The sequence below is a fragment of the Lactuca sativa genome, chromosome 1, assembly GCF_002870075.4.
Source record: "Lactuca sativa cultivar Salinas chromosome 1, Lsat_Salinas_v11, whole genome shotgun sequence".
Lineage (NCBI taxonomy): Eukaryota > Viridiplantae > Streptophyta > Magnoliopsida > Asterales > Asteraceae > Lactuca > Lactuca sativa.
Window position 1 is genome coordinate 101,882,405 of NC_056623.2, and position 72,089 is coordinate 101,954,493.

Here is a 72,089-nt window from a genome sequence, read left to right on the forward strand (position 1 = left end):
CTTATCACAGGATTAAATAGCATAGAACTCGGCGAGTCCAAGGAGGGACTCAACGAGTTGGGTTGACTGGGAGTTGACCTTGACGGTATGTTGACTTTGACCAGGGTAAAGTAGTCATTCTACCCTAAGAAGGATTTCCAGATTCTGATTAGATTTTTTTTGTATTTGATAGCCGGGGAGTCGCCGGAGCAGTTGCCAGATGTAACAACCAAAAATTTAAGCCAGTTTAATACTTTCAAAAACATTTCAAACCATTAAAAATCATTACAACTTTGTTTTCAAAATGTATAATACCAGAGTTTTCCCTGAAACATAAATAAAACATAAGGAGCTGTACGATCACGCCTTCGCCTTGCCGTGATCCCTTGATGTACCTGAAACAATAAACTGAAACTTTAAGCCTGAGAGCTAAGTGAGTTCCCCTAAAATACCCATACCCACAACAATACACATATAATCATAAACAACATACTATGGGTCTAGTCAACCATCAGGTTGGAATACCCCAGGCCCTCAACCGTCCAGTTAGAATGCCAACATACTATGGGTTCAATCATCCTCGGGATGGAATACCCCAAGCCCACAACCAACAGGTTGGAATGCCCACATACTATGAGTCCAGTCATCCTCGGGATGGAATACTCACGGCCCACAACCAACAAGTTGGAATGCCCAAGTCTATTGTCTTTCACACAAAGTAGATAATTCTCAACCGCCAAACAAACATGTGCACATATAACAAATAATCACACAACATTCTATTGAAAATACTTGATCAAACAGATTGTACCACATAGCACATAACACCATCCTATCTACCAGGATGTCGTTCTAACAGATCATACCACATATCATATAATCTTATCCTACCCACAAGGATACCGATCCAACAAATCATACTAGCATAACATAACCTCGTAACAATCCAAACGGTCGGCCTTGGTGCCTTAGATCCTTGAGTATAGTGAGGATAAGTCACCTCGCAAGTAGCTCAGAAGGTAGTGTCAAACTCTTCCAAAAGTAGCTCCAACTCCCACACCTATATTTACCAATATCCTTTGCTATCAATATTCAATTTACCAAAATACCTTTAGAAGTCAACTGGTCAACCCTTGGTCAAAGTCAAAGTCCACAGTAAAAGTCAACAATCTATGTTGACTCGAATCGTTGAGTGTAGTTCACCGACTCGTCGAGTCCTTCCTGAACTCGAGATGTCGTGAAATCCTTGGTTGACTCTTCGAGCTTCTTCTCAACTCGTCGAGTTCACGCGTATCAAAGGGTTGGGGAAAAAACTAGCCGACTCGCCGAGTCATACATCTGACTCGCCGAGCCCACGGCCATCTTCATTGGAATCGTCGAGTTGTTCATCCAACTCGATGAGTACATGACTATCTTCATATGACTCGCCAAGTCGACCTTGCGACTCGCCAAGTCCCTTCAATCCTTTTACCATACAGATGCTTTTTAAGTCATGCAAAGGCTCCATATTGAAGATTTAGGCTCCCAAGGCGTGTTTATCACGTAAAGTTGCAACCTTTACGTGCATGCAACGCTCTAAAGGCTTAGAATGTCAATCTGAAGCTTACAATGGGGTTTATCTCAACATGGAGGGTTCATGCTTGCTAAAGCTGGAGACTTTATGACTTTAGAGTCCAAGATGAGCTCAGATCTAAAGTTTCAACTTTAGATCCTAGCCCATACCCGAAAATGACTATCACCCATGCTATAAAAGCCCTAATCTTTAACATGAAGAGATCTAGAAAGAACAAGGTCAAGGTAACAACTTCTTACCTTCAGACTAATGCCATTGAGCAGAGAGATCGAATCCACCAGCTCCTCTATGATCAAACCTTATTAAACTCCAAGCATTCTTCTTGAAAATGCTTCAAAACACACTTTCCCTCCTTCAGACACTCAAAATGGGGGTTTGGATCGGTTATGGCTGCTTCTGGACATCAAGGGGTGATAAGGGGGTAGAGGTAAGGACTTAAGGTCCTTTAAATAGGGTGCAAACCCTAAAATTACGGTTTTCTCTTCCCAGCACCAACTTGTCGAGTCCAGCCGCCGACTTGGCGATTTGGTCACTTCCCACGTGGCCAAAACCCGCTCTGACTCGATGAGTAGGCATATCTACTCGCCGAGTAGGCTCCTAAAATTTCACATAAGCCCCTAAATCATACTTTTTAAGTTTGGGATGTTACAACTCTCCCTCACTCAAATTAGGCTTCGTCCTCGAAGCCTGCTGCAGTACACATTTTTTGGGATAACACTCCTGCATTGCAGCCTCCGACCGCCTAGCCAACTCTGGTCTCTTCAGACTCTACCACCACATCTTTTCTACAGTAACTCCTTCCTGTGCAGGATCCCTGCCTAACGCTCCAAGTCGGCCACCAACCTACTCTCCTTAATATTAGCACACATCAATCTAAGTATCACCCAATGATACTACCACCTTCTTGTCATGAACACACTTTCGTGAACTATAATTCACAAGGCTCTCTCATAGAACTAATCTATCTTCCCTTTTCCAAAACTGGCGATAACCCGAGTAACTTGCAATATTGGAAACTCATCCTATCCCCTTCCTGAATCTAGTCCCTTTCCGTGCTGACAAGATGGTACATCCTTCAGCTTCTGCGCAACTCCCATGAACAACTAGCTATATCACATAAACACTCATACCTGGCCCAATCAGCCTCAGGCTAGAATACCAGGTATGCCTACGACGGGTCCAGTCATCCCTAGGATGGTATACCCTCGTATCCTCATGCCTGTTTGGCCTAATCAACCCTTGGGTTGGAATACCAAACACATCAGGTCCAATCAATCATAAGGTCCGGTCATCCTCATGATGGAATACCCTATATTGGAATACCACTACATGCATAACCCACGTCTACAACCATACTTGGAATCCAAGGATCTATCCTTGCGTCTCATCCAAAATCCTCTGATTCATCACAACTGAGTGCAACTCCCCCAAATCTCACCACACATCCAATTCGAGCGCGCTCCTACTAGAGAGATAACCAACACAATCCCTACGCCTACATCCTATGACTGGAATACCCCTACTCAGTCCTCAATATAGGTCTTGATTACCTCTAAGCCCACAACATGAGTCTGGTATGCCTTCTTCGGCCCTCATCTCATGCCTGGAATGCTCCCTATAACCTATCGACATCGCTGTCGTCGCTACGAATGTCCAACCCTCCATCCTGGAGGTACTCACCTCCACTATTTCCCAAGAAGGCCTAATCAATGTCCTTCACAACACCAACAAGTGTCACAATGCTGAACCTCACCCTACACTATCCACTCACATAACAAATTGCTACCCTGTAACACATATATACACAGAACCTGATCATGTAACTAACAAGGCCCATGTAAATTCTTCATCATACTCCATCGGCATGTTCAATAATTGGGTACAAACCTATTGATTGCTATAGCATAGCAACATACTAAATACCCACACATAGATCTACAAACACATACAGAATCTTCAGCATGACTGGAACGCCTCACCAGACTGTAACAATCGTAAAAATTAGGTCGAGTTCCACTGTATAACGGCCATAATTAATTGTGATGAGAATCGTTTAATATAGATCATTATTAGAATACGACTAGTTATATGCTAATAAAATGAATAAGATACATACAATTATGTTTATGTAGTGAAAGAGTTATATTTATAAAAATATCTAAGTCCTTACAAATGTTATATGTAATAATAAGGGGACTTCATTATTATATGACAAAATATAACAAAATAAATAAGTATGACATGTGTGTATGTGTCTATATGGTTAGATGTCTCGAAAGTTATCCATAAAAACCCAAGAGTCCATTTATGACATAATACACCTCATGTAAAGGTTAGTATGACACTATTTTCAACATACTAGTAGCCATAAGAATTAAAGGCCAAATTCAACACCTAGGACTCTACTCTCCTCTCTCTCACGTGGTTAATGCTCTTTCACCCACCAAATCCCACCTTTTCTTCATGTAGCAAGTACCATACACTAAATGGGGTTGCTTTCAAGACTAACTCAAAAGTACAAAGGAACATGAGGTGAAATAACTTAACTTCAATGAGTAACCAAAGAAGTACTATAATGATGAAAAGATGGACAAGTGGAGCACCTTAAATGACTAACACACTCCTTCTCCATCTATCTCACATGTTCTCTTTCCCTCACAAGTCTCTCATCCATGCAAAACCCCAAGCCTTTATTAGAAAGTAGAGTTGCTTCAATAAATGGCCAAAAGTACATATTAAGGGAAAGTGGACAACTTTGAGAAGTGTATAAAAAGAGAACTATTAGGGACCTTTAACCGAGAAAAATTTAGCCTCAAACTTCTTTCCTCTCTACTTTCCCTCTTGTGTTCGGAGTTTACCAAGGAACACCACCACCGGAGGTGTTTGTTGACTTGTTACCAGCGAGAAAAGAGGCAACAGTCTCTCGGTAATTGCTCCCTGTTTAACCACACTTTGAGACAGCCAAACACCCTCCCTGGATCGATCTTGTTGCTGTCAATTATTTTCCTCAAGTGCTGCTGCGAAAACAGGAACGAAAAGGGGCGAGAAAGCTGCCGGGAACATCCCCCGACAACCCGTTTCTATCAACAGCCCCTATAGTTGGTTTGGGTGAGTTTATTTCACCTTAAAAATCAGAAATACTTGTTGTTTTGAACACCTTAGTGAAGCTCAATAATCTAAAACTAGATTCGTTTATTGTCGGTGAAGGTATCGGGTCTTGAACGAAGCACAAACCCCACCGAAACCTCCCGTCTAAACTAGAGAATCACGCTCCAAATGTGAGTCTTTATGGCCTCGTTTTTACATTTTTACTTATTTGGGGGGAGACACATACTTGAGTATTTTGATATAATAAAATGGCAAAAAGTTTTTATGTTACATGCATGCACAGTTAGTACTAGTTGCAAATATTGTTAGAGTCAATGTTTATTATAAATACTAATTTTTCAAATGACGTTTGTTAACAAGGTGGTGGTTAGTAATGGTTATACACAAGAATTTAATAAAATGTTAAACTTATTTACAAGCACTTGTGTAAACAAAAAGTTAGATAAGAGTAATCTAGTGTTATATTATTTGTCGGGACAAATAAAAGTATCGGTAAGAACTTATGTCAAAATTTTGATAAATGAACATGTTTAACTTGTCATGATAGGTATAACCATATGACTTGTGTATATTAGGGCGTTAAGCTTATTTTTCATCAAGTATTGATGGTGAAGAATTAAACGAGATGATAAAATAAAAATATACAAATGAATTATAAAATGATATCAAGAGTATGAGAATAAACCACAAGTAGTTATATATTATGGTATAATACGAAATCTTGTCGATAAATAATGTGTTTGTATTTTTAAGACTATAGTTTACTTACAAACGAAAATAATACGTTTCAACATTAAGTAAATATTAAAAATACAAAAATATTCGATTTAATCGATAGCCGGTCAACCGACGTAACACTGACACGTATGAAGTACTCGACTATGCTAACGGGACGTCTTTCCTATCGGTTGGTAGATTGAAATTATTTGAGTCACTACCGTCTCTTTATTCGAAAGCTAGGTTAAATTTAATATTTAACTAAATGCACTAGCTAAAAATAAAATCATAAATAAATTAAGACTCGCGTTGGTGATCATTGGAAGCGATGGATTTTTATTGGCATGTATTTCGCGGATTGTGTATCCTGCGTGTGCTTGTGGGGGGAATGTATCGAAAGGGGTGGAGGAGAGAATTTGTTGATGGTGTGTTTTTACCTTGTAAGGATCCGATCTTGGATTCGACGCCTAGCTCTATAACCGTTAATCCAAGAGGAATCATATATTGTAGGTCTATGTACACGGCATAGATTTATAATAAAGAACTTTGGTGTAGATCTAATTCTTATGGAAAGATTTATACGAATGGTTATTTTCCGTCTGTGGTTGCTAGCTACAACTTCGTCTGACGAGGCAACAGGCATCAAGTGTTTATTTCTTTGTTACCTTGAGTAGGTAAATAGAGTTATGTGATACAGTGTTTTATATATATTGTTTGTTGCACTGCATTCTTCTATGTGATTTATGTTGTGCATGCTTGCAGAGTTAGAACTTGAGGGTTCATAGAGTTTGGGTGCACGGACCCACAGAGTTATAGCCTCGAGTGGCTAATATGTGTGGTATTTTGGGGAACTCACTAAGCTTTGTGCTTACAGTGTTTTGTGTTATGTGTTTCAGGTACTAGTGAGGATCGCGGAAAGGCGCTGGCTTGATCAGTACACACACATGATTTTTATGCTATGAGATCTTGGGATTGATATATGTTATGAATTGAGTTTCAAACAATGATGTTCTTATGAATAATAAATGAATTATGTTTTTATAAAATGTGAAAAAATTGATTTGGAAATTTACGTTGTTACAAGTTGGTATCAACGCTTTGGTTTGAGAGATTCGGGTACACCTTTGGGAGTATTTGAACTCAAACTGAGGATTTGAAAAATATTTTCAAAGAGAACCAAGTTTTCTAAAAAGAGTAAAAGATTTTTTAGAAAACACAGAGCAGAGACGTGTGTACGATCAGTCAGTGCCGGAACGATGATTTCCCAAAATACCCTTATGTTATATGTTTATGAGATTAATATGATGTATTCTCATGATAGAGTGGGCTAGGTATTCCTATTAGGACTAGAGTGGCCTGATTTGTGATGCCTTAGCCTAGGGGGAGGTGAGCTGCTATGAGATGCTTGAGAGTGAGTAGGTAGCAGTGAAGAGCTTATGAGAGGTCTATAGAGAGTGGATTATGCATAATAGAGTACTTGGGACTTGAGATCCTAAGAGGAGGACTTGGGGTGTACACTGATACGGTGCGAATAGTAGTATTGGGCCCGTACTACTGAAAACACTGGGGCGGTGTACAGTTCAAGTAATAATCTTCGGGATACTAGAGATCAAGGAGGGATGCGTTATCGAGTGCGAGTATGCTTGAATGAATTTCTAATATATTGCATTTTGTATTTCAGAGGTAGATCATGGTGAGGACATGTCTTATGCCAGAGAGCAGCGAGACTAGTGATGAGGAGATCCGCCGAATCATCCATGAGGAGGTGGCTGCGGCCATCAGGGCAGAGATACCAGAGATGTTCAGGTCTATTAAGACCATGTTGATTGAGACTTTTGACGAGCGTTATGCCGCTCTTCCTGAGGCTGCTATCACAGCAGCCACTGCATTCGTCGCTGCTGCTAGGCCGCAGGGGGGTGACTCGTTTTTGTTCAGGGAGTTCAGCAACACGAAGCCACCAGAGTTTGATGGGACGCAGGATCCAATTGCAGCGATGAGATGGGTAGCTGACATTGAGGGGTGTTTCTATACTTGCTCGTGCTCGGAGCACTTGAGGGTTTGGTTTGCGCTGAACCAGCTTCGCCTAAGGGCGAAGGACTAGTGGAAGTTCGCGACAGCACACTATTCTCCAGCAGAGCTTGCTGCGGTGACCTGGGAGAGGTTTACCACCATTTTTCGTGATGAGTACATTCCTTCGGTGGAACGAGATCGGTTGGCACAGGAGTTTTTGACCCTCAAGCAGGGTACAAAGTTGGTTACGGTTATTACTAGGATGTTTCATGAGAGGGCGATGCTCTGCCCCGAGCACGTGTCTACGGAGCAGGCACGTATGAGCCGTTATTTGAGTATTTTGAGAAGAGACATTTGGGAGTTCGTGGCGAACTCCTCATACCGGACGTTTGCTGAGCTTCAGGAAAATGCTCGGAAGAGGGAGATCGAGCTAGAGACTCAGGCTAGGGAGGAGGAGGAGTCGCAGGGGAGGAATCGGCGACCGGCACAGTCCCAGCCGGCAGCCAAGCGGGCCAAGCCCACTGATCCCAGAGCAGGGAGCCAGAAGGGCCTCACTTGTGGAAAGTGCGGAAAGGGTCATGATGGAGTTTGCAGAGCGGGATCTTGCTAAAAGTGTGGCAAGGAGGGGCATATGGCCAAGGACTGCCCAAAGGGGTTTGCAGTATGTTTTCACTGCAACCAGACCGGACACCAGAAGGCCGAGTGTCCACTGTTGCGAGGGACTACCCAGGGAGCACCTCAGGGGTCTGCCCCTGCTACTATCAGAGCTACTGAGAAACGGCCAGTGAAGGCCGAGGTACCGAAGGCGCGAGGGAGAACCTTCCAGTTGACCGTGGAGGAGGTCCGCGTAGCGCCCGATGTCGTGGCTGGTATGTATTCTTTCATTTATTTGTTTTAATGTTTAAGGTTTTTGCTTATATTATGATATGCGTAGGTACTTTTCTTGTGAATTCTGTACCTGCTTTGGTGTTATTTGACTCGGGTGCGAGTCGATCTTTTATATCGTTGACTTTTAGTCGGCACATTAGTATTAGTCGAGAGATGTTGATTCGACTTATGAGAGTCTCCATCACTGAAGAGAGAGCATAGTATGCCATGGAGGTGATTGGAGGATGTGTACTCGAAATTTTCGGTGTAGAGTTTCCTATTGATTTGGTCCTAATTGCGATGGGGGATGTCTGTGTCATCGTAGGAATGGATTGGTTGAGCAGATTTGGAGCAGTTATCGACTGCGAGCGACAGCTGGTGACTATACGAGACCCAAGTGGGGGAGTTCTGACGGTGTACGGCGAGGGTACCCATCCCGATTCAGCGTTTTGTTCGGCTGCTAGAGCGAGGCAAAGTCTACAGCAGGGCTGTAGTGGTTTTGTAGCGTATGTGATGGATACGAGGGCTGTTGCAGGGAGACCGAGTACGGTTGAGGAGGTCCTGATAGTGCGTGAATTCCCGGATGTTTTTCCCGAGGAGTTACCGGGTGTGTCTCCCGAGAGGCAGGTGGAGTTTCGCATTGATTTGATTCCGGGGGCAGCACCTATCGCCAAGGTGCCCTATCGCCTTGCAGCTCCAGAGATGCAGGAGTTATCCTCGCAGCTTCAGGAGCTACTGGAGAAGGGGTTTATACGACCGAGTAGCTCGCTGTGGGGAGCACCGATCCTTTTTGTGAAGAAAAAGGATGGTTCGCACCGAATGTGCATAGATTATCGAGAGCTGAATAAGTTAACGGTCAAGAACCGTTATCCTTTGCCGAGGATCGACGATTTTTTCGATCAGCTGCAGGGAGCATCTTGGTTTTCCAAGATTGATCTGAGATCTGGATATCATCAAATGAGGGAGCGCAAGGAGGATATCCAGAAAACCGCATTCAGGACTCGTTATGGGCATTACGAGTTCGTGGTGATGCCATTCGGGCTCACCAATGTGCCTGCAGCGTTCATGGATCGATCAGTGATTGTGTTCATTGATGACATTTTGGTGTATTCAAAATCCAGGGAGCAGCATGAGGAGCATTTGCGGGAGATCCTCAGCATGCTTAGATCGGAGAGGCTTTACGCCAAATTCCCCAAGTGCGATTTTTGGTTACGAGAGGTGCAGTTTCTTGGTCACCTCGTTAACCAAAAGGGGATTTTGGTCGATCCGGCCAAGATCGAGGCGGTGATGAGTTAGGAGGTTCCGAAATCTCCTTCTGAGATCAGGAGTTTTCTAGAGTTGGTCGGCTATTATCGGAGGTTCATCAGGGATTTCTCCAAGATTGTTGTTCCTCTCACCAGGTTGACCTGGAAGGGTGTGGTGTTCAGTTGGGGCCCCGAGCAGCAGGCCTCATTTGAGACTCTTCGCCAGAGATTATGCGAAGCCCCGGTGTTGACTCTTCCAGAGGGGATGGAGGACTTCGTGGTGTATTGTGACGCATCGACATCTGGGTTGGGCACAGTGTTGATGCAGAGGGGGCATGTGATCGCGTACGCATAGAGGCAGCTAAAGCCCCATGAGGCAAGGTATCCCACCCACGATATAGAGTTGGGGGCTGTGGTGTTCTCCCTCAAGATTTGGCGTCATTATCTTTATGGGGTTAGATGTACGAAATACACGGATCACAAGAGTTTGAAGTATTTCATGGATCAACCAAACCTGAACATGCGTCAAAGGAGATGGTTGGATGTGGTAAAGGATTATGATTGCGAGATCTTGTACCACCCGGGCAAGGCTAATGTGGTAGCCGACGCCCTGATTCGTAGAGCAGAGAGTGCCCCGATTCGGGATATTTGTATGATATTGATGGTGATGACTCCAGTGTTGGACATCATCAGAGGGGCTCAGGCTGAGGCAGTGAGACCAGAGAACCGCAAGAGAGAGCGAGTTATCGGGCAGGTATCGGAGTTCGTGACTGATAGCAGAGGGATTATGACCTTCCAAGGTCGGATTTGGGTACCGTTTGTTGGAGGAACGCGTACCATCTTGATGGAGGAGGCACATAAATCGAGATTCTCGATCCATCCCGGAGCCACTAAGATGTTTCTGGATCTTAAAACGGAGTATTGGTGGCCCTGTATGAAGAGAGATGTAGCGTGGTTTGTTGAGAGGTGCCTAACCTGTCGTAAGGTTAAGGCCGAACATCAGAGACCGCATGGTAAGTTGCAGCCACCGGAAGTCCCAGAGTGGAAATGGGAACAATTATCCATGGATTTTATCACCAAATTGCCAAGAACAGCGAGGGGTGTCGATGCAATTTGGGTGATAGTAGACCGTTTGACAAAGAGCGCTCATTTTCTCTCCATTAGTGAGGGTTCTTCTGCGGAGAAGTAGGTAGAGATATATGTGAGAGAGGTGGTATCGCGGCATGGGGTGCCGATCTCGATTGTGTCAGATCGAGATGTGCGTTTCACTTCCAGATTTTGGAAGAAATTTCATGAAGAGTTGGGTACGAGGCTGCATTTTAGTACCGCATATCACCCACAGACTGACGGACAGAGCGAGCGGACGATTCAAACGCTCGAGGACATGCTCCGAGCATGTGTGTTAGATTTTGACGGAAGTTGGGACACGTATTTGCCCTTAGCGGAGTTCTCCTACAACAACAACCATCATTCGAGCATTGGTATGCCACCCTTTAAGATGTTGTATGGGAGGAGGTGTCGGACTCCCATTTGTTGGGGAGAGGTAGGGCAACGAGTGATGGGTAGCACGGAGATCGTGCTTCAGACGACAGAGCAGATACAGCAGGTCAAGCAGAGGTTGTTGACAGCTCAGAGTCGCCAGAAGAGTTATGCGGATAGGTGACGATCCGAGCTTGAGTTCCAGGTCGGTGATTATGTTCTTCTGAAGGTATCTCCTTAGAAAGGAGTGATCCGATTCAGGAAGAGGGGCAAGCTAGGGTCCCGGTATATTGGGTCATTCAGAGTGATTGTGAGAGTAGGCAGGGTAGCGTATCGCTTGGAGCTACCTGCGGAGTTAGAGCGGATTCATAATACCTTCCACGTGTCTCAGCTGAGGAAGTGCATAGCCGACGAGTCGGCGGTAGTGTCGTTAGAGGACATTTAGGTGGATGCGAGCCTGAACTACGTGGAAAGACCAGTTGCGATTATGGATCGGAAGATCAAGGTTCTGAGGAACAAGGAGTTGCCTCTGGTGCAAGTTCAATGGCAACATCGGAAAGGATCTGAGTTGACTTGGGAGCCAGAGCGGGAGATGCGTGAGCAGCATCCGGAGTTATTTCAGGGATGAGACTTCGAGGACGAAGTCTGATTCAAGTGGGGAACAATTGTAACATCCAGAATTTCAGGTATTATATTTATTCTTTTGAATTTCAAGTTTTGTGGAAGGACTCGGCGAGTTGATGCGTAGACTCGCCGAGTAGAGACGCGAATCATTATCCGGGTGGACGGCTGGACTCGGCGAGTCGTCCCGAGGACTCGACGAGTCCACACTATTTAATGAAACCCTAATTCCTTGGGTTTGGGGCCTATTTAAAGGGCCTTATGGCCGTCATTTGCGGCTACCAGACCCCAGAGAGAAACCCTAAGTGTGCTAGAGCGTTTGTGAGAGGGAAAGGAGCTATTTCTTGATCTTTGTTGGTGTTTTTGCAAATAGAAGAGGACCAAGACAAGAGGAGGCTGAAGAGGGTGCTGATCTAGTGATTCCAGAGCTCAGAGACTTCATTTTGAGGAATTCATTCGAACCCTCCTTCAGTTTATGATGTGATTCTTATAGTTAGGGCTTTTTAGCCCCATTAGAGGATGGTTTTATGGAGTAATTGGTCCCTTCTTGTGTTGGTGTTGTAGATCTAGACCCAAAGAGGTCTAAAGACCCTTTCCCCTTGAGCTTTATGGGTATTAATGGAGGTTATGAACTTAGGGTGTCACTTTAGAGGCCATATCTTCAAATAAGGCCTTTGAGCCTTTGCATGTGCACCAAGACGTTAGATTTACATGATTATAATGCCTTGGGAAGCTGGATCTATGGTTTAGAGGAGCGAATCTGACCTCAAGAGGTCAGTTCAGCTTGAGCATGGCATGGACTCTTCGAGTCCTTTAGCCGACTCGACGAGTAGGAAGAGGGTTTTCCCAATAATCACACAGTTGGTGACTCACCGAGTTGGCGAAGTGACTCGGTGAGTCAGAGGGAATCTAGAGGACAAAGTGCACGATGGTACTCGCCGAGTCAGGAGCCGAACTCGACGAGTTGGGTTAGGACATTTCACAGATTGTGATCAGTGATGATTTGCAGAGTTGAGTTTGACTTAGTGATTCGAATGAAGACTAGGAGAGTGAAGAGCATGTGTGGACTCGCCGAGTCACAGTCACACACTCGGCGAGTTTGGTCAAGGTTGACCGTTGGCTTCGTTGACTTTTAGGGTTAGTCAATGTTTGGACCTTAGGGTCATAGGAAGGGTAGGATAGTCTTTTACCCTTCCTAGTGGATGTATTGAGAGGAAGAGATTAGCCTAGCCCTGAGGGTCTTATTAATTAGGGTATTTATTTCTTGTGATTAGGTAGAGGCTAAACCAGAGTTACCGAGTCAGAGATTTACTGAGACATCCGAGGTGAGTCTTCTCACTATACTTTACCTTGAGTAGGTAAATAGAGTTATGTGATACAGTGTTTTATATATATATTGTTTGTTGCACTGCATTCTTCTATGTGATTTATGTTGTGCATGCTTGCAGAGTTAGAACCTGAGGGTTCACAGAGTTTGGGTGCACGGACCCACAGAGTTATAGCCTCGAGTGGCTAGTATGTGTGATATTTTGGGGAACTTACTAAGCTTTGTGCTTATAGTATTTTGTGTTATGTGTTTCAGGTACTAGTGAGGATCGCGGAAAGGCGCCAGCTTGATCAGTACACACACGGGATTGAGATCTTGGGATTGATATATGTTATGAATTGAGTTTCAAACAATGATGTTTTTATGAATAATAAATGAATTATGTTTTTATAAAATGTGAAAAAAATGTTTTGGAAATTTACGTTGTTACATGTGTCAAATCAATTATTAATGCATGTGTGTTTACTGCTTTTGAAATGTATAAATAAACAAAAATGTAATCCAGATAGAAACCCTGTATTTTCTGTTGTAAGTGGAAGGTGATGTATAAGTGTATTTATCCTAGAAAATCCGATATTTTCTGCATATAAAAGTATCGTAATCATAAAATTTCCAAGACCGTGTATCGATGTATGTATGTTTTTAGTATCGTCTAGATTTGTATAGATATACCGAAATCCTTGATGAAGTTAGTCTCTAAGTGAGCCGTTACAATCATGCTTGATAATGACTAATTCGCCCGTCTTGGCATTTTCAGGCGCCAGTTTTGATATAGGTAAGGTTTGTCGCCCTAGACTGGCCTAGTCTAGCTCTAGCAAACAACTAAGGCGTGAGGGTCACCCCGTATATATCCATACACAAACTCCCGCTCTCCCTCCAGGAAACTCTAGTTATAACTACAGGCTACGATTGTACACTCAAAGGTGCCAACTGTCAAGTCTCACTAGAATCTCAACCTCTAATACCGTGTTTAATTTTACGTGTATGTTGTATGTTATCAAATCCAAAGGTACATATAATAGTATACGAAGTTCAATAATTATGTAAAGATATAGTTACGATCTACTAAGCATGTGAATTTTTGTCCAAGCCCAATTAGCATGTAAATGGATCACAAAGGCCCACTAACATGTAAGTGGGTAATTTGAGCCCAATAGGCATGTAAATGGACCACAAAGGCCCAACAAACATGTGACCCATAACTTAGGCCCGAATTAACATGTAAGTGGGTCGTAGAGCCCAATAAACATGTCAGGGAAAATATTGGGCTCAACATACAGTTAAATGGGCCCTTAGGGCCCATTGGCCACGTAATGTGAATGTTAGGCCCAATAAATTTGTTATCGTTGTATTACGTCCATTTGTTATTATTTCGTTATTTGTTTTAGTTCGAAATTTACTGAATTGAATATAAAATGTCCTCTTTTGAGAAAACGCTATTCTTGATCGATAAGTTTTAAAAAATTGTAATTTTGTCCCAAATGTCTAGAATTTATAAAAAATTGTAATTTTGTCCCAAATGTCTAGAAATTCCTGGTTTGCCCAATAAGTTATATTTTCACATTTAGAACCCTGTTTTGTAGAAAAGTGTATTTTTAGCCCCTTGTTTGTAAAAATTTACTCTTTCGGCCCAATTTTGGAAAATTTTACATTTTTGGTCCAATTTGAAAATAAATATTATTTTCACCCCTAAATTTGGTTTATTTACATTTATGACTCATACTTTGGCGAAATAACATTTTTAACCCCAAAACTTCATTTTTTCGCAAATTGAGCCCAAAACCGTGAGGCCCGAAAGTTTTGACCCATTAAGCTTAAATTTGCATTTTTGGCCCTTTTTAAAGTATGTTTATCATAAAATCCATTTTTATACAAGTAGGACCTGTTTGATCCTTATAAAAACATAAATGTTGTTTTTTACCCTTATCTTTTGTTTTCTTGAAAATTTTGACCCTTAACAAGGTTTTTGTTTTCACTTTTATTCTTAAACATGTAATCACTTTTGGCTTGATAGTATGGTGTATATAGTGTCTTAGTTCATGGATCTTTACTCCATGTCACTTAGAATATCGAGATATGTTTAGATCTAACACATTTTTACAAAATATACTAAGATTTCACACATGACATGCATATAACACATAGATCTACACATTCTTACTTGTATTCTCCTCCAAAAATCATATGAAAACCGAAAACAAGGGGGTATGAACTCACATTTGCTTTGATGTTTCGGTTTTGAAGAAGAGATGAAGAGATTTTTGTTCCTAGCAACACCTTGATGTGGATTTCGAGTTTAAGAAATTTCTAAGGAGTATGATCACCAAAAAGCTTGTTTAGAAGGAGTAATCTAACATGAGAAAGAAGTTATATAACTTGGATATGTAAAGACTTACCAAGAATGAGGATTTTTGGTGCTGGAAACCTTCTTGAAGTTGCTCAAGATCTCGAAAATTAGGGAGGAAGGAAAGAGTGTTCTTGTGAATGTTTGAGATAATTTTTTGCAATGGAATGTGTGTATGTATCTTCGGTCGTAAATAAAAGAGAGAGGGTGAGAAGAGTGTGCATGGATATATGGACCTTGCATAGATGTATGTGATGCATTAAGTTTGGTTATCCTTTAAATAAAAGTGATGTGTTATGGTGTGGATTAATTAGCCATTTCCTTTTTTTTATTTAAATGGGCCGAGAATTGGATTTGGAAGGAGGAGGTGAATTGGTTTGGGCCCAATCTTAGTCTTCACTCAAAATTATAAAGCCCATAGGAAGGTTATCGACCCATTGAGCTCATTAAATGGTTCACAGCCCAAATAGAATAAAAGAATGGATATATGGCTCACTAAGGTTAATTGGATTAGTTATGGCCCAATAAGGCCCATTAGGGTTAGAATGAATCATTCTAGGCCCAATTGGTCCAAACTGTTATAGATTTGTGAATTGGGTCCATTTAGAATCCAAATAAGGTTTCCAAGCGCAAAATAGTTGAATTGAATGCTTATTGGTCCATTAGGCCCAATAAGGAAGTCCTAGTCCAATATGGACTTAAACAAAGGTTCTTAGGGTTTCAAACTCTTTGATGAACATGAGAGGTGCATTTAAATGAGCACTGGATAATATTCACTTAGGGTATATGTTTTACAATAGCCGAATGATTACATGAGAGTAGAATTTCCTAGCAAAAATGCTAGTTGTGACAGATCTAGTGCTTTATCATAGAGTAGTAAAAGACAACCTGACTGTATCCCTTTCCACAACTAAGGATGAGTATCAAGCAGCAGCAATGACAACTAAAGAAAGCGTGTGGTTGATCCAACTCTTAAAGAATTTGAACCAGGAGGTAGACTACAAAATTCCAATCTTCTGTGACAACCTATCATCAATTCAACTTGCAAAGAACCCAACGTTTCATGCTTGAACAAAACATGTGGAGGTTCATTATCATTTTATTCGCGAAAAGGTGCTGAAAGGAGAAATTGATTTGTCGTATGTGAAGACGTGTGTAGATTCATTCACGTACTAAAGGCTTGTCAAGAATGAAGATGGCTCAATTCTGTGAGCAAATGAGAATGATCGAGATAGGTCTTGAGAGGGAGTGTTCAGGTACAACACCTTATCTATCTCAGGTCACATGCTATGCACATGTGTTCCTTTACTTTATTTTATTTTATGTTCTTTGGCTTTGTTTTTTTCGGTAGTGGATAGTTCCTTACTTTTAGAAGTCATGTATGTGGTAGTGCTTTAGTTTCTTCAAGTATTTGTTTTGCTTTCTTCTTGTAAGCCATATATGGCAGTTTCATATATTAGAAAATTGCACTTTGTATAAATGCAAATCTCTTTCATCCTTTGTGAGTTACCTGAGTTACCTAATGTGTTGTGTAGGGTACAAACTTCACCAATGTTATCAGTTAATTCACCCATTTACTAAAATAATTAGTTAGAACTTAGATATAGCGTAGCTACTTACAAGTTGATTATATTGTCAATTACAAATTACTTGAAAAATTAAATGTAATAAAAATGAAAAGTTACCTCATTAATTAGCATAGTAGTAGTGAAAGCAAGAAAATTGATCTTCAAAGCGAGTAGCAAAAAGCAAGAAATTGTTCTTCAAAGTCAAACTCATCATTTAATTGAAAAAAGGGTAATGTCATATGTGTCTTTGTGGGTAGGTTTAATAATTAATCTTGAATTCCAAACACAGTGTATTCGATTATGACAATTAAATTAAAGTGCGATGTTACTTGGGCTTTTAACCTAGGTGGTTTTAGTTTAACAGACTCACAAATATAAAAAAATTAAAGGGGCTAATCGACATACACTTTATATTATATATGGCATTTATATATATCAAAGAAAAATTATTAAATTAATCGACATACACTTTCTGTTCTTAGGAATATTACAACCTTTTTTATATTACTTCCCTTAACGGTCTGAGTTCCTACGTTCCATTATTTGCGATTCATGTGCTTGATTGCTCCAATTTCTGGCCGAGTTATTTGTGATTTATGTCCTTAACTTTTGCATAATAACCAATATGCTATGAAATTCGTATAAATTTCTTTTTATATAACAAGAATGGGCTTGAATTGGTTCTATTAGCCTAGCTTATATTTATGTAAACTATTAGATTTATTGTATACTTGAGGGGTGTATACTGTATCATTTTTCTAGTATTTATATAATATAACTCCCATGCCTATTGGGGTGGTATTCCATTCATTACATGGTATCAGAGCCCTTCAACCCCTCCCTTCCTCTCCTTCCTCATAATCGAATCCTCCATTGTTTCCGGCGATCTCACCATGGCCGGCTCCTCTAATGACTCCACCCTCCCGATGAACACCCTCATTCATCTCATCACCGTTCGTCTCTCTTCTTCCAACTATCTTTTGTGGGTAAATCAAATGGTTCCCCTCCTAAATTATCAATATCTCCTTGCACATGTCGATGGCTCCTCGGAAACTCCACCCACTCATCATACCGTGGACGCCAAGCAAGTTGAGAATCCGGCCTTTATAGAATGGCAAGCCGCCGATCAATGCATGGTCCTTCTCCTCCAAGCCTCCCTCACGGAGGAAGCTTTTTCTGAAATCGTGGGTCTTTCCTCCGCCAGTGTCATCTCGACTGCTCTCGAATCTGCCTATGGAAACTCCTCCATGGAACGGGTTCAAAATCTACGCGAACAACTTTGGCTTCTCTCCAAGGGTGACTCTCCCGTTTCTGATTATGGTCACAAGTTCAAGGCCATTTGTGACCAACTAGCGGCTATTGGTCAAGCCGTTGATGAATCCAACAAATTTCATTGGTTTTTATGTGGCCTCGGCAGCAGTTTTGAAGCTTTTTCCATTGGGGTTCGCACCTCGCATATCACTCACTCATTCTGGGATCTCCTTGCGCAAGCCGAAAGCCATGAATTGTTCATCAAATTGATCCATGGGCAGCCCACCCCTGCTGTTGCCTTTTCCGTTGTTTCAACGCCTAGCGGGGCTGCTCCCGCGTTTTCTGTTGGTCGGGGTCGCGGTGGTGGCTCCGGTGGTCGTGGTGCTTTTCGTGGCGGTCGTGGTCGCGGCCGTCGGCCTCCTCATTGCCAACTATGTAGACTAAATGGGCATTTTGCTAGTGCTTGCCCTCGACTTTCCATTTTTGCATCCAACTCTATTCCAAATGAAAGGGACTTGACGAAGGCGTTTTTAGCGAATTGTCGCATCACTCCACCCGCTCCGGATTGGTATGTTGACTCCGGGGCCTCGGACCATATGATCTCCTCCTCGGGCTCGGTCACTCAATCTGAGCCTTTCCATGGCGACGGTTCGGTTCATTTTGGTAATGGTACAACTCTTCCAATTACCTCTATAGGGACTTCTACTCTCACAAATCGTATTAAATTGCGAGATGTTTTAGTTGTCCCAAAACTTACTAAAAATTTATTATCTGTGAGCAAGTTGACTTCTGATAATGATGTCGATGTCCTTTTCTCGAAAAATTCATGTTCTATTTAGGATCCGGTCACGAAGAAAATTCTAGCACAAGGAAGGCATGACCGCGGGCTCTATGTTCTCCCCAATAAACCGATGACTTGTTCGTTGTTTGCTACTAAACGTCCCACCACGTCTTTTGAATTATGGCACTCCTGTTTAGGGCACGTGAATTTTGATGTTATTTCTAAATTGAATAAAGATGGTCATGTAATGGTTTCTTCTATTTTACCAAAACCCGTTGTATGTTCTCCTTGTCCACTTGCCAAGTCTCATCGTATTCCCTTTGAGATTAATGACCAACGTGCCTCAAAGGTCTTGGATTTAATTCATTGTGACCTTTGGGGTCCATCTCCTGTTGTTTCAGTTGCCTCCTATCGATATTATGTTACATTTGTGGATGACTTTTCGCGTTTCACGTGGTTCTATCCACTTAAAAATAAATCCGATTTTTATGGTGTTTTTGCGACATTTATGGCCTTTGTTGAGACACAATTTTCTACAAAAATCAAGACTTTTCAAACTGATGCAGGTACGAAATTTTTAAACAATAAAGTAAAGGCTTTGTTACAAAGCCATGGCATTTTTCACCGTATCTCTTGCCCTTACACGCCTCAACAAAACGGGCGGGTCGAACGTAAACACCGCCATATTGTGGAAACGGGACTTGCTATGATGTTTCATGCCTATCTTCCGGTCTCTTATTGGACGCATGCTTTGAGTACCGCGGTGCACATAATTAATCGTCTTCCCACTAAGGTGTTGGCCATGCACTCTCCAATTGAGGTTTTATTTGATCGCGCCCCCATTTATGCCAATTTTCGTATTCTAGGTTGTCGGGTTTATCCATATTTGCGGGACTATGCGGATCATAAACTATCACCACAGAGCATTTCGTGTGTTTTTATTGGGTATCACTCGCAATACAAGGGGTTTCTTTGTCTCGATCCGGTTTCTAATCGTGTCTTTGTCACCTGCCATGCCCGATTTGATGAATCCTGTTTTCTGTTTCGAGACACACATACTACCGCCCATATTGGGTCTCTTCCGATGTAGTCCTTTGTCGCTGGTTCCGAGCCCGTCGACCCCGTGATTCCTCCTGCCGTTGTTCCTGCTCCTCCTCCCAAGGTCTCCAGCCCGACTACTTCGCGCCCCTGCACCGTGTGCACTGATCCGGTACCACCCCAGACGCCAGCAACTTTCCCATCTGATTCCGACTCATCGCAGGGTGCCGCCTCTGATCCATCATCCGCCTCCGATGCTTCGTCGTCCGAGTCTGACTCCGATCCTGATACTGGTGCTGAATTGGGCCCTGATTCCGAGTCGGATTCTCCTCCGTCGCCTCGCATGCCACCTCCCTCTCATCCGATGACCACACGGGCAAAATCTGGGATCTTCAAGCCGCGTTACCGGGTTGATTTGGCACACTTACATTCTCACTCTTTGTTTACGCAGGTTTTTTCTGCCCCGGTGCCTTCATCTTATGCGGATGCCTTGTGTATTTCTCATTGGCGTGATGCCATGCATGCTGAGGTTGCGGCTCTTCATCAAAATAAGACTTGGACTCTCGTTCCTTGTCCGTCTCATGCCAATATTGTCGGTTGCTGGTGGTTGTTTCGCACCAAATATCGTGCGGATGCGACGGTTGAGCGCCATAAAGCTCGCCTTGTTGCGCAAGGATTTAGTCAAGTTCCGGGTCTTGATTTCTCTCATACGTTTAGTCCGGTGGTCAAGGCGGCTACCGTTCGTGTTGTTATCACTCTTGCCGTTGTTAATGGTTAGCGGTTGCGCCAACTCGATGTGAACAATGCCTTCCTTCACGGCACCTTGGATGACACGGTGTTCATGCACCAACCCCTGGGCTTTGCGGATTCTCGCCATCCCGACTATGTGTGCAAACTTAATAAAGCTATTTATGGTCTAAAACAGGCACCGCGTGCATGGTTTCATCGTCTCAGTTCATTTTTAGTTCAACATGGTTTTACTTGTAGCCGTGCTGATCCGTCTCTATTTGTGTTTCACCGAGACTCCTGAATTATTTATTTTTTGGTCTATGTTGATGACTTGATTGTCACCGGCTCCGATGATGCTATCATATCCTCGTTTATTTCTCGTCTTCATGCTGAGTTTCGTATTAAAGATCTTGGGCGGCTAAATTACTTTCTTAGCCTCGAAGCTGTGCATCATTCTAGTGGCCTGTTTCTGTGTCAGGCCAAGTATGCTCATGACATTGTCTCACGTTCCGTTCTTCTTCATGCCAAACCGGTGCCTACTCCTCTTGCTGCCAATACCGGTTTGGTTCGTGACGGTCCTGCCTTTGCCGATCCCACCCTCTTCTGCTCGTTGGTTGGTGCTCTGCAATATTTGACCATTACTCGCCCCGACATTTCCTATGCGGTTAACCAACTTAGCCAGTTTCTTGCTGCTCCGACCAAGGCTCATTTTCAAGCGGTCAAACGCCTTATTCGCTATGTCAAGGGTACTCTATCGTTTGGCCTCACCTTCACACACCCTCATTCTATTGCCATTGTTAGTTATTCTGATGCCGATTGGGCCCAGTGTCTTGAAACTCGCCGCTCTACTTATGGGTACTCGATATTCCTGGGGGGTAATCTTGTATCATGGAGTGCTAAGAAACAGCCCACAGTTTCCCGCTCCAGTTGTGAGTCTGAATATCGAGCCATGGCGAACACGGCAGCTGAAATTATTTGGATTACTCATCTGTTACAAGACTTATATGCTTTGCCCACCGGTCGTCCTACACTTCTTTGTGATAATCAGAGTGCATTATTTCTCACTCAAAATCCAGTCGCTCACAAACGTGCTAAACACATTGACCATGACTATCATTTTGTTCGCGAGCTAGTTGCATCCGGAAAACTGGTCACCATGTTTGTTCCTACCAAGCTTCAAGTCGCTGACATCTTCACTAAGAGTCTTCCTTGACCGCAGTTTGAGCAGTTTCGTCGCATGTTGCGCCTTGGGTCACCGCCTCTTGCTTGAGGGGGGATATTAGCCTAGCTTATATTTATGTAAACTATTAGATTTATTGTATACTTGAGGGGTGTATACTGTATCATTTTTCTAGTATTTATATAAGATAACTCCCATGCCTATTGGGGTGGTATTCCATTCATTACAGGTTCCATAACAGGAAATAGAGAATGTTAAGACAATTGCCATTTACTATCATATGATTCTAGTTTGTATATATGTTTGTTTAATTGAGCTCTGTTCTTAGTAGTCATAGCTTTGATGCATTATTGTTGCTGCAGGTATAGGATTTGATTGGAGCTATTGATAAAATATCCATCATTTAGGGTTTAGGATAATTTATGCATTTAGAAATTAAGAGGCCTCATTTACAAAGTGATTAATGTAATAAGGAAGAGGAGCCATCTGTCTGTTAATACTTTGTAATTCCTTCTTCTTAAGATTCTAACTTCCCAACTTCAAGAACCTGACTCGGACATATTGGCATAAGGTACATATTTTACGTACCTTTTAATAATTCTTTTGAGGGTTACAAATTCAATCTCTTTCTTTTATTACAAATACATAGTAGTTGCTTGAGTGCCATTGTTAAACCATATGGTGCTCTGTTTCTTTTTTCCTTCCATTCCGAATTAAGTGTAAACTTAATAACCTTATATGGAAAATTTGTTTGTTAAACCATATGGTGCTCAGTTTCTCTTTTCTCTCACAATACAAAGGGTCCTGTGGAATATTTATATATACTTAATCTGTTTGTGTAATTGCACAAGTGGCTATTGAAATGTTTGATATACTAACAGATTGATATGTGCACAATCTGTTTGTATAAATGGCATGGTAACAAAGATTTTCTTCCATCAAAACAGTTTAATTGTCTACTCTAGTTACGTATGGTTGTGATTCTATAATGAGACCAACCATCATCGTTATATATTAGTCAACATGGGAAAACCATAGGAACTTTGTGAGATCTCTTTTCACAAAAAAGTTCACTTCTAAGAGTGTTCTCACTGATCCTGGAGGGCAGATGGATGTTGTAATTTGAATACAGAAGAATTAATCTAACAATTTTTTAATCATTAACAATTCTTCAAAACAAAAATAACAAGGTACATCATCATTTGGGGCCGCTACAGACATAAATTTGATTGTGATGCAACCATTTATAAATGTGAATTCTTTGAAGGTATATATTTATAAATTTCTGCTCCAGAAATATTAATCAAACTTTTGGATGCAATGAATGTGAGCCCCTCAAAGTATGGATATATTATGTATGTACAAACGTAATTCAGGCAAGAAAGACACAAGGTATTGATAAGACTTCTAAGCTATGAGTATAAAGAGTATAAATGGGTGTTGAGACCCCACAAATCGAGGCTCTGTGTGGTTTTAGTGTTGTGTTCCAGCCTCCCTTTGAAGCTTTTCGGTACAATTCCTTCCACATTTTCCATGATCCTTCTAATATATCCGTGGAGCATACCCGTACGTTTTGATGATGCGATCTCCAAGCATCCATTGCAAGATTATAACTCTTGCTTTCTTACATCCTAAACCAATTAAAAATTTCAATGATAGCATATTTGGTTGTGTGTGCCTTTTATTCATGTGACAAAAAGAAAGGTTTGGGTGTCAAAGAGGATACCTCAGGTGTGACCAAGCATGTCTGAATTCCTTTTTGATAAAGTTCTAAAGTGTACTAGATCTTCATTATGAAAAAAAGTACTTGGTTAATTATCATTCACATACATGCTCTTCGATAAAGTAGTTGTAGCTACGTCTCTTAATGAGTTGTGTCTTGATCTAGATTCGATCTAATATATATATATATATATATATATATATATATATATATATATATATAGAGAGAGAGAGAGAGAGAGAGATAAATGTTCTTTTGAGAACCAAAAAATTTGTGAGAACTTACGAACTCATAATCATCTCATCATTTTTTTTTGGCTTTTTTGTATGATTGCTGATGAGCATAATCAGCAATCATATGTACTGCTGATGAGCACAATCAATAGTCATATGGACTGCTGATTGTGTTCATCAGCAGTCCATACGACTGCAGATTGTGCATACACGTAAATTTCGAAAATAAATATATAATTTGTCAAATCTTTTTTTAAGCCTAGATATTTCTTATACGCACCATTTGGAAAAGATTGATGTTTTTTAGTGTTGAAAAATGATGAACTAATTATGTGTTCGCAAGTTCACACGTTTTTTTGGTTCGCACAATAACTCAGCCCTATAGAGTTAGATTTATACGAGACGATCATATTCTATGAGACATGAGGATGTAATACCAATCATTCGTTTTGGAGATAAAAAAAAATAATGAAAAATAAATGAAAATTTTCGAAAAATTTTTAAATATTATTTTCGTCATTTATATTATCAAAAAGATAACTAAATAAACAAAATTACCGTTTTTTTTTACAAAATATACGTGAAATATTCTAATAGAATATTATACTGTACATATTCAAATCGATATGTTAGATTATTCTAGTAGAATATTAAACTATGAATAAGAGTTCTAATAAAATGTTAGAATATTCTAAGAAATCTAATAATTATAGTAGAATATTAGAATATTTTAAAATATCTATCAATTTTAGTACAATATTAAAATATTTTGACATTCTAAAAATTCGATTTAATTATTTACAGTTTAATATTCTATTAGAATACTTCACGTATATTTTGAAAAAACAGTAACTTTTATTATATATATATATATATATATATATATATATATATGTGTGTGTGTGTGTGTGTGTGTGTGTGTGTGTCTATATATATATATATATATATATATATATATATATATATATATATATATATATATATATATATATATTATTTTGGATATATTAAATAACAAAGATAATATTTAAAAAAAGAATTTTCAGATTTTTTACTTTTATTTTACATTTTTAAATTTTTTTATATTTTTGTATCTTCAAGATGAGTGTCTAAGATCGCGTCCACATGTCTCACAAAATTAACATGGTCTCAAATGTGTGTGTGTGTATATATATATGTATATATATATATATATATATATATATATATATATATATATATATATATATATATATATATATATGTGCATTTAGACGTATTAATACTTGGGTCAATCCATTGTCCATCTGGTTGGATACATTTAAAAGGTTCAAAATAACTTTTTAATTTATAAAAGAAACTCTTGATATAGAGGTTAATAAAATCTATAAATCCACCACAAACGACACTGTTAGAATGATATGTACCTGTATAGCAGATGTTGGATCCAAATTGTCTAGTAAAAGATGCATGGCAAGGCAACAAAATACGCCATTTCTCTAGGGTGTATTCTCCTGTTGTTTGAAATCCAGTGAGATCTCCACCAATGATGTGATTCCATGACTTGTAATAACATAACACATCTTCTTCTTCTCCATCATCATACACAAAACTCACCCCACACTCCTTTGTAACATGATTTGGCCAATCTAGAATAGTAATAGTAACCTGGTCACCAGCTTCCATCTCATTCATCCCAAACATCCAATGGCTTAAAAATATTACACACTCTTCACGTACAATGACTTTATTATCCCAATGACGGTACATCCAGGTACGATTCTTTGTTATATTACTAACGACAGTCTCCGGAATATGAATAGAGTGGGATCGAGAATTCAGAAGTTCACACATCCGCACACAACAGACATTCAATCCTCTGAGGTTGTTAAGAGATGAGGGGATGGTAAATGATATGGATGGCCCCTTGCTTCTACGCATAATCCTATGTGGCATTTTTTTCCCAAATAAATTGTGCTGAATATTCCAAATTCATAATACATCTACAAAACACAAGCTTAATTCATGAGCATAAATTATATTCACACAAATATATATAGTTAGCTAGAGAAAACCTGAATCTGAAATTCCTCTATTCCCATGCCCTTTTTCTTTAGGATGAACATCTTATTCCAGCCCAATCTGTGTAATACATTCTCCTCTACATCTTCCATTGGTTGGATTTTGATCATGCCTTGAATTTCAAATGATGAAACTACCGGTTCCCATGGTACTACGAGTTCACTGAGTGGGCCGATTCCTGGATCAAATAAAACTTTTTGTAGTGAAGAGCCATCAGAGAGGAATAATTGCGTTAGCGTATGTGGAGGATGCTCGACTGACGTCAGCATTTTACAGTTTCTCATAGTAAGTATCTCAAGCCTAGGAAGACTTCTCACACAGTTGGGTAGAGATTTTATAGGATTGTCATCTAAACATAATTCCTTTAACATTGATAGCTCACTGAAGTCCATGGGAAAGGATTTGGTGGACAAATTATTATTTGCAAGTGACACACTTACTAAAGAGCTCGGTAAAGAAATATCAAAGAACTTTAAATCATTTGGTATAGCTTCCAGACCAGTAGAAGAAGAGGCTTTTTTATTAGCTTTGAGCATTCGAGGTTCACCGAGATCACAACCATCTAGCAATAGTGTTTTAGTCTTCTTTAACATGCCTATGATTCCTGGAAGTTTTTTAAGCTTGTTGCAGTAGCTCAGATCAACAAGGACAAGTTCAACACATTGCCCAATTGATTCGGAAACCTCAAGCAAACCAATGCAACTTCGAACTATTAAACTCTCAAGTGCAGGAAGCCTGTCAAAGCCACCCAGCTTCGTGAGCCGATCACAGAAACTTAGATTAAGAAACTTCAGTGATCCAAGCAAGCTTTTGTCTTTTGACAACGATCCAAACAACTTCTGAAACAAAGAAACGTTAGAACAATAATGAAATTCATCATATCAACATGGAATAATAATAAAGGGAGATAAGTTACCTTGAGCCTATTATGAGGTCGTTGTGAAAACCGATAACAAACATCAAATGATTTAATCTTGCTATATGACATGTCCAGCGAAACAAGATTATCCATCAGTAAGTTTGAAGGTATAGACTCCAAAGGAAACCCATGCATACACAACCATCTAAGTTTTTCTGGAAACTTCTTGTAAGTCCCTTTTATTTTCATATAATTGAGTTGTAGTAGCATCAAATTATCCATGTTACTCAGTGCATCTGTTTTGAACTCAATTGATCCACATAACTTATCTTTCTCAAGCATTCTCATGTCAAGGGTGAAGCCTAGAACATTTTCTGTACCCTAAGAAGAAAGGCAATGCAAAAGAATTAAAAAATGTCATCACCATTTATACATATAAAAAAAACCTTTGAACAAGTATACATGGCCTCTTACCTTTTTTCGTTTCAACACTTCGAATGACTCTTCATGACACCATAATCGACTTCGCTTCCATGGCTTGTTTGGTGATTCTTCACGTACTATGGTTTTTCCCATCTCTTGGAGCAACTAATGCATCATTAAGTCGTTATTCCCTCCAATACTAAGAAGACATCTGTCAATGAGATTCGTGAATGCAACACTTGTGTTTATATTACATGCCTTTAATATTGCTTCAGTAACATCTCTATCTGTTCCAACAAAAAAACAAGCAATATGCTTAAACAAGTCCTTATCATTTTCGGATGGCAAAGAGTCGAAGCTTATTCTTAAGACATTATTTACAGGGGTACCGTTCTCTTTCTTTAGCGTTTCTATGAGCCCCTCCCAATAAGCTACGTCACGGTTATGCAGAGACTCGCCCAAAAGTTTAAGAGCCAATGGATGCCCTTCACAATAATTCACAAGCTTCGCTAACACCTCTTCATAGCAAGCCTTGGGGTCATTAGACATGAACGCGTGAAAGCACAAGAGTTGTCGTGATTCAGTCTCATACAAGCCTTTAAGCAAATGGTTTGCATGCTTGGGTTTAACCTCTGTTTTGAAAAGTGCGCAACTCTTTATTCCCTGAGGCTGCTGAGGACATTTTTGCGGTTATGTTTTTGTTTTGTGTATTTAAATCAGGGGCATTCTTTTTCGAGGTGTTTGTCTTCGTGGTGTGTGTAATTTCCTTCTATGTAAAATTATATATGGTTGACAATGCTTAGCAGATTTTGGTGACCCTATAGATCAAAATGAAAGACTTGGAAGTCATACAAAGAAGTGGGGTGTTCTGCATCTGCAGTGTCTTTGGCTTGCACTCTACTACACATACATAAAACATTGCTATTCTGAGCTACTGTTTGGTATAGTTGGTACCAAACGAAGATCTATACAAGCTGAGGAGATCCGCTTTTTAAAGTGAAGCTCAATATGGTTAGAAGTTCTTCTGGATTTCAAAATTTTTATTCCCTGAGGCTGATGCTGTGTTATGCACCCTCTTCAGTGATATTGTTTAGATAGGGGGTAGTTTGGGGAAATCAACAAATAAGGAGCATCTTATTGGTGCAGGGGTGTTAGGGGCAATTTGGGCATTTTATACTAGTTTGTTATGTTAGATAGTATAAATAGAGGGCCATGGGCAGGCAGTGAGGCATGGATCTTTTCTGTTAAACCGGAATTATTTCCTCTTGGGAGAGTGGCTATCTCGAATCAGCTAACTTATCCTTCGTTCTTGTAATCTTTGGGTATTATACAGTGTTTCCAATCAATATTAGAATCATTTGGTGGTTTTTATGTTATTGAATCTGTTATTACAAATCAGTTCATAACATGCTGACATCATTTTTTTTATTGAAAGAGAATGCTGACATCATTTATGCATTTTAGTGAACTGAAGTTTGGATTCGGGAGTCTTGGAGCTTACAGGAAAAGGGTTGCAAGATTACCATTAAAATGGAAGTGAATTATCTAGGTATAATATTCTAATAGAAGATATTTAGTAAGGGATACTAAACTGGTGCAGAGTCCCATTTGTCTCTCCGCAGTCCTCAAATATAGGATTATGAGGATAGTACAATAGAAAGTTACTGCTCTGTTTCAATTGTATTATGTGCCTCCTTTCTATCGAATTATGCCCAAAATTTCCAAAAAAAATGCTTCATATTGTAAATGAAATTTTTTAGTTCATCAAAGCTTTCTTTTTTAGAATTTTTTTCCGCATACAGGTATTGTGAGTTTCAGTTATTGACGTTTCACAAACATACAAAAAATACTTGCTTTTGGGTATACATAGGGCATCTCCAACACAGCAAAAAATCCAATATTCTGCACCACTTCTCTCCAACGCAACATCATTTTGTTGTAAATCAATACTATAACATCAAATTTGGAGCTATATTATTCCTTTACATCATAGTGGTATCAAACTTTCATGTGACAATTTTGGGCCCTCAAATTTTTGGTTTATATATTTATGGTTTTTTAGAGGGTGTTTGGGATTTCATTTTGAAGTTAAAAATGACTTTTTTTCTAAAAGGACTTATTGACTTATTAATTTGGGAAAATGAGATTTTAAAAAAGTGTTTTGATTAGATTTTTAGTGACAAAAGTAAATAAGTTAAAAAGTGTTTGGTTAACTTATTGACTTTTGCTTGTTTTTTATTTTAATAAGTCATAAGTCATTCTAAAACATCACAAATTGTATCTTCTTCAAAACCCTTTTCAAATATTAAACCAAAAGTTGTTTTAAAAGTCTTTATTAAATATCCAAACATTTTTTTAACTTACTGACTTTTCAAAAAGTCAATAAGTTAAAAAATAGTTTTTAGATGAAATCTCAAACACCCTCTTAACTGACTTGTTATATTTTAGATGCAATAATTATTAGTTACATTTGTATTAGTTGATCATAAATATAAAATTTAATCTTTATGTTCAAAAGTTGCTTCAAATTTGTTACTTTTTATAAAATTAAATATTTTGAGATAATAAATTTGTGATAATCATTATGTTTTGAATTTATTTAAATATTTAAATACTTTATGATAATATATCTTATAAATCTTTTATAACGAAAAACATGTAATACAAATTTGTAAAAAGCTAAAAAATTGAGAGGTTACTCTTTTGACAATCTACCTATATCTACTCTAATAAATAGATCTTTTGCCACATTTCACATTTTCATTTATTTTGTCACATGTTATTTTATAGTTATTTTAAATTACATTTTATAAATTTTCTATCTTATTAAATTCTATATAACATTTATATATAATAACTACAATAAATATAATAATAAATATATATCAATTTCATTAACAGATTTACCTTTTAATTTCTAAAATTTTAAATTAAAGTCTCATTACTTTTCTTTGTTTATTTATTTAAATTATATGTTGAAATCTAAAAGAGAAAAAAAAAACACTTGAATTTTAATAACTCAATATTTTTCTCATTTTTCTTATAAATTTAAAATTTTCTCAAATATATAGTCATTCATATTTATTTTTTTTAAATAAACCAATGTAATATATGAGTTTCAAAATAAGTTAAAAAAAAAAGGGAAAATGACTCTTGAGGGTAATTAACTTTTGCATTTGTACTCATTTAGTCTCCTTCCTTTTTTGTATTCAATATACCATTAAACTTATTATTTGTGTTTACCATAACCCTTTTGACCGGCTTTTTTGACCTGTGATAGCCGATCAAAGGGTTATGGTGAACATAAACAACAAGTTCGATTGTATATTGAGTACAAAAAAAAAGGAAAGGGACCAAATGAGAACAACTCAACAGTTGGTTACCCTCCTGAGTCATTTTCCCCGAAAAGTTAAATGAAATTAAAGTTGCAAAATTATCAAAGACTGCAACCTTTATTGGCTATAACTTATATGAAGAGCGTTTCAGAGGGGTAACTTCGTTAAAACATGGTCTATGCTATGCTTATTGTGGTTAGCTAATGTGTGTAAAACCAACTAGTTTTAATCCTACTAACTTAGACACAAAATAAACACACGAAAGGCAGTGTACCTATCGATTAGTAATATAGTTCAAACAAGTAGGGTATCGAACACAGGGAACGGTAAACAATTAAAATAAATGCTAATATTATCTAAATAAAACAAATAACAAAAAGGGGGGTTTTCTCTAGTTTTACAAGACTAGAAACTTGATTAGAATAACCAACACACAAATTAACTAACTAGCAACTAAAACAATTAATTACCAACTAAATTCAATAGTAAAGAGGACTTCTGTTTAGGTACAACTCATTTGTTCCCATGGATGATTTTAATGTATCGGATTAATTCTTCATTGGCTACCGATTAAGATAATTAGGTTCATGTTTGCTATTCCTAATTCTTAGAAAACAAATTAACTCAAGCAATGGCCAGTTGTCTAAATTAACGGGTTTCCTAGATTATTGATTCGGGTTAAGTAAGACTTGTAATGGTTAATTAAATTGACCCTTCAATTAACCTATTGCTGATGTTCATCAAACAATCTCACACATTAACTTACCTATCTTCTAGTTAATTCTAGTTTCACATTCGTTATTCCTAGACATACAACTATGTGGTCACAATAAATCATATGAAATTAATAACTAAGAGATGTTCATACAACTTAATTACTAATTTATTAACAGAAGAATAGTTATTGTCAACACATAAGGTTCTTTAACAAGCTTAACTAAACATAATTAGCAATTAAAATTAATCCTACTCAAATAATCAATCCATGTTCACAAAATTGTCTACCCTAACAGAAGAATAAGTTTTTAGCTCATGATTGCAGTAAACATAAAATCAAAAACGAAATCAAAGTATGTAAACATGATTCAAATCAAAAAGTTACTTAGAATAAACCAAAATTGTCTTGATTCTCTTCCCAATTGAATGTAGGGTTGATTCTTCAGTTCCTCACGACCTAGCAGCACTTCCAATCGTTTCTCAGCCTCCTAGGGTTTCTCTCCATGCTAGGGTATCGATCTGAAAGTCCCTTTATATAGATTTTCACAAAACAGAGGCTACTCGGCGAGTCCAGTGACCTACTCGGCGAGTCCGTCACTTAAAACCCGTGTACGGCAAGTCAGCGCGTCTAGAATCGCGAAAGTTCGATACAACTCGCCGAGTAATCGACCCTACTCGCCGAGTACGTTTGGAATCAGCATTTTCTCAAAACACGAAAGTCGTCTGAAATTGTGTCTAGTTTTCAGAACATTTTGAATCTCGTCAATCGGAGTTACGGTTTATAAGATATGGCCAAAACACTGACGAGGGGTCAAACTGTCCAGCAACGTCCTTCTTTCTTCAAAATCCAAGATCCAAGCGTCCAATCGCCAATTCCGCTTCATTTTCCTTTCGAGCATGTCTTTGTTGCTGAAAATGAAATATTTAAGCTAATTAAGCACCTTTTGTTCATTAAATGAGACAAAAACAACATAAAGTATTAAGATAATGCATGAATTTTATAACTAAATATGCCCATATCATTAGCTGTCAACACCTCTCTTCAAAAGGATATGATTGTGTATGAGAGGTATATTTATCAGCATAAACGTTTACCTCAAGGTATATTATGGTGATGTGTCTGCAAAAGCAGCATGATATTGTACATATTGATGTTGTATCTCATTCCATGAATTCGATCTCAAAGCTAAGTAAACTCAAAAATCAAAGCACTTGTGATTTCACTCGTTTGTAGACTTGTCTAGAATCCATGATACGATAAATCATTCGATTGGAAATGTAAATGCAGTCATGAAATGCGCCTGCTTAATCAAGATTCCCCTAATAAATATTCAAGTGCATTACAAAGTTGTACATGTATGAATAGTGTTCTTTCGTGGGTTATGTTTTAAAGATATAGAAGCAAGAATGAATCTCATAAAGTCATTAATATCAGTAGGAGATGACGTGTGACTCAGGAGGGTAATCAACTATTGAGTTTGTTCTTATTTGGTCTCTTTCCTTTTTTTGTACTCAATATATCATCGAACTTGTTGTTTGTGTTCACCATAACCATTTGACCGGCTATCGCAGGTCAAAAGCCGGTCAAAAGGGTTATAGTGAACACAAACAACAAGTTCGATGGTATATTGAATACAAAAAAAAGGAAAGGGACCAAATAAGTACAAACGCAAAAGTTAATTACCCTTAAGAGTCATTTTCCCTAAAAAAATATGGATATTAATTTATACTGTGGTTGGAATGACCCAATAAAAAAGCATTAAAAAAGATTTATTTACTATTTTTATTTAATTTTGATTTTCTTTAATTAAATCTATTTTGAAAAAGAAAAAAGAAACATAAAATAAAGACAAAACTTCAAAAATGATCCCTGTGGTTTTCGAAAATATCAAGTTTAATCCCTAAGTTCAAAAAACCTCACGGATCGTCCCTGTGGTTTCAAAACTTTTAACAAATGGTCATTTTCGTTAACTCCATTAGCTTTTGGCCGTTAAGTGAAGGGCATTTTCGGTCATTTCACTACTACAGGGACCATTTATGAAGTTTTGCCTTATTTTAAAAAAAAGAAAAATATATATAATTATTTAATATAAAGGGGACCCACCCACCCACCTCTCTCTCTCTCTCTCTCTGTCTCTCTCTTTCTCTCTCCACCCTAAAAGTCCATTTATTCTTTCATTCCTTCACCATCTTTAGTGGCTTCTTCCCCAAAAATTATGTCAACAAACACATGTGAAATCAACAAAATTGAATAAACCCATAAAAATCTGCAATGAAATAAAAAACTAGATGAACAATTGTTCCTCCTAAAGCTCATTGACTTAAGCAAGAATCACAGATGGAATATCAACCATCGTTACTCCAAATTTTTGTGGTTTGTGAAGAAAATCAAAACTCCACATCTAAATTGATGATGAAGATGGAACCGCAGGTCTGCATCTGATTTCTGATTTCTGAGGACTACAAATGACTGCATCTAATTTTTTCCATCTTGATCTGAACTAGTTGTTCATATGTCGGAAAACACATTTGGAGCTCATCGGAACCAATATGTACTTAGGTGTTCATCTTCTCTGCAATACTAGAATTCTATTTCTTTGTTCTATTCTTATATCCAGCATCCAATCTTTACAATGACTTTTTATAACCATTTTATTTTATTTTAAGTGATTATATTGAAATGGGTGTTCATGATTTCAATGTTTCTCTTCATATTTACTTGATGTTTGTTTTATGTGTTCCAATCAACATCCGTTGCTTCAATCTATGGATGGGTTTCTTTACTTTTTCTCAATTTGGTGGCTTGATTTAGGATCAGGGAGGTTGACGCGCCTTACAACAGGTGCGTATCGTTTGGGTATCACCTGGGTTTTTATTGCTTTAATCTAGGTTCCATCAAGCTTGTAGGCGGAGGGTGGATCTGGTCTTCTTCTTTGTTTGGAGTTGGATCTAGCATCGATGTTGTATCACAAGAGAGGAGGACTAGTTGGTAATTGCTTCAAGAAAGAAAACATGAAACACACACCAGCAGACACATAGTTACACACATCCCTACCCATGTTATTTGTTTCTTGTTTACCACGAAAATCGGTTTTTTTTCTCTGGTGCGATAGCCTTATGCTTTTTTATTATCATTGATCATTCAATATAATCCTGAATTTGGTTAGCTGGTGAGATACGTATGAGAGGGAAATAGTAGTGGGTGGATATTTGATTTTGTTGTGATGTTCGTGAGACGGAGAAGAAAACGAGAGAGAGAGAGAGAGAGAGAGAGAAGTGGGTGGGCCCCCTTTATATTAAATAATTATATATATTTTTCTTTTTTTTAAATAAGGCAAAACTTCATAAATGGTCCCTGTAGTAGTGAAATGACCGAAATGCCATTCACTTAACGGCCAAAAGCTAACGGAGTTAACAAAAAGGACCATTTGTTAAAAGTTTTGAAACCACAAGGATGATCCGTGGGGTATAAATTTTAGATAAATAATAAATAAATCAAAGTAAGTCAAAGGTAGAAAATGTAATAGTTTTAAAGAGAAAGGTGTTGGTTGTTCAAACATTTAAATTATATTGACCACTCAATATATATATATATATATATATATATATATATATATATATATATATATATATATATGTATAGAGAGAGAGAGAGAGAGAGAGAGTTGTCAATAAAAATAAGCAAATAAATCCTACACTCCAATGATATTTACTTATTTTGATCATTTAAGTAAATAGTGGGGGATTTTAAACACACCCAATAAAAAGTCAAAACAACCTACACAAAACCATTGATAGTAAATTCAATTAAAATAGGCATCATTTATTCCTACCCCTTTTATACTTATCACTATCCTTAATGATTATTTTTTAATAATTAGGTTATCATGACATATCTCTTACTAGTTAATTAATATTATTTTTAATAATTAAGTTATAATTACATACTTTTACTAGCATATTTATAATTGATTATTCATAAATTCTATTTACTAAGATATTAGTTATTTTATTTATTAAATAGATAATTTATAATACTATTTTTATAAAAGATATATAAATATTTTTATTCATTTAAAAAAAAAAAGTTAAAACACGACACAACAATAATAAAATAATATTTTTACATAACAAATAAGAACACAAAACAATAATACTAAAATTAAAGAAATATGTAAATATTTTTATTCATTTAAAAAAAAAAGATAAAACCCGACACAACGTAACAAATAATAAAAAAAAAGTTCAAATATAAAATAATATTTTGAGAAGTACGAGACCTAAGTTGATTGTATAAATCAAAACGCGGCAAATATATAGTTTGTCATATAGATGCAGACAAACTTTTACAGACATTCCAATATACTGTGGTAGGAGGCATTGGATAATTTCCTTTCAAAAATACCGACATATAATGAAATACCATTTACAAGTGCCAACGTAATGAATATCGATTTCTTAATAGAAGTATCTTTATCTCGAGCAAATACGTTGATTCCAAATAATTTAAACATCTCTATATACAAAAAATAAAAACAAATAATTTAATATTTTTAAAATTTAAAAAACATGTATTAACAAAAATTAAAGATGTACAATTTTTAAAGTTTGTATAATCTATTAAAAAACATCAAAAATTAATTATGTACAATTTTTAAAGTTTATGTAATCTATTAAAAAAACACCAAAAATTAATTATGTATAATTTTTAAAGTTTAAGTGACCTATTAAAAAAAACACCAAAAATTAATTATGTACAATTTTTAAAGTGTACGTAATTTTATCATAAAAAAAGTGTGACGTTCTTTTGTTAAAATAAATAAACATATATGCAGAAATTATATAAATATAAATATAAGGGTAAACAATGTCATTTCTTAAAAATAGAGAGGTTATTAATGTAAATGTAAAAAAAGAAAAAGAAAAAACTGTTCGCATAGTTCGAGAAGCTTGTCTTGAGGATTTGTTTTTCTAAGAAAAGCAAATTGATTTTTCCGTGACATTTATTCAAAAGCTGCAATACCACCTAAAAAATAATGATTAAAGGCTTAAAATAATTATTAAAGGCTTGGGATTATTCAAAATAGGGTAGGAATAACAATACCCGTAAAATAATATAAGCAAATAAATCCTACACTCCAATGATATTTACTTATTATATGTCTCCTTTTCAAAACTATTTTCACGTTCTCTTTTAAGTAAATTACAGAAGTGGTCCTTCTGTTTTGATTTGATTTATAGTTTTAGTTCCTAAATTTATAAATAAATATGTTATATCCCTATAGTTTCTAGATATTACGGTTTTAGTCCTTTGTTTCATATAAAAGAATAACTTATTATTTCTTTTTCTTTTTTCTTTTAACAATTTATTATTATTATTATTATTATTATTATTATTATTTGTATAGATTTTTTTATAAAATTGTTTTTTTATTTTTTTTTAAATTAATTATATAAATTACATATATCATATTGTTATTTATTCATATTTGTTTGTGTAGTTTAAAAATCTTTTAATATTTTTGACATCTTAATCGAATATACGATTTAATTTTTTTTTACGTCTTGTTCGGTCACAATATATAATTTTTATTTTTTATTTTTTTATCCTTTCCTCTAATAAACAAATTAAAATAGAACTCCGAATAACTATTAAATATAAAATATAATTATTTAATGTTATTTTATGTGTTTTCCGTTTACATCATTTGTTTATATTCTTTACTTTTTTTATTCAGCTTTAAGAGATTTTATTGTTACTTTTTAAACAAATAATCTTAAATATAAGAAAAAACAACTTCATAAAAACTACTATTAATATCGTCTATTAAAATAAAGAAAAAATAAAATTGTTATATAATAATAATAATAATAAATAAATAAATAAAAGAAAATAAAAAAAAAGAATGATAAGTTAGTCTTTTTATCATATTAATATTTTGTTTTAAAAAAAAAAAGAAAATTAATATTTCCGTTCTAAAAAAAAAAATATTTCCGTTCTAAAAAAGACTTAAAACTATTTAATAAGTTATTTTTTATATACTTATTTAAAACTAATTACAAAAATACCATATTTCATTTCTTTAAACTCAAAAGATAAAAAAAATTAAATAAGATATAATTTATATATATATATATATATATATATATATATATATATATATATATATATATATATATATATAAAAGAAAAAAGAAAACGTGATAAAAGATTCTGTATACAAGTAATATATAAAATAAAGTTTAGTATTATAATATTGTTTAAATGTCATTTCAATTTGGGTTTCAAATAGAATGGTTATATTGACTTTTTAGAATAGTCGTGTTGACCCAATATTTAGGTGCCAATAACAACACCCGTATTTGACAGGTCGACGATTATCAACGAAGACGATAACAACACCCGTATGATCATTATAAACGAAGACGATAAAAATAGATCTATGATATGAGATGTCTTGCGGGCTATGCCAAAGCGGAAAACAGGTGGACGAACCTTGTTTGTCTAAAAAATAGACGATTACACCATACTTATTAGCAATGAGGAATTCAATATCCGACATAATAAACCAATCTTCACTTTGTGCAGAACCCAATCACGTGAAACTCAACGAGTGATGTATGTTGTTTATATCATCCGGAAAAATCATTGCATATCGCCTCCAATTTTCTAATAACTCGTTGTATCATTATGAGCGGATTTGATGTCAATAATTTTGACTATACCCAAGGGAGATAACTATTGTCCGAAATCCACAATTTTCATCTCTCTCCACATCTTCAATGTTTGTAACGTATGGATGAACTTCATTTGGAATTTCACTCATAAGTGAATTTGAATAAAATGTTGAAGGTTGTTGAAACGAAAATGTATTGTGCCTGTCTGGTTTTTGGTTTAAATCAAACTGATTAGACCCATTATAATCTGACATAGACGTCACACATGGTAGCCCATGACTATATGAAGTTGACATCTACATATTTGATTTGATCGTAGTGATATTCATTTAGAAAAACACTAAACTAAAAATAGGATATTTATTTTAAATGTAGGGTAAGTTAAAGGACCATAAATATAAATATAGTTATATTATTTTGTATTTTCTTTTGGTTTGATCATATATATATATATATATATATATATATATATATATATATATATATATATATATATATATATATATATAGTTATATTTTATTTTATTATAAATATGCTTATGTATACTTATTTAAAACTCAACGTTTTGCCTAGTATAGTTACGTAGTCTTGGAAAATACTTTTGAAAAAATAAAAATTAAAGAAAAAAGAAAAGAAAACTTAAATAGTATATATATATATATATATATATATATATATATATATATATATATATATATATATATATATATATATATATATATATTAAACTAAAGTAATAAGGACTGAAAATAAGTTTTTAAAATACAAAAGAATATAAATTGAAACTACGTTTTAAATAGAAGGGGCAAAGTTCTAAAATTGTTTAATGTTTGATTAATTCACTGTTTGATAGGATCTCGATCATCAAATTCAAATAACAATAATGTAAATAATAATAAGTGTCCTTTCAATTTGGGTTTGTAACCGAAGGAATGGTTTTGACTCGAATTTTAGGTGCGAATAGCGACACCCGTAAATAGTATCAAGCTATCAAAAACTACGGAGATGCTTTCATATAAAGGATGTAAAGGGTTTGGACTTGTTTTTAGCAAAAAAAAAAAAAAAAAAAAAAAAAAAAAAAAAAAAACAATTAGTGTCTTTTATTTTTATAAGGGTGTTTGACACAAGTAAATGAAAATATTTAAAATAAGTAAAATTACATAATAGAGCATATGGGAATATAGTTAAGACAAATTAATTTTTCTAAACTATAATTATTAAAAGTTAAAAAATCATCAAAAACTTAATATCAAGTGCATCGATTAGGATTCTCTATTCGTACAATATTTTTTTTATACATATTTCAAATAAATTTAATAGCTTTTTTAAAAATCATCAAATATACCCATAACTAATTATAGAAATATATACTTTTAAATGTATTTTAATATCATTTTATATATTTCAACTAACTTATCAATTAGTTTTACCAAATATCATTTTTATCAGCTAGTTTATAAGCTAACAACTAACTTTTTAGTGTTTTTGAATTGCCTTCAAACCTAACAATTGAATATGATAACTTTAAGAGAGAGAATGATGAATTTATTATTTGATTAATAAATTGAAATAAATGATTTATTAATATATTATGAAAATAATATATTAATTAGAAATCATATTATTTAATTAATATTTAATTAGAAAATAATTTGGAATTAATTTTGGGATTGAAGGAATTAATTAAAAGTGCAAGGACTAAAGTGACAATGTTCAATAGTTGAACATTGGGCAATTATAGAAACTTCCTAAAGAGGGGAAAAGGGGGGGGAGGGGGGGGGGGGGGGGGGGAGAACGAAATTTAGAGTGTCTCTAGGGTTTCCTTGGGCTCTAAGGGTGCCTTGGATAAATTAGGGAGGAAGTGAAGGGATTAGGGATATCTTAGAGATATCTGTTTTATCCAATATCTTTCTAACACCTATATAAACTCTCCTTAGGGTTGAATTTCATCCATGCCTTCTTTCTAAGTGCCTTGCACGAAATCTTGGTTCCTTCCCTCCCCCCCCCCCCCCCCCTCTCTCTCCATATATATATATATATATATATATATATATATATATATATATATATATATATATATATATATATATATATATATAGTTTTCCTTAGTTGCTAGGGTTTGTTTGTGAGCCATTAGAGGCACGATACTTGTGGCGCTTGCTACCAAAGGTTTTTAAGCTTGGATTAAGATTGTTATTACTACATAATAATCAAAGGTATGTTTACTAACAATATATGTTATTTTCGAAAATAATATAGGCTTCCTAGGGTTTCCCAATTGATGTTCAGATACTTGTATGTTCAATTAGAGAAAAAATAGATCGCGATAATTAAGGTTGCATGCACACATAGGATTGTTTGTTTTGCTCAAAATCCATTAGCGGTATCAGTGCTTAAGATTTGTTTTCTATTGAATTTGATACAATTAGTTGAACTTGATCAAATTAGGATTGATGGCAATTAAACCCTTTTGGGGACATAGAAATTTCAATTCTAGGGTTCTTGAACCCTAGATTTCGAAATGTATGGAAAGGATTCTAATCCTTTCTCTTGTCCCTCAAATTTCGAATTAAATTTTGGAAATTAGGGTTTTGGTGAGATTTCATATTTCTTATTTTTGGTAATTATCTTCTTACTTGTTTATTAAGATAATTGAAAGATTTTGTAAGATCCCTCCCATAATTTCGAAATTGGGAGAGTGGATTAGGTTAAATTAATTGATTAATTTAATTGGCTAATCTTTATTTGATTTAATAAATTAATTAAAGGTTTAATTAATAGATAATTATTAAATCAATTTCTTTTAAATTTAAATTAAAATGTTTTAATTTTCGAAATTTAAAAGATTATCTAAAACCTTAGTATTTTTAAAAGTTTAAAGTACATCATTATGGATTTATTTATTAATTTAAATAAGTGGTTAATTAAAATATAATTAATAAATCCATAAATTGGTTTAAGTTTAATTAAATTAAAAGTTTAATTTATTAATGGATTAAACCCTATTATTTTAAGATGTTTAAAATACACCTTATACTATGTATATAATTAAAAGTTTAAAATATATTATTAGTATAAGAAAAGTCATTCAAACTGCTAGTACGCCTCATTCACAAAGCCATACTATAAGAGGAGTTTAAGGAATCAACCTATAAAATGACCGCCATTGGGTATCTATTCTTACCCACCGCTCTCTTGTATGGTGGAGGGTCGTTAGTCGAACGAGTTTGATAGGACATAATCTCATTAAAAGTATAATGATATTAAGTAACTAAACTATTTTCTAAAACCCACTCTTGGTTACTTTAGGAAAAATATGAATTTGATGCTAATCAATGAAATTGCACATTGTACCTTATTGGTCGTTAGTGGAGTGTGTGTGGTTAACCGTCACATTAATTAGATGATAAATGATATCAAGAGTACCAAGATAATTTGCATGGTTATTCACATCTCGTTCGTGATCCTCAACATCTTAATCACAAAGTGAGAGCATAATCGAGATTAAACATGCCATTGAATAGTTCAATGAATCTCAAAGATCTAGGAGTTTCATTAGATTGAAACTGGTAAATGCTTACCTACCTAAAATAGATTTGAATTTGATTACGGCATCCCTCTTCAGAATTCAAATCGAAAATATGGATCCTAGCCTCAATTTAAAATTTGGGTTAATAATTAAGGATTAAAATCAACTAACTTGAATTCTCTTTTCTCCCATCAAAGATGTCGAGTTCAGACATAAATGATCTTCCTTGTCCTTTTGAAAATGTTTTTCCTTCTCTATCTGAAGATGATCTTCCACATGTTGATCAACGTGAAAGAATGTTCCCTTCTTCACGCATTAGTGGAACTAAAAACCATGCTTCTCAAACTCTTCCTCCAGTGACTCTCCCTAAGTCATGTCTTCTTCATGCTAAAAAATACGAAGTCACCCAAGCCCTGTTGGCATGTAAAATTCAAGATGGAAATCGTACATTGACAGATTGGGGATGTTGGGTGTTGTTTTCCCAAGGGAGCTGGTCATTGACTTTGTTTTACTTTCGCTTCCTGAATCATATAGTCAGTTCATCAAAGACTACTATATGAGGGACCACGACATGAACCTAATTGATGTAACATATATGTTGATTGGTGCTGAAGCAGAAATGCTTAAGAGCACAAGTCAAGCAAAAAATTTTAATGGATCTATCTCCAAAATTTCCATGGACGTTGACAATGGCAACATTGTTAGTCCAAAAAAGGTTTCTCTTCCCAATGGAAAGGGATCGGCCAAGGTCAAATCGTTTGATCAGATGGTAAAGAGAAAGGCTAATTCTGAGATAGTCCCATGTGCTATTCCTGAAAGGTCCATATGTTTCTATTGCTTATTGAAGGGCATTGGATGCGAAGCTGCCCAGACTACCTGAAAGATTTTATAGATAATAAAGTCAAGTTGTGTGACTCTATTTCATGTATATCCACTATCTAACTCCATTAAGTTCTTATTCATAGATTCTTAATAGATGATGTGATAGTCATATTGTGAATTTTTGTTGGATCTAAGAGAAGGAAGGAAGATTAAGACGAGCGAGCTAAATCTGATCGTGAGAGATGGATTTCGGTCGCATGGTTCGATGATCAAATTTTGGAAGCTGCTCTTAGGAGTTATAATATATTAATAGATTGCTTAGGAAATTTATAGAAACATAGTTTTCATATATTTGCATTGTAAGGACAATTTTTTTTTTTGCTTATTAATAAAAATGAATTTTTTATTTCATATTTCCTTACAATGGCATTTATGAAAGTTGGTCGTTACTTTTATATTATGATCAATGTTAAAAGTGGATTTGATTCTTAATTATTTTGTTTGTGGAAATGTCATAATCAACCAAGTGAAAAGGAATTGTCATCACCCAAGTTTCAGTTGGATAGAAACTTGGAGTCATGCAATTCAAATTGTCTGATGTATGAGAATCTATATCTTTGGAAGATTATGACTAATTCCTTGATCACATGTTTATGTGAGTCAAGTGAAGGACTAAATGATCTAGTACACATTGGTGTGGACTATTTAGATACACTAGAAAGGACGATAAGTCTATTCCTAATGATTTACTGATGGTTCAGTAAATATGGTTGTGTTTATAAAATTAAGCATAATTCCAGCACTTTGAAAAGTTTCAAAGAGTAGTGGAATGAATATGAAGAATATGTTAGGCAGAAAGATAAAGGTTTCTCCAATATGAAAGGATAGGAGAGTACTTTTGTATCGTGATTTATGATCATTTTAATGATCGTGGAACTATCTCTCAATTGATCCTCGAAGAACATCTTAGTGCAATTGTTTGACTAAGAAGAGGAATCAAACATTGTTGAAATTGTTTAATCGAGAGAGGAGTGATACTTCATTTCCAATAAAATTTTGGAGTCATACTCTAGTAACTACAAATCGTACCTTAAAGCTTATTCTAAACTAAGTAGGTTTATAATACCTCATTAAATATGGAGAAGTAATATTTTCTTACTGTGGCGCATTTGGAATTGGTAGTTTTAATGTTTTTGGTTAAAAACAAAGGATGAACTAAGACCAATTCAATGAAGTGTTTTCTTGACAAGAATCCACACTAACCACTACTAGAAAAACAGCCTTTCACGACGCGCAATCAATGACACGCGCTGATAGAGGACGGGAATTTGTGCGTGCCCTAAAAATTGATGTCAGTTTTCCAATATATGAAGCATAGAGGGCACACATTTTTGCGTGCCCTTAAATTAGTGTCTAATAAAAATAAAAAAAGCACGGAGGGCACCTTAAATAAAATGTGCGTCGTCTAACCATGTCGTTTTATAAATTTTAGTGAAACGCGCGTTTCATCTCTCATGGGGGGAAATGAAATCCAAAAAATTAAAAACCCCGCTTTGTTTCCACCGGCTAAAAACCCTAGCTCGTCCATGTCGAAAACCCGCTTTCTTTCTTTCTTCGCTCTTGATTCTCAAACATCCACCGCTTCACTTCTCCACATCGTGCTCAAAGTAGTCGCTCACGTACCCAACAGTGGTCCATGTGTAACATACATCGGTGAAGGAGGTTCCGGCAATTTCATCAAAATGGTCCACAACGGAATCGATTATGGCGACATGTAGCTGATTTCCAAAGCATACAACATGTTGAATCCATTGGGAAACTCTTGAACAAGGAACTACACAAAGTGTTCTCGGAATGGATTCTAGGGGGATCTTCAAAGCTTCTTGATTGAAATCATCGCAGACATCTTCGAAATCAAGGACGACAAGGGAGACGAATATCTAGTCGACAAAGTGTTGGATAAAACAGACATGGAAGAGACCGGAAAATGGACCATCCAACAAGCGGCGGATCTATCAATCATTGCCCCCACAATCACGGCGTCTCTGGATTCGTGATTCCTGAGCGGATTAAAAGACGAACGTGTTGAAGCTGCTAAGATCTTTAAATACGGTGGGTTCGGTGATATTTTGGACACTCAAAATGTGGATAAACGATAAACCGGTTCTTTCACGCCGTCAACAAACATTCTATCGGGTTCGTAATTCCTTTCTAAATCTTGGGTTTTAATCTTTAAATCTCAATCTTCAATTCGGAATTACGAAATTGAAATTGTGCATATTCTTTTTATGCAGGGACATGACTACTTCAAAATTGACATAGATATACATCGATTCAGCTACATCTCACGAAAAGTACTTGATGCATTCCAGGGACGATTGAAACATGAGATTCTTGGCATTGGTTTAACGATTCAGGTAAATTGGGTTTCTGGTTTTTGAATATGGAATTGGATTTTGTGTTGTGATTCATAAGTTGAATATATGTATTTGATTGGATTCTCAATTTTTAGGCACAACATCCTGAAGAACTACCCGAGCAAGTTTTATGCTGTGTTAGGCTTAACAAGATCGACTTTTCTGATCATGGTCAAATCCCAAGAATTTTAATACCAAAGTAGGAAAGGTGCAGCCCTGATGGATATATTAGCAGAAATGCCAAAGTTCCCTGAACGTGAGGCATATTTAGTTTAGGGTTTTAATTGATCTATTGGTTTAATAGTTGACCACATCTTTGATAATTGATGTTGACTTTAATTATCTATTTGAAGTCCTCATTGATTAAGAAAGCAGAAGACGCTGAAGTTGATACGGCAGAGCTAAGCTGATACTGTAGAGCTAAGTCCTCATTAATACTCCACAACTTGGAATGGTTAAAATCCCCACCGTTGACCATAATTCTGTGAGTGTCTTGGAAAAGGACTATTATACCCTTTTTGCAAGTAGGAAGCTAATCATTTTGCAGATCTTATGTTATGGTGCCCTGGATTCTGCAGAACTAAGGGCAGAAATAGACAATCGTGAAGAAGTTGAAGTGGGACCAGATCCAGATGCAGTTCTTGCATTCACTGAACCTGTAAAAGACACACCTATAAAAAGACGAGGTCGCCCTCCTAAAACCCCTTTACCCAAAGATCAAGAACCTGTAAAAGATATTCCTATTCCTAGTATTTAAAACCAGAACCTCTACTTATTCCGCTAGGATCACGCATAACCTAGTAACGCAAAACCAAAAAAGGTTATCTTTTTTTTTTATGATTTTCCCAAAATACCCTTTAATTAATTAACTAATTAATGATGTTAAATTCGGAAGCTAACCTTGCAGAAAGGGATATTACCACAGATGATGCTTAAGCATGCTGCTCGACTAGGTAAAACTTTATTGAATCAATAGTGTTAAAAATCATATACCCAATTCTTTTTTTTTCATTTCTGATGTTAGATGTATGAGAAATAGAAGAGTTCACAGTTTTAGCAATTTGGGTATCTGAAATTCTTGAAGTTTGTTGCGATTTCAATCTAGATTCTTGTAATGAGGTCATCTGATTTATTCTTTCCTGTTTTTCTTCTCTTCTATCTGTTCTTGAAGTATTTAAATGCACTTCTTGTTTTTCATTTCTGATGTTAGATTGCATATGTGAAACATAAGAGTTCTTAATTTTAGCAATTTGGGTATCTGAAATTCTTGAAATTTGTTGTGATTTTACTCTAGATTCTTGTAATGAGGTCATCTGATTGATGGTTTCACTGGCACTGCATGTCCACTTGGAGCTAAAGTCATATTAAGTTCTTCATTTAGATCAGGCTCATTATCAGGTTGAGTATATGAAGGTACCCCTTCACCTTCAGTTTCTTGACCCATGTCTGCCTCCAAAGCATCAAGTTCTGAAACATTTCCATGAAGTGAAGATAACATTTTAAAAAAGAAAAATAATAATAATGAACTTGTGCTTACGACCCATGATATCATCTTCATCAATATCATCTGGAACACTAAACTTCTACCAAGAGATTCTTGTATCTCACTGCTTATATCCATCATGTCCATCATTTCATCTTGCAAATTCTAAACATAAAAACAAGATTAAATGGTCTGTAATTACAAAGTATCAAAAGAAAGAGATTCATAATATTATACTAACATCAATGTCTTGTATCTTCACAGTTTTCATCAATCCTTTCAGCTCTTTGTTTGATCCCATTTGTAGCAAATGCTTGATAATTGTGACACATACTGTTTGCTGAGCATCTTTAATACCTTATGAAGCGAATGCAACTTGATCCAGGTTGAATGTTTGATTGTACAACATATCACGTTGTCCTTCATACCTGCTCAAGTATAACTTACTTTCATTATCAACTCTACAGTAGATCCAGAAATTCGAGGAGGTTATCTTGCCTTCACTTCTCAGGTAGGTTTTTTAATTCATACCCATGTTCAAAATTCAAACATATGTGATCCTTTTTTATTAAACATTTAAAATGCTATAAAGTTTCTATGTTATTGTGTTGAAGGACTCGCCTGGTGTACTTCATTTGAAAAAATTATCAGATGCTGTCCTAACACATAATTTGGAAGTCTGTAGGTAAGAAAAACTCTTCATTTCCTTCTTTCTTATTATTCAGATTTTACAGTGTATGATTCTATGATTTGGACTGCAATGAAAAAGTTTAGATACGGAGATGCTCAAATCTCTGCCACCAGATTCACCTGAGCAACAGGAGTACATCACAGCCATCCAAAATGAGGATGGATATAACTGGGGGTAATTCTAATTCATGCTCTTTAATTCTTGATTCTAAAATTTGATTTGTTCTAAAAATTGAAAATTTACTCTCTTTTTTTTTCAATAAGAATTTATAATCCTGTGTTATGGGGAGTCCCTAAAGGAAGCTATTCAACTAACCCTAATGGTTCATGTCGTATAATAGAGCCTCGCCTTATTGTTCATATTAACTTTTGTTTTCAATAAAAAATTAAATCAAACATGGTTCTGTAACTTTTGTTCATATTAACTTTCTTTTTAACTATGATTACAACATGGATACACTATGTGGTCCTGATGGTGAACTTCCAGAGAAGTTAAGGAATTTAGAGCCACGCCTTATTGAGCACATTAGTAATGAGCCTCGTCTTATTCAGAAGCCTTATGCTATAATTATTTTACAAGAGCAATGGCCATTTATGTAATTTTATCAGTGCCTAAATCTTGTATCAAAATGCAGATTGTACAATTGACAACATCCGGAAAATTTGAGGAAGCTTTGGCATTGCTTAAGCTACTTGCACCAGAAGATTCAAACCTTTGAGCCTCAAAGTAGCAGTCAATTCATATCAGGTAATATTTGTGGACCTGAGAAGTTTTTTTGGATATGAGTGGTAAAGTTTACTTATCAAGAGCTTCATCTGGTATGTCAGATGACATGGACACTTCTTCACCTTCTCATACAGTGAAGAGGTTATATCAGATGCTGTTGGACACACCCATGAAAGCAATCGATCCAAAAGATCAAACAAGGTAACAGTTTAACATTATTTAGAGTGAAGAGTATTAAAAATTTTGATATTTTTTTTTAATTTTCAGGGGAGAGTCAACATGCCCCTTGACTCAGGTGCTGGAGAGATGGCATTAATATTAGAGAGATGGGATCTCTGGGAATCTTCAAAAGGAAATGGTATGTTACTCTTTGATAATGTCAACATCATTCATCAATTATGTTGTGGGGTGAGTAGACTGCATATAATGATGTTCGAACTTTTATAAAGATTCCTAAATCATATTTGAAGTTTCTTTTGTTTACTCTTCATGAAGGGGGTTCTAGAAGCAATTCGTATAAGCTGTACAGGGTACCCTACCAACAAGGCTTTTGTTGATTTTGTTAAGCAATTTGGTCTTCTAGTTCCCGAAGTTTTAAGATCAAAGTAAGTAAAATTGATTAAATCCTAATGGATTTGTTTACTTATCACTTGCTAAGCAATTTGATCTATATATTTCTTGCAGTTCAATCGTCACCAATGATCCAAGTCGACCTCGATCTAGATTAAGGTCACCGTGGGTTGTTAGTTTTATAGGAATGCATAACCCATGTTAGCAATGTCTTATTTTTGTTTAACATTTGAATGATCGTTTGTATGACATATTATAATTTATGCAATTTATTATTTTTTTTTTGTATGAGATTTTATTTTATATTATGAGACATTAAATGTGTCATGTAATTTGAAAATTAGTAAATTTATGTAAATCTATAAATAATTTTAAAAAAAAAAAAAAAAAAGTTACGATACGCAAAAATGTGTGTCATCTTCATTTATGACATGGCCTTTCTTGACAGCGGCTTTAATGATACGCATTGCGTGTCATAAATGCGCATCGTAAATGCGCGTCGTCTCTAGACGACGCGCAAAAGTGTGTCGTCTCTCGTTATTACAGGGCCTTCCTTGACGCGCATTTGCGCGTCGTTTGAGCGTTTTACGACGCGCAATGAGCGTCGTAAAATGCTGTTTTTCTAGTAGTGAACTTTTGAATATTTGTTTTTGGTTGTTGAGGAATGTTTCTTAATAGAAAATCGTATATGTCAAGAAGTTAGTGGAAGTCTTATTAATGTTGAAAATTTTCAGGAGTCAATCAAGAATAAACTTTTTAGTTATCACTAGCACACGACCTGAGGTTGATAACCTATCGTGTTAAGTTGATAAATTATTGTTTCTGTGCATCTTCCAGTTGAATTGGAAATGCTTATGAGTGTTATGGTTCTCATTTGACTACAAAAGGCAAAGCACGTCGGTCAGTGATAATACATTGATCAATATGGAAGTGAGCTGCTCAAACTGTTGGATTAGGTGTCTAAGTTCATAACTATTTATGGTATGTACTTGACCCGGTTGGCATGGTCCATTTCGGTTGCATGGCATCATGACACTTGGATAGACAAAATGAGAAAAGGACACTTATGGTTTATTAATATATTATAAGTTCAAATATATTAATAATATTATTTAATTAGTATTGATCAAGAATTAATTTGGTGATCAAAAAGAGACTAATTAAATATATGGGGTTGATTGTGTAAATCATCCATTCTAATATAGTGGGCTAATGATCCATGGTTTATTGGATTGGGCTAAATCCATAGGGTGCTCCATGGAGGCTAAAACCCATGCATCATGGAGGAAATGAAAAGCCATGTAAATTAGGGTTTACATGGTGTAATCCTACTTGTGACACACTATATAAAGACCCCATGGACTACCAAAATCGGCACTAAGTGAAGAACAAGAGGGCTAGCCAATTTTGAGTGTTTGTGTACTTCTCTCAAAGTTATTCCAAGAGTTGTGGTGTTGTGTGAAACACTTGAGGCATCACATTTGGGGTGCTAGGCTCACAAAGTTCTTAAGGAATCCAAGCAACAAGAAAGGTAAGTTCTTCTACTAGTATTTATGTTTCAAACTCCCCATGCTAGTTAGGTTAAGAACCTTGGAAAAATCAAATTTGCATGTATCTTAGTAAAACATAGATCCAAGGTTTATAGGGTTGCATGTACACTTTAGGAGTGTTAGAATGCTCAAAACCCTTCAGTGGTATCATATCCTATTCTTATTTTCTTGATACTTGATGCAAATTGTTGAAGAAAGTCGAAATTTCTGCATTCTGCAGAGTGAACTCGCCGAGTCCATGCATATATTGATCCTACTCGTCGAGTAGGTTCATGCACTCGATGAGTAGGAGGCCTAGAGTGCAGTTTTTCGAGTTTTGCTGCTGGAAATGGACTAAAATCATTACCCTAAACTGTTTTGGACTTATAAAACCTGTTTTTGATGTGGTAATGATTAAGCTAATCCATTTACAATGGTTATTATCAAAGTTTCAAGTTTTATATGTGTTTATATGATTCTTGAAATTATTGATATGAATGTTCATACACTTATGAGTTTCGTAGATCATAAGAATTATTTGCAAAATTGTTTGTTAGTTTAATTCTTGATCTAAATGTTTTCAATAGAATCCATAATTTGTCGTCAAGTTTTTTATTACCAAAAGTCTTTCTTTTAAAGTCCATTAAAGAACACATAGGTTACATAAAATGAAGAGTCTTCATTTTAATAAACTGTTAACTCATAAGTTATGAAGTTGAAAAGTTTTGAATTGTTATAAAAATTTCCCTCAAGTTTTGGAACATGTAAAGTCACTTTAGAAAACTTTAGTTCCAACCCCTAGAATTTTAAAAGTTAAAATTCAACCCTTATACTTTATAATATAATAAGTTAATTATATATATATATATATATATATATATATATATATATATATATATATATGTATGTATGTATGTATGTATAAGAACAAGTCGTTTTACCATTAGTAGGCCTCATTCATGAAGCCGGTCTATAAGGGGGGGTATAAGGTTGTTGCCTATAAAATGGCAGCTTAATGGGTGTCCACTCTCACCCACCGCTTCCTTGACTGGTGGAGGGTCATTAGCCAAACGGGTAGGACAATGGCTTTAATTCTCATTACAAGTATAATGATTATAAAGTAACTAAATGCTTTATAAATTTCCAATCTTAGTTACTTTAGGAAAATGTGAATTTGGTGCTAACCCATGAAATTACACTTTGAACCTTGCTTAAGTCGTTAGTGGAGCGTGTGTGGTTAACCGACACATTAACTTGGATTTAAAAAGGTTGGAAAAGGGTGGTTTAAGGTTTATCATAGATCGGTGGAGCGCGTATGGTTAACCAACACATCGATTAGTTGATAAACATTAAGAGTACCAAGTAAATTTACATGGTTATTCACACATTGTTTTGTGATCCTCGACATCCCAGTCACAAAACTTGAAGGACACAATCGAGATTGAAACACGCCATTGAAAAGTTCAATGAATCTCAAAAGAATCTAGGAGTTTCAAAAACCAATTAAAACCTAATAATATATTTCGTTTTTCATGGTGGAAATTAGTGAATCATCATTCACATACCTTCAAATACCTTATAGCTTGGATTATGACATCCCTCTTCTAAGTTATAAAATATTGTGTTGGGTCCTAACCTTAATATTATATTTGGGTGTCTTATTAAGGACTATTTTAATATCTAATCTAAACTTGTCTTTCTTCCTTTTCAAATGTCTTCCAACAATGCTGCTTCTGGCTCAAACCCTACCGACTCCTTCTCTCTCATGAACCTTTGTGGGAGAGTCATCTTTGATTAATGATTGGATTAGGAACATAAGGATGGTCACTCGCTATGAGGACAAGGAATATGTCCTCGACAAGGAGCCGAAGGAACTTGATGAGTCTTCTGCTACTCCAGAGGAGATCGCTGACTTTAGGACTCATGAGAGAGATGCCACTAAAGTGGCATGTATCATGCTGACCACGATGACAGCCGAGCTCCAAAAGTCCTATGAGGAATTTTATCCTTTTAAGATGCACCAGGATCTGATGGAAAGATACCATCAGAGTGCTCGTCAAGAGTAATATGAAATAATCTTCTCCATGATAACAACCCGAATGAAGGATGGTGAACCCATCACGGGCCACATGCAGAAAATGCAAAGGTTTATGGACTGCCTGATGAAGTTGAATGTGAACTTCCCTTGAGGAGTTGGGAATTGACATCATATTGCACTCCTTACCTTCTTGTTATGATCAATTCTGAATGACCTATCATATGAATAAGGAGGAGGTCACACTCAGCAAAATTCAAGGACTTCTGAAGACCACCGAAAGTGGTTTTAAAGGTAAATCGGTTGTTACTACTTCTACTCCTACCACCGCCCCTGTTCTGGCTATCGGGTAAGGTAAAGGGAAGAAGAGGAAGAGCCCTTCGAAGGGCACCAAGGGAAAGTCTCTTGATGGCTCCTCTTCAAGTAAACCCAAAAGTGGTTCTGTCACTCCTTCTGCTAACCTTAAAGAGGTTGAATGCTTCCATTGCCATGAAAAGGCGCACTGGAAGCGAAACTACCCAAAGTACTTGCAATATGTTGAGGATGGGAAAGTGAAACCCAACCATACAAGTATTTACACTATATTGTCTAATAACTCACCATATTCTAATTCTTGGGTCCTTGATACAGGTTGTGGTATTCACATATGTTCTGATTTGCAGGGACTAAGAAGAAGTGAGAATATGGAGCATGGGAAGATAAACTTGATCATAGGGAATAGGAAAGTTACACCTGTCACCAAGATTGGAGTTTATTCTTTGTTGCTAATTAGTGGGTTAGTGTTAGATTTGAATAAATGTTGTTACTCGTCTAAAATGGCGAGAAATATTATTTCCTTTCACGGTTTGTACAAACAAGGATTTACTTTTTCATTTGATAACGAATTTGGTGGTATTAATGCTTTTTATGATAATGTTCTTTATTTTAAAGCATTACCTTTTGATGGTGTATATGAAACTGTGCCGGTTGTAGATAACCTAGGATATAATGTGTTGTGTATTGATTCTTCCACTAGTTTGGATAAAGCATCATTATGGCATTGTCGTCTTGGACATGTTAGCAAGAAACGCATAGGCCAACTCCAAAAGGATGGAGTCTTGGAGTCACTTGAGTTAAAGTCAGATGATAGTTGTGAATCTTGTTTACTTGGAAAAATAACAAAGTCACCCTTCACTGGTACCTGTGCTAGGGGTGAAGGTTTTTTGGATATCATTTACACAAATGTGTGTTAACCCTTCAAAACCGCCACAAGGGATGCTAACCGCTCCTATGTGACTTTTGATGATGATTACAGTAGATATGGTCATGTCTACTTAATCAAGCATAACTCAGTAACCTTTGAAAATTTCAAAGAGTTTAAACAGGAAGTGGAGATTCAACTGGGCAGGAACATTAAGATGCTTCGATCCGATCGAGGTGGTGAGTATCTTAGTACAGAGTTCCTTGACTATCTTAAGGAAGGTGGGACTGTCTCTCAATTGACACCTCCCAGAACACCACAACTTAATGGTGTGGCTGAGAGGCGTAATCGAACCTTGTTGGACATGGTTCGTTCCATGATGAGTCGAGCTTTGCTACCAATCTCATTTTGGGGTACGCCTTAAAGACAACCGCCCATATTCTTAATCTAGTTCACGAGATGTGGCCTGGGAAAGTTCCCAATTGGACCACATCAAGATTTGGGGCTGCGAGGCTTTCGTGAGGTGCGAGACTTACGATAAGCTCGAACCTCGGAGTGAGTGGTGTATTTTCATCAGCTACCCGCATAAATCCTTTGGTTAACTCTTTTAGAGACCCAGTGATAATGTGGTCTTTGTGGCAAGGAGAGGACTCTTTTGTGAGAGAGAGTTCATAAGCCAAGGAGACATTAGGAGGCAAATTGACCCTGAAGAAATTCAAGAGTCAAGTGACGAAGGAACCTCAAACCCTAGCAATCAACCTAAGGAGGAAACTCCTGTTGATCCAACTGACAGTCTGTACCTCTGAGGCGCTCCATGCGAGTTAGGAATACACTTGAGCATTACTATGGTTTCCATATTACTGCGGAAGGTGATACACTTATTAGTGATAATACACTTCTATGTTTGGATGAACCTAACAGCTACACGGACGCCATGGCATGCCACGAGTCTGCTAAATGGAAATAGGCAATAGACCGCAAGATACAGTCCATGTATGACAATCAAGTTTGGAACTTGGTTGACAATGTACCAAGTCGTAAGACAGTCGATTTCCCCCCTTGTTTGCTTATTCCGATGATATTTCAATTGCAGGGACTCTAGGGCTTAGATCTGAAACCTAAAGGTGTCTAGAAGGATAAATTTTCCAACTTTATCGTCTAGAACCATTCTGAATGCTATAAAGCCCTTAGAAAAGGTTGGAAAGCTCAAAAGCTTAGCCATATGGTTCAAGACTCTAGGGATCTTGAATCCCTCCTTTCCATAAGAGTTTCTATTCCTCAAAATGTTCAAATATGGAGGCTTTATGGACATGTATGTCCAATGCATGTCTTGAAGTCAAAATGGCCAAAAAGGGAAAATATACTCTAAAATCCATGTATGGCATCCTTGCTTGACCAAAAGCTAGATCTAGCTCACCATGGGACCATTTTGCCCTGGAGATTCATAAAGTTGCAAACTTTATGAACCCCAAGCATGCAATCGACAAGAATGATGGGAAATGAAGAGTAAACTCAAGATATAGTCATATTCTAAGATAAAAATCTAATCTTGAATGCTTAAAATAGTCCACAAGATGGTCAAGCTCAAGAGTAAGGGCTTTGTTTGCTGGATCTCCTCCTTCTTCTCACTATTCTCTTCTTCTTAAGCTCCAAAAGTCACTCTAGCTCACAATATGAGAGAAAATGGAGATTAGGGTTTAGCACTGACGTTCTTAGGGTTTATAGGCTGATGGAAGGCCAACCTCAAGGTCTTTAAGGAGATTATATAGGATGCAAACCCTAAAATTTAGGATTTTCCTTCACAACGCCTACTCGTCGAGTTGGGCCTTCCAACTCGTCGACTAGGTCCTAAATCCCGCATCCTAGTATGATCTCTACTCGACGAGTTAGAGCTCCCCAACTCATTGAGTTCTAGTCTAGAACCCTAAAATTCAGAAAAAGATTAGATACCTGAAATGAGCGTTACGAGACGAGTGCCCATCTCATCATGAAACCGTTTCCAAAATCTGGAAGTGAAGCGAACATCTAGGTCTGACACAACCAAAACTGACACTCTGTGACGTGCCACCACCTCACGTACATAGATCTCGGCTAGCTTCTCAGCCGATATACTCTCCGGGATCAGGATGAAATGCACACTCTTGGTCAACCGATTCACGATGACCCAAATCGAATTCACTCCACGTGCTGTCTTGGGAAGTTTTGTGATGAAACCATGGTGATGTCTTCCTATTTCCACATGGGAATATTCAACAGCTGCATCTTTCCGTGAGGTCGCTGGTGCTCGGCCTTGACTTTCCTGCAAGTCAAGAACCGCTCCACATACCATGCTATATCCCTCTTCATGCAGGGCAACCAATAATCAGGGCAAAGATCCCGATACATATTTATCGCCCCGGGATGGATGGAGAACCTAAATATGTGGGCCTCCTCCATTAGCACCTGGCGTAAACTGCCCCAGTAAGGAACCCAGACCCTACGATGTGGGGTCAACAATCCACGACTATCGTACTCGAAGGAAGCCACTTGACTTGTAATCCGCTCACACTTCCAACGCTCTTCCTTCATACCCTCGACCTGAGCCTCCCGAATCCATTCCAGCAACAGAGTAATCACTTTCATCCTCAAGCATATATCCCTAATCAGATTCGTGACCGCCTTGCGGATGAGAGCATCGGCCACCACATTGGCCTTCCCTGGGTGATTAAGTATCTCACAGTCATAATCCTTCACCACATCCAACAAACGACGCTGCCTCTTGTTCAGATTTAACTGGTCCATCAGATACCTCAAGCTCTTGTGGTCCATGTAAATGGTACAACGAGCCTCATAGAGGTAATGTCGCCAAATCTTGAGGGAGAAAACAACGGTCCCCAACTCCAGATCATGCGTCAGATAATTTGCTTCATGAGGATTTAGCTGCCTCGAAGAGTACGCAATCACACGACCCCGCTGCATCAGAATTGCACCTATACCTATGATCCAAGTGTCATAGTAAACCATGAAATCATCGATACCCTTCGGAAAGTTCAGAATCGGCACCTCGCACAACGGCTGTCTGAGAGTCTCGAAGGGTGACTATTGCTCATGCCCCAAACAGAATGTCACCGACTTCTTGGTTAGTTGGGTCAATCGAACAACAATCTTGGAGAAATCTTGGATGAATCTCCGATAATAACCCGCCAAACCAAGAAAACTCCGAATCTCATATGGAAACCTCAGAACCTCCCACTACATCACGACTTCTACCTTGGCCGGATCGACCAGAATACCCTTCTGGTTGACAAGGTGCCCTAGAAACTACACCTTGCGCAACTAGAACTCGCACTTTGAGAAATTTGCAAAAAGTCTCTCCCTCCTAAATGTCTCCAGCACCTCTCTCAGGTGCTCCTCATGCTGCTCCTGAGTCATGGAATAAGCCAATATATCATCGATGACGACTATTATAGACTGGTCTAGTATCGATCTGCACACGCGGTTCATGAGATCCATGAACACGACATGAGCATTGGTGAGCCCAAATGGCATCAACACGAACTCGTAATTACCATAACGAGTTTGAAAGGCTGTCTTCAGCACATCGTCGTCCCTGGCTCGGATTTGGTGATAAACCGATCGCAGATCAATCTTGGAGAACCAAGATGCACCCTGAAGCTGGTCAAATAGGTCGTCAATCCTTGGGAGGGGATAACGGTTCTTCATCGTTACCTTTTTCAACTCCTGGTAATCTAAACACATCTGATGCAATCTGTCCTTCTTCTTCACAAACATAATCGGGGCTCCCCATGGCGAACTGCTCGGCCTGATAAATCCCTTGTCTAACAGCTCCTGCAGCTACATAGAAAACTCTTGCATCTCTGGAGGAGGAAACCGATACGGTGCCCTGGCTATCGGAGCCGCACCCGGAACGATGTCAAACCTGAACTCTACTTGCCTCTGGGGAGGTACCCCAGGAAAATCCCCTAGGAACACATCCGGATACTCCCGTACAGTTGGTACATCATGCACGGTCACCTTACCTTATCTCGGGTATCCATAACATAAGCTGTGCAACCCTGATAAAGATAGCGCCTAGCCCTCGCTGCTGAACATAAAGTCGCCCCACACTGCGGTCTATCTCCCTAAATCACCAACCCTCCCCAACTTGGGGTCCAAACCTGCACTATCTGCCACTCGCATTTGATCACTGCCCCATTGGGGCTCAACCAGTCCATGCCCACGATAACCTTATTCCCCCGCAGGGGAATAGGGACCAATTTTATGGAGTACTGCTCATCGAACAGCTGCAACGTACATCCCCGGTGAACCATCGCAACCCTAATAGCCCTATCATCCGCAATCTCTACATTAAGATGACAGTCCAGCTCCCCTGGAGCTCCACCAAATCACTTTCTAAGCGCGAGCGATACGAAGGACGGGTAGCCCTCGAATCAAATAATACCATGGCAGATATACCGTTCATAAGGAACGATCTCGTCACCACATCGGGAGCTGTACGCGCCTCATCTGCTGTTAGATGAAAGGCCCAGCTCTTTGCCAATGGCATGTCGGCCCGGCCCTGGCAGTCGTCTGTAATCCTCAAGGTCGCAAGAGCAGGTGTGGACACTTGTCCCACTGTAGCCAAAATCAAACATTGGGCCCTTTTGTGGCCCCTCTGATTGCACTGAAAGCAAATCAAATGAGATACCGAGGTGATGGTTGTGGTAGCAGTACAATCCCTAGTGACATGACCAGTCTGACCAAACTTGAAGCATCCAAAACCACCCACCCTGCACGCTCCCTCACGCATCCTATCACACTTGCTACATCGGCCTCGCCCTTGCTGGCCCTTCCCTTGGGAATCCACCTTGGGCCTCTTGCCCGAACCCTCAACACTAGACGCTGCATCTGGCTTCCCCTTCCTCTCCATCTCTAAATCAATCTCCCTATCCTGAGCCATCACTATCATGTCCTCCAGCATCTTGCAGCTGGATCAGTTCACAAACTGGTGAATGTCGTTCCTCAGCATCTCATGGTACCGGGCCTTTTTCATCTCCTCGTCTGCCACATACTGCGGAATGAGAAGGGCCCTCTTCCTAAACATGACGGTGATCTCCGTCACCATCTCAGTCATCTGCTGGAGATCCTCTGCACAAGCTGTTGCACCTCAATCACAGGTGCAAACTCACCCCTGAACCTAGTCATGAAATCACTCCAGGTCACAATATCAAAGGCCTCATCACCAACTGCATGCCTAATCTCCTCCCACCAATAACGTGCCCTGCCCTTCAGGATACATGAAGCAAGTCAAACCTTGTCCCCCTCGGGACAATGAATAGTACGGAAGGTGTTGGCGACATCGGCCAACCACCTACTGCTATCAATGGGATCCCTAGCCCCCTGATAGTCTGGAGCTCCGCAGGCTCAGAACTCTCGGAATGTCAACGTGCACGCCCCTATCATGGTTGCCATCTCAGTATGAAATGCACCCAGCCTCTAATCAAGAATTTCCAAATTGTCCTCCTTGACTGTACCGGAGATCACAGGGGTTTGGTAAATGATATTGCGCGTGAGCTCAGATTAAATGAACTCTCTCATCTGGTCGTGAAGCTGCTCACCTCCAGAGCCCAAGCCTTATCCCTCACCGGCACTAGAACTGCGAACTGGTCTACCACGTAGCGTTACTATACTGAAAATACACCATAAAAATTGTCAAAGTACTCGTCATATATCGAGGGATCGCACACACTACAAGTTCCTTAGTTTTATATCAGCTCTCCTTGACTTAAGTACGAATCCTCCGCTTTCAGTAGTACCACTACCTTCCACATCTATTTGTACTTTCCTCAAGGATTTCCTTGACTTCACAAAGTCCCTTTCTCTACTACTTCTCTCTACACTAGTCTCATCCTAGGCTTACCCTAGGGAAATCTCCAACCCACTCTCTGCCATCAGCTGCATAAGAAGTCCCTGCTAGCTCCGCCCTAACTAGCTCGCGGATACCATTACATATTACTAAGACCAAATCATTCTTGGAATGAGAGGTCCTACCCTACAACGGTTGGACTCAAACAAGAACTGTGCAATAGGGTTAAACCTAACCTTCTGAAATTATTTAGTCCTCGTAATATGTAACTTAGTGTATTCATGTACTAGTTAGTTAAAGATAACTAGAACTCCTAAAAGCACAAAGCAAGCAACATTCAAGCATTGAGTAACCAAGGCAGGCATATCCTAATCAGGCCATCATATCACTGACTAATCAGTACTAGCATGCAGTTCAATAAGTTCATACAGTAGGCATACAAGGCATCCTTCCTAGATCCTTAGCCCTAATCTGTCATGCACTTCACATATTTATAATTCATATCACAACATAACATGTATGGGTAATTTGGGAGAACTTACTTGAGCTCTGCTGACTGCATGCACCACACCCTTTTCACTTTTAAAATCCTTATTATAAAGATAGTTTTTTTATAAAAAAATTTCATACCAAGTCCTCAGTTTGAGTTCAGACACACCCAAGAGTGTACCTGGATCCCTCAAACCAAGGCTCTGATACCAACTTGTAACATACACAAAATATGGTGCCAAAAATTTCATTTTTAATTATTAAATAAAATTGTAGTTATCAAAACATCCTGTCAAAACATAAGTCAAGCATCCAAAACAATACAATCAGAGTAAACATCATAGCCTAAACATCATGGTGTGTGCAATGCAGTCATCCCGAGCTCTTCCCTTTGCTACCAGAAGTACCTGAAACCAAAACTGAAAACCGTAAGCACGAAGCTTAGTGAATTTCCCCCAAACTACCACATACCAGACATATCATGAAAATAGGAGATACGGACCCCGCCCACACTCAAGGAGTTACCGGGCCCACCCACACTCAAGGAGTTACCGGGCCCACCCACACTTTGATAACGACCCCCGCCCTATGAGATACGGGCCCCACCCACACTTGGATAATGGCCCCCATCCTATGAGGTACGGGCCCCGTCCACACTCGGTGAGATATGGGCCCTGCCCACACTCAGCTAACTAAGAGATATAGGCCTTGCCTACACTCAACTAATAGTGAGATACGGACCCCACCCACACTCAACTAACTAAGAAACACATGCAAGTATCACACAGAAAAGAAGTATAACCAAACCTAACAATCCATTTCATATCCATACTCAAGTAATGCTAAGATACGGTCCCTTCCTACACTTAGCTACTAATCAAGCATATACAATATACACGGGCCGACAATGGTGCCTTCGAACCATTCAATCCAGGAGGGAACTCACCTCAAGTGTCGGGTGAATAGATGAAATGTCTCTGCTCCGCGACCGGATCTAGTCAAACCCCTGAACAGAACACCCCTTGATACCATTTCATACCCATAAACCCATAAGGGTCAATTTTTTTTAATGTCTGAGTCAAGGTCAAACTCAACATCAAAGTCAAAGTCAAATTCATCGCTCGGATTTGACTCAACTTGTCGAGTTATCCTTCAACCCACCGATTTTCCATAAACCTTAGGATTGTGATATTTCGAATCAACTCGTCGAGTTCTTCCTTTTCAACAGAATTGGGAAAAATCGATCCAGCTCACCGATTTCACCTATGAATTCGCTGAGTTCTTTAGGAAACACACCTCTTAGTCCATTAAGTCACCATTTATTAAACTACAAGGTCCAACACTCAGATCTGGTCTAAAATATCGACTAGAAGGGTAAAGTTTCCAACTTTACCCTTAAGTACCATCTTCTTGGATAAAGAACCCAAACCCGAAGCTCAAAAGGTTAAGACTTAACCAATAAGCACTTATTCACCAAAATGAAGCCCCTCAATGCAGATCTGAACCTAAGAGGTTGCAAGCACACGTAAAGTTTCCAACTTTACTCTCAAATATGCTTGGAGGGGACTCAAATGTACAAAAGGAGCCATAAAATGCACTTAATGCATGCATGGAGTCCCTAAGGTCATAAAGTTGGTACCTTTATGCCAAAAGCGCCTAAGAAGACAATGTATCTGGAATGATAGCTTTAGGGACGGACTACAATCCCTCCAATCACTAAAACAATGCATTATCTAATTTTAAGGGTTCTTGATTTTCATTCCACTTCACAACATACGATGATACGATAGTGAATTGGTCATATATTTTTGGATATGTCGTATTTTTTTTTTGTAATGTTGGTTTTGTCGTATTTTATATTTGTAAGTTTGTTGAATTTGTCGTTTTGTAATGTTGGATATTTAATTTTTTTAGTTGTTAAAAACTAGATTTTAGGCTTTTTAAAGTTATGAAAAATAGTTTTTTAGCCCAAAATGTAACAATTTTATTTAGCAAAAAAATGAATTTTAAGCCTATAAAACGGGGGAACGAGGGCAGGATCGGGGGTGATAAAGGTATTCGGGGGTGGGATCGGTGGCTATGTAAACTGGGTATTTGAGGTCGGGGAGAGGCAATAACTAATTTCGGGGGTGGGGTCGCGGGTAGCTATTTCTGCTCCCGTTTGGCCCCGTTGACATCCCTAATCCTACAAACAAAATCCAGTGGGCCGGTATTGGTGCCTTCAACCCACGAATATAGTGAAGAGACTCACCTTGATCGGCTATCAAAGTGAAAACACAAGCTAGACCGGCTGATTCCCGAACTCCTTACACTATCAATTCAGCACAAAATCCATAAGTTAAAACCAAGGTACAAAGTTCACCCGACCAGTCGTTAGACTAAGACTAACTCTTCTAAGAGCGAAATACAATTTTACCTTCCCGAGACCAACCCTAACAGTTGACCAAAAGTCAATGGGTCAAAAAGTCAAGGACAATTTTCGTTGACCTACGTGTTGTATACTCCACCTCTACGCATGGCATAGAGTCTTATTTCGGAATACGGGGTCCAACTAGGCTACGTGTTGCGTAACCTTTAGTATGCCCTACATACACCTCTTGATCCAACACTTCATTTTAAGCACTTAATACATTAAGACCTTTTACTCAAAGCTCAAATATAATTCCTACTAGCTCCATAATGGATAAAGTTTCCAACTTTATCCATTAGGATGGTCCAAACAACCAAGATCTAGTCTTTAAGTCTCAAAGGACCATAAATGCGTTTTCTCAACTTAATCCATTAACTATAAGTCTCCAACCTTCAGATTTGAATCGGTATGATGTCTAGATGGATAAAGTTCTCAACTTTATCCATAACAAAGTCACACACTTTCAAGATCCAAACTTTATACACTAAAATGACAAAAAAGTGGCAAATGTGACAAATGACTAGATCTAAGAAACCAATAAGTAAGTTAGAAGCTTTTTACTCACAATGGTCCAAGAATGATGTAATCTTGCTGGAGCTATACTTGAACTCTTCTTCAATACTCTTTGCCACCACCTTGCTATTCAAGATTCAACCTTCCAATGGAGAAATAAGATCATAAATGATGCCAAGGCTAAAAAACAAGTGAGAGGAGGCTAGGGTTTCTCAAGGAATGATCTTAGGTGATGGAGGCTGGTAATGAGAGGGTTTCCCAAAAGTTAGAGCCCTTAAATAGGGATCGAAACCGAAGATTTAGGGTTTTGATCTGCCTAGATTATGCCCAACATAACTTAAATTATGGCCAACGTAATTCATTAAAACCCGTTACCCCCGGCGTAGCTTTTAGTTACGTCCAACGTAACCTAAAAGCTCCCAATTTTTCCTTCAACTTTAAACAACCATAACTTCTTCGTTTCAACTCCATTTTTGATGTTCTTTATATGTACAAAAAGGTATTGAAGAGACTCACAATCATATCTAATTACTTTTTAGCTAAAACATACTGAACTAAAATCCTTATTCCATGAAAGTAGCCTGAAATATCACTTTTCCAATTTTACCCTTTGACTCCAAAACACAACCAAGGGTTTGGATCTCATAATCAATATTATCAACACACAATATGGTCTAAACCATATTCCCTTGAAGCCCAAGTCCTTTACTTGATCCATTTATTGTCCACGATCCCGAAATAAGAAATTTCTCGAAACAAGATGTTACAATTAAGAAGCTTCTTAATAACTTCCACGGTAACTGGCAGGGGATCCCCCTGGGCATGGAAGTATTTTTGTCCCATTGTGCATCTACTCCGTTTCTAGTAGAACCATTCTGTAATCATAAACCACTTAAACCACTTAATAAGAATATGCTGATTTATTCTATTTAACAATTAAAATTCATAAAAGTATTCAAGGAAAAGACACTAAAACACTCTGGTTCTTCCTTTTTTCTCGCATAGTTTAAGGCTAGGTAAGGACAAGCCAACCTAATTTGCTTAAACGATGGCTCTTATACCAATTGTAATGACCCATAATTTTCATAAACATTTTGCATTACATTTATGGGAAAATATCAGAGTTTACATGCATCATACCAAAGTCCATAGTTTAAAAAAAAAATCTTTTAAAAGTAATCCCAAATACAACAACTAGTTTTACCAATTCATATCTTAATCATAAGTGAAGAAAACAAGGATAAACATTGAAAAAAAAGCCCAGTCCGGTGTCTTTGTTGCTACTAAATCCTCACACTCTATGTCTTGCTACCAAAATCTATAAACACATGGAAACAATATTTGTCCGACTATAAGTCTGGTGAGTTATAACATAACATAAATGCAACATAATCATACAAAACTTATCTGGCTTGTCACATAACTAACCAAGCATCTACACATATACCAAGTGATAAACAACCGGTCATCATCATCTTTGTTTCAATGCAAAATTCTAGTCATAATTTTTCCTAAGGATCCCTTACTCTAACTCTTTGCATGCATGTGCATACACATAATAAAACATACCACAAGTTATTTATCATAACGAAATCTAACAATGATGTAATCAACAATTACATCTATACATTCACATGCTTGCACATGTTGTATATCACATATTTATACTCTAAAGGGAAAGTATAACCCACCTATTGTTATGGAATAGAAAACTACTTCCAACTTCTCCAAAGCTTCTCTTGAGAGGTTCCAAATCCTTCCTTGATACGACCTATAACATTCGCATACATTAAGCTTCTTACATATGTCTTAATCCATTAAGACATTACAAGTGATTTTAGACAAAAACATATTTTGGATAAAAACCCTAACTTGACTATCTTTTGTCAAAATGCTTTTCAAACTACTCCAATCAAACAACTAAACACTTAACCTAATTAGATTATAACATATAAACACCTTCTTCATCATCTCCATTCCTAGGGTTTCAAACCCTAAATTAAATCATGGAATACAACCATTAAAACTTCATATAAACCAATGGTTAAGCTCTAAAACACTAAATCAAGCATTAATACCAAGTTATCATGATGAAATCTAGCATAATAACCACAAACTCGAAATCTACCATTAAAGCTACAAAAAGCTTAAAAATGGAGAAAACAACTTCCATAAGAGTTTGAGATGAACTTTCCTAGTCCAAATAAAGTTAAGTCGACCTTTGATGTCTTTTAGAACTCAAGAGCTTCGGACCTCATCTCTCAAGGGTTTGGTGAGGAATTTTCAACAAATGAGCTCTAACTCGGAATTTATCACTAATCGAAACCGCGTCGTAACGAATACCTCATCGCGCCACAGTGGGTTAAATGATACCATGGTATTCCTTTTTCTACGTTGTGGCGACTATTCTTCATAGCAACCTATTTTTCCCCCCACGTTGTGCCACCCATATACTACACCGCATAGCCAAAGTACGTTGCCTACGACTTACGACAAAGAAAGTCCCAAATCACAGCCTCTCTCACCTCGTCGTGTAAGCGTCTCACCGCACTGTGATGAGGCTGGAAACAACATTTTCATTCCTTTTTCAATTCCTTTCAAACCCAAACTCATATCTTTCAGTTCCGTTCCATTCTTAAACCAATATAAGACATTCTTATAACTTCAGAACACAAGGCAAATGCATAGAACATATCAAAAATATTTCACAGATCTAAATATCATCAAAAGGAGCAAAATGCCCATGACATCAAAACGAAAATCCACATCATAATTATCCCAATAATCCGGTTCTAACATATCTTCACCGACGGGAATGAATAGTAGCTCATGAAGAAGCGCATATCCATTTGTCCGCTTTTAAGCAATGTCAGGACCTCCTATAGCTCCGGGGCCGATTCTCATATCAAAACCTTCGTCAAATGAACTATTGTTGCTCCGCCCCCCACTCCTTTTACTTTTTTTTAATGAGTTATTAGATTTGTAAAACAACCAATGTCTTCGGTTATGATAATGAATTTTGAACAATTTTCATAAGCAACTTTTGGAAGTCTGAGTTTGCGTTTACATATGTTGAATCAAGCTTGTAAAGGATGGGATTTCGGTTTCCGACCATGATCTCTAGCCGATCTTTGTTAGGGGGTTGTGCTCTCGCGTAACAACATTGGGAAAGAGTTGGTGACGATCGGAGCATGAAACATGGTTGGGGTAAGTCGGTGTATATGTGGATGTGTGTTTATGTGTCCCCTTCTACAGTTTGAGTTCTTCAATTTTGACTATTGTAAATAACATTGTGAGCCACATCATCTTCAATTGATTGTTTGGCACATAGAACCGATTATTTCAAGTTAAGAGGAACAAATAAACATGTCGACATAACTTTATACTCTTATAAAGCAAAAAAAAAAAAACAAAAACAAAACAAAAACAAAAACATGAGTGACCATTTAACCATTTCGAGAAAGTTTGTTGGGCATCAGTGACATTATCCTTAAATTTTAAGCATAAGACGAGATTATTAGCACAAAAACATGTCACAGTATCATCTCATGTGTAATATGCTGTGTTTTTGGCAAAAGAGATCAATATGTCTTGGTAAAAATAGATCCAACCCACTATTGGATAAATTTCAAACACAAATGTTTCGAATAACTTTTCAGGTCAACAAAACATGAAGACAAAAGGCACCTTCATTTCCATTAGAAAACATAAAAAGCAACTGAAAACAAGACTGCTTAGAATCACAGAGCTGTAGAGATGACCAAAGGCCGGATGAGCCACAATGGTACTTCCTACTAATTTACTATAATGATTTTAACCTGACTTTGGAGACAACTTGAGACGAACATATGTTTTTATGAATTATGACTGAAAATTAGTTTATTCTCAAATATGCAAATTCCAGATAATCTCTTTTTATCTTAAGTAGAAGACACAAGAACAGTAACAATCAAAAGGGCATACCTTTATATGTCTTTTTTCTTTTTAAAAACTCAGTCTCATTCATATATCTCGCTAGCATAATCATCCTCCTCAGAAATGCTAGGAGTTGTGAGAACTTATATTGTCCCTTACGCTCACATTAATTATTGATAGTTAAGATTTCTTAAGTGTGCTAATGCTTCAATTTCTTCTAATTTGGATATGATACATTCTTTTAAATTGGCCCCAAGGTGGTTCTGAAATATTGTAACTCTTTGTATTTCATTCCATCGATGAAAACATTTTGCAGACAAGCTTGAAACAATTAAGTTTTGCTGTTATTTATTTATGTGATGAGAAAAGGACATGATCTCAATGATACAAAAATATCTTAGGGGCCTTCAGGTACACCAGATAGTCTATGAGATAATGCTCTAAAGTGAACTTGGTCATCTCATGAGAGAAAAAAAACTAAATATTTGACAATGATTTCACATAATCAAAACATGAATTATTTATCATAATAACACTATCACAACAAGTTATGGATGCAGTGTGTGGGGATTTTAGCATATCAGTTTAGTTACTCTTAAACTGCAAATTGGTTGTGATGATATCTGTTGGGTACAAAAAGCATCATATAAAATATTTATCGAAAGAGGCATATAACTTTATAGCGAGCATCTTTGTCATTTAGATTGAAGATGTTATCTTCCCAAAAGAAATCGCTGTATAGGGAGCATTTTATTATATTATTAGCTTTAAACCAGAGACATCTCCACTAGTGACTTCCATGATTTGTAATTAACTCAAGGCATCTTCTCCCATTTTTTCATCATCTTACACCTCTTGATTTTTTTCAAACTCCATAATTCTCCACCAATACCTCTTTCAGAACTTGATCATCCCATCTATTTCTGGGTTGGATAGATGTGGTGATCCCACACCTCCTTTTCAACAATATGATTATCAGCTTCAGAACAGTTGAGATTAAAATCTTCAACGATCCAAGCAACCATATGTTTCTTGACCATGACCATGACCATGACCAATTCAGCTGTTGAAATATAGATAATCAAAACAAAACATGTTACATACAAGCAGTACAAATATTTCAGCGAGTTGCCTTAACGCAATATAGAAGAAGAAAAAAGACTGAAGTATAATTAGCTTTAAAGTTCACCTTTTGGCTCTTCCAAACTTTTTGCAGGTTCCTGTAACAAATATCAAGAGTTTTCAACTTTAATGATTCAAAGTGTGTGACCAAGTATATAGAAAGTTCTAGGTGTGAAAAAGTATACCTCACATGTGTGATCACATATGTCGGACTATCTTTGGGATAAAGCTCTAAAGCAACCTTTCTTTTCTGATGATTGATGAAAACAGATAAGAATTAATACATTAACTACTATTCACATAAATCCACTTAGACAAAGCAGTTGTATTGGGTCTTGTTCTAGATCTGATCAGGTATATTTATGTGATTCGGTATATCATAAAACTTGATTAAGGGAACCAACCAATCGATCCATTTAGACAGATCCGTCCGGTCGATTCGTTGAACATAAACTTTGAATTTTATTTTTCATATCCTACAAAAAGAAACTTTTTTTTTTTTTGGAATTCAATAAACTAATAATAAACAGGTAGACTTTGGTCATGATCAATATATTAAAAATAATTAGGTTAATGATCAATCTATTTAATAGTTCAGATCATTTTGGTACTAGATCCAGTTCAACCGAATTCATGGACAACCTATTCGTAGCATATATATATTGGTAGTGGATATTGCTGTTATGTAAGGAGAAAAGTATTCCTCCTTGAATAAAATCCAGGTCTGATATTAGTAAACAATGTTGGTTGTATAATGTTCTTGGTTACAAATACTACTATACTAGATAATAAGTAATACATAAGAGACAACAAAATACTATCTAATAAGAATATATAATATTTACCTTTATATCTGGGGCTGTCTTTTTTTACAACATCACGATAAAATGGAACCATTCCAGTGCCACCATGCCACAGATGTCGCCTGCTGCTTAGGTAGTATTCTCCTGTTGTTGCTTGAAAAGAAGAGAGATCTCCACCAATGATGTGATTCCATGACTTATAATAACCCAACACATCTTCTTCTTCTTCTTCATCCTTATTTCCATCATCAAACACAAAACTCACCCCACACTCCTCTGTAAGTTGTTCTACTTCTTCTGTTACAGTAGTAATAGTAACCTGATCTCCACCTTCCATTTCATTCATCCCAAACATCCAGTGGCTTAACAATATCACACACCCTTCACCTACATTGACTCTGTAAACATAATGATTGTATATCCAGGTGCAGTTCTTCGTTAGATTACTAATTGTGATCATTGGCAAAAGTATGAACTGGTCATATGGAAATGGAAACGTGTACACGTAGCAGAAGTTCAATCCTCTAAGATTGTTAGGAGATGATGGGATAGTAAATGACAGTGATGGCCCCTTGCTTCTACAACTAATCCAATTCGGCATCTCTTTTCCCCCATAAATGGTGCTGAATATTCCAAATTCATAATACATCTGCAAAACACAACCACCTTAATTAGTCACTATAATATATATACAAAAGCACACACACACACACACACATAGCTAACAAGATCCAAACCTGGATTTCAGATTCCTCTGATCCTCTACCCCGAAAATAAGTTCCTACACGCATTATGTTAAGGAAATCTAGATTAGTCCAGCCCAAACTACATAATACCTTTTCTTCAACACCAACCATTGGTTGGATTTTAACCATGCCTTGAATTTCAATTGACGAAAGTGCTAAATGATCTGAAAGCATCGACAACTTGAGTGGTAACATTTTTAAATCAAAAACAACTTTTCTTAGCAAAGTTTTAGAGCTAAAACCGAGGTCCAACTCTTTTATTGTATATGGAGGATGCTCCACTGATGTTAACAATTTGCACTCACTCATACTAAGCATCTCAAGTATAGGAAGACTTCTCACACAATTAGGAAGGGAAACTATAGGATTGCCATCTAAATTTAAATCCTTCAACATAAATAGCCAACTGAAGTCCAGGGGAAAGGATTCAGTGGAAAAATTATTATTTGCAAGTGACAACCTTACTAAAGAGCTCGGTAGAGAAACCGCAAAGAACTTCAAATCACTTGGTATAGCTTCCACAACGGAGGAGGAAGAGGATTTAGCCTTGACTATTTCTCGTGAATCCATATCCATAATCTCCATTTGAGATTCACCGAGATTACAACCCTCTAGCAATACTGTTGTAACCTTCTTTAGCATATTTATCGTTTTTGGAAGTTTTTCAAGGTTGTTGCAGTAGCTGAGATCAATGAGGAAGAGTTCAACACATGCTTCGATTGATTCACAAACCACAAGCAAACCAATGCAATTTGTAACTATTAACCTCTCAAGTGCCGGGAGTTCCTCAAAGCCTCCCAAACTACGAAGCTCTTCACAAAAACTTAAATTAAGAATCTTTAATGATCCAAGCAACCTTTTGTCTTTTAAGCATGATTCAGTCAACTGCTGAAATGGGAATAAGTTAGAGTATTAGTACATTTATCAACTTGGCATTGAAAAATAATAGATGCTGATAAGTTACCTTTTGCCTCTTCTCGGCTCTTTGTGGATTACTATCATAAATGCCAAATGATTCAATATTGCTATATGACATGTCGAGAACAACCAGATTTTCCATCGGGTAGTCTAAAGGCAAAGAATTTAAAGGGAACCCATGCATGCACAACCATCTCAGTTCTTCTGGAAAATTCTCGTAAGACCCACTGATATTCAGATAATTGAGTTGGAGTAGCCTCAAGTTATCCATGTTACTCAATGCATCTGTTTTCAGCACAAACGATGCACGCAACGTCTCTTTCTCAAGCATTCTCATGTCAAGTGCAAGGCCTAGAAGATTTCCCTTATCCTAAGATAAAAAAAATGTCAAAAGAAAAATTAAAATGCTAGACAAGGCGTCTTAAAAATACTTTAAAAAATAAAAAATACTTTAAACATGCATACAGGGCCTCTTACCTTTTTTTGTTTCAACACTTTGAATGACTCCTCATGACACCACAATCGACTTCGCTTCCATGGCTTGTTAGGCGATTCTTGATGTACTATGAATCTTCCTGTCTCTTGAAGCAACTGATGCATCTTGAATTCATTATTCCATCCGATACTAAGAAGGCATCTATCAATGAGATTCGGGATCCCAGATCTTGTGTTCATACGACATGCCGTTAATATTGTTTCAGTAATATCTCTATCCATCCCAACAAAAAAACATGCAATATGCTTAAACAAATCCTGATCATTTTTGGATGGCAAAGAGTCAAAGCTCATTCTCAATACATTTCTTATACGAGAACTGATTTCTTTCTTTAGCCCTTCTATGCACCCTTCCCAATAAGCTACATCTCGATTATGTAGTAACTTACCCAAAACTTCAAGAGCCAACGGATGTCCTTCACAATACTTCACAAGCTTTTCTAATACCTCTTCATAACCAACCTTGGGATCGTTGCACATGAATGCATGAAAACACAAAAGATTTTGTGATTCATTCTCACATAAGCCTTCAAGCAAGTGCTTTGCATGCATGGGCTTACCAACTGTTTTGAATAGTGCACAACTCTCTGTTACCCAAGCGTCTTTGGTTGTTATTATGATTTTGCTTCCTGGATGAAAAGGTTTGCTTCCAAGTAATGCGTCCAACTGGTCGAGACTATCAATATCATCAAGTACTATAAAGACCTTTTTACGAGCGACTGCATTCTCTATCTTTAAGGTGTATATAGGAACATCATGAACTTGAATCGAACTTTTCTTTGAAATGCCATCACAGAGTTGTTTTTGTAAATCAAGCAATCCATTAAATTTTTCACCACACCTCCTACTGATATCTTCAATAAAGCTACTTGTGTCGAATTCATGAGAATGTAATGCATAAACATATTTGGCTAAAGACGTCTTCCCGATCCCACCCATACCCAAAATAGTGAGAACGTATGTCGTATGTAAGGATGCATCTTTCAACCATGAAGTGACAAATTTGATGGAAGTGTCCATCCCAAAAAGTTGTTGCAAAGGAATCCTTGAGGATATACATAATCTACGGTAGATGTCTTTAACAATTTCTTCAATGAACTCAGTCTCTGGCCTGAAACATTATTTTAATAAGAACTACAAAACTAACAAACCGGATTCAGAGATTCAATTTACCCAAAGACCCACGTAAAAATTATATTATATTAAGCTATTATGTTTAACTAATTTTTTTCGCATCAAAAGTATATTATATTTTCAGTTCTAACCATGTAACCATCTAATGAATGAGGTCATAATTTGTATGTATAATAAGATCAGAGCAAACAATGTAGAAAATAGTAAGTACATTGCTACTGTGGGTAAAAACTGAAGTACATTGCCAGTAAATCCCCCATATTGGTAAAAACAGGAAAAGTATGTTGCTATATCCCAAAATTTGCCCAATATAACTGCAAAAAGTTATCAGGATGTATAATCTTATGTATACGGATTAATTGGATCACATTATTGTAAAGTTCGATCTAAATTTAGGCGTCTTCTTTATCCAACTTAAACATATTTAGTTTATGTCTTTTTGATGATTCTAAAGAAGCTTATTGAAATACACAAAGAAAAGATAATATTGATTTTTCATTATGCTAATCAAACAAAATTGGAGTATGGAAATATAGGCAAGAAAGTGGTTACCTGCCATTTGCATTCTCCCCTTTTAAATTAGAAACTTCAGTAAGTGCTTTAATCCATCGGTCAATCTTTTGAGCCAAATGACTTCTTTTATTTTCATTTATCTCTGCCTCCATCTTCACTTTGTGTTCAGCCATTGAAAGTCCAAAGGTACTTTCTTGTTTTCTAATATGGGTGGGCTCCACATGATAGAAGATAGGGATAACAATTTGGTTGGATGTCATTCGTTGCTCAAGGATGAGCACCAATTCATCAAGGCACCATGAAGAATTAGCATAATTCTGGGACAACACAATAATAGAAGCCCTAGATGCTTTAACT

General features: G+C 37.0%; 2 protein-coding genes and 1 pseudogene across 5 annotated transcripts in view; all 3 read right to left on the reverse strand.

Moving 5' to 3' along the window:
* Positions 1-22,904: 22,904 nt before the first annotated feature.
* LOC111899461 (disease resistance protein RPV1) lies at positions 22,905-27,664 on the reverse strand. Its single transcript, XM_023895314.1, has 7 exons — positions 27,374-27,664; positions 27,167-27,280; positions 26,750-27,073; positions 25,827-26,672; positions 25,179-25,728; positions 25,038-25,090; positions 22,905-22,958 (listed from the first exon to the last, which is right to left on the reverse strand). The coding sequence occupies exons 1-7, from the start codon at positions 27,662-27,664 to the stop codon at positions 22,905-22,907; spliced, it is 2,232 nt and encodes a 743-aa protein (XP_023751082.1).
* Positions 27,665-45,890: 18,226 nt separating this feature from the next.
* Positions 45,891-53,219, reverse strand: LOC128127567 (vacuolar protein sorting-associated protein 60.2-like; annotated as a pseudogene).
* A 13,284-nt stretch (positions 53,220-66,503) lies between these two features.
* The window catches only part of LOC111899434 (disease resistance protein RPV1), a 6,138-nt gene continuing 552 nt past the window's right edge, over positions 66,504-72,089 (reverse strand). Inside the window, exons 1-9 of one of the 4 annotated variants that reach the window (XM_042902074.1) lie at positions 71,772-72,089; positions 70,068-71,196; positions 69,637-69,960; positions 69,439-69,557; positions 68,664-69,354; positions 67,969-68,575; positions 67,309-67,373; positions 67,191-67,221; positions 66,504-67,064 (exon numbers count right to left, since the gene is read on the reverse strand). The exon at positions 71,772-72,089 is cut by the window's right edge and continues 552 nt beyond it. In XM_042902074.1, the coding sequence (XP_042758008.1) occupies positions 67,336-67,373; positions 67,969-68,575; positions 68,664-69,354; positions 69,439-69,557; positions 69,637-69,960; positions 70,068-71,196; positions 71,772-72,089 (3,226 nt within the window). In that variant the 3' untranslated portion in view covers positions 66,504-67,064; positions 67,191-67,221; positions 67,309-67,335. Of the gene's footprint in view, positions 67,065-67,190; positions 67,222-67,308; positions 67,374-67,968; positions 68,576-68,663; positions 69,561-69,636; positions 69,961-70,067; positions 71,197-71,771 lie in introns of all 4 variants that reach the window. The other 3 variants (XM_023895295.2, XM_023895294.2, XM_023895293.2) reach the window with 3 other exon arrangements.

What these genes read in the sequence shown, in the direction of transcription:
- LOC111899461 (XM_023895314.1), bottom strand. Translation starts at nt 27,664, where the DNA reads ATGTCTAATGACCCCAAGGCTTGCTATGAAGAGGTGTTAGCGAAGCTT. An exon ending in AAGTGTTGAAACGAAAAAAG is followed by an intron (nt 27,074 to 27,166) that starts GTAAGAGGCCAT and finishes CTTTCTTCTTAG; the next exon opens with GGTACAGAAAATGTTCTAGG. An exon ending in GACCTCATAATAGGCTCAAG is followed by an intron (nt 26,673 to 26,749) that starts GTAACTTATCTC and finishes TCTTTGTTTCAG; the next exon opens with AAGTTGTTTGGATCGTTGTC.